Raw genomic sequence first — 72,089 nt, forward strand, 5'->3', positions numbered from 1 at the left:
ATCCTTTTTTCTTCCGAAGGTCTGAGACTCTTGTCTGCGAAAGGTTTTTAACTAGCTTTGGGGCTGGGACCGTTATCCTGGAAGAAAGGTCAGGGATCAGTCTGCTTTTGCAGCATGGACCGTTTAGCATGGACTCTTAGTGCCCATCTCTCTACCGGCGGCGGCTGTTGCCGGGATGGATGGCTCCTTGGATTCCGGTATTTTCTGGTTGGGAGCTGTTGGGATTTTTCAGCACTTTTCGGTGGGATGAGTCCCACGATGGCTTAGGACGGCTTTGTTGCCTGTGGAAGGGTCATCACGAGTTTTGCTAACAGGTGGCTCTGTGACCTCTTGGAGAGGTTTTTTAAAGCTGATGGGATGGTTTTCCTGCCTCTGTTTGTCTATGCTTAACCTGACAGGTCTTGTCTTGTCTAGGTTACAAGGGGGAAGTTGCGGTTTTTTTGGAACACCATAGTTGGTATAGTGTTGTGTCAGGGATTTAAAGGTGGCCTTCCGGTCATCTTACTGACATTTTCTCCTGACTATGGACTTATCTTCTGGTCCTTGTCCTCCTAGGGAGTTTGTTTCCCTGGACAGTGGTCCTGCAGCAACCTCGGGTTGCTCTAAGTTGATTTGGTCTTTTGGATATCTCAGGGGGCCTCTTCTCCCTCTTGGGGTTGATAGAGATTATGACCAGTTTTTTATTTAAGTCCATTTTGGATGGTCCTTCGAATCTCCTGGGTTCTTCTACTCTCCCTCTCGGGGGTTGATAGAGGTTTTTTTGGTTTTGGAATTGTGGGAGTTGAGTGTCGCAGGGCTGACTCCTTGGAGGCCTTAGGCTCGGCAGACTCTGGGTCTAAGTGGTCTCTAGCACAGCTTTGCAAGTCATGTAATTGAGTGGTTACCTGGGCTCTGGTTTTTCCCTTGTAGTTATAGTTTTTTGTAGGGTGTCGAGTAATTTCAGGCTGTGGTGCCTTTCGAAGGAGCCGTCTCCTTTGTACCCACCCTTTGTTTGCATTCAGTGTCCTCTAGCTTGGGTATTGTTTTCCCAAAAGTAATGAATGCAGCTGTGGACTCAATTTCAAATTCCTTACCAGTAACAGTAGAAGTAAATGTTTCTAAAACAAACCAATTGGTAATATTGAAACAGATATAACAGATCTTATCTCAAAAAGGAATACAAACAATAAATCTGTTACCAAACAGTTATGCAATAATAGTCCCCAAAAAAATCTGTGCTCTGCAGTATTCAAAGAGCCTCAATGGATATCAAGGTATAGATGGCTGCTCTCCTCTTCACAGACGAATCCGAACCAAACAATGAAGTGAAACACAAAACAGAGGGGCGCCTCATGTGCAGATCAACCAAAAGTGAGCATGAAATGATGCAACCAAAATCCAAAAATGGGTACTCACATTTGGCAATAGCACACCAATGTGCTGGTAGTGACATGCTGATATCTCACGGTGTATCAGCCAGTCAAATCACAAGAAAGATCCAAGGATATGAAGCTCAACTCCGTTTAGTATTCAAATGGGAAAAACAAAGGTGCAGATATGGGGTAAAACTTGGACACCCCTATTTTAACTCACTGCTTTTGTGTTTAATGTGTTGTTTTTAAATAAACAATTTTTTGTGAGCTTTGTGAGCTGATACGCCCTGGGATATCAGAAGTAAATGTTTTATGCACTCTGTATAATTACAACCTTTACATCTGCCAGATGTGTAGAAACCCTTTAGATCCATTATTTGTATAGTTTTTTTAGGGGATCATATCTTTAATTAGTGAGGGCGCTAGTTTTTGCTTTAAATTTTGTCCTTTCCTAAATATGACCATGGGTTTATCTGGAAGGTTTTTATTTAAAAAAATCATCTTCCTTCAAAATATGTGCCTGCCAGTTTTTCTCTGAAGTTTTCTTAATTTTCCTATGTTCATTATTTCTAATTTACTCCTATTATCGCATTTTCTTCATTCTCTTGCTATCTTTATTTGAAAAGCAAGAATGTAAGTTTAGAAGAAATTTGGGTTTAGTATCCCTTTAAGTGTGCACTTTTTTAACATTGTGCTACAGTGTAATAGTATTATTAATTTCTGTAAATCATTCACAAATATTTTAATCACAGAGATAAATCAGATCAAATCTGGAATTTAAGATTTGTGGAAATTTTTATTTCCCTTTTGCGTAACAATGTTCCTTATCACCACTTGATTAGCCATTTTTTATACAACTATATTCCATGAAAAATTATCTACATGTTAGTTATATTCTAAAATAAAATGCTTAGCAATAATCTTTTTTCTTTTCATCTTTATAGTAATAGACAAATGTTCTCTAATTCTAACTTTAGCTTGTCTTGTAGTTTTACCTATATACTGTAGATGGCACTGTGTTCACTGTAAGAAGTTACTCTTAACTAACCAAAGGATCTTATGTTAAAAGCTGTCCACGTCGCAAAATTAATATATGCATATATCAATAATGGGCCCTGTGCAAACAAATTTCATATACAGTACTGTATATCTTTAAAACCCTCCAGAAACAGACAACCATACTACCTTCAACTATTTAAACCATCACACATTTATTAAAGAACAGATAAATAACCAGATTACATGTTACTGTTTACAAGGTTAAACACATAAAAACAATTTAACAGAGAAATAATACATAAATTAATATTACCCCATTTGTTTCTTGTGGGAGTCCTGGTTACAGCTTGTATAGTTGGTGTTTCCCTTTCAAAGATGAACTCTTTCTACCATTATTTCTCTCTAATTCTTATACCCTTTAAAACTGCTGACCATATACTTTTGGCTCTGTTCCAAATAAGGTGCTCTACACTATTGTAAGCTCTTTGCAATACTTGTCACTCCCATATCCATATATGTTAAATGCTTGCTTACTGACTAGTTCAGCATGACATCATGCCTGATGTTAAAAATAGTCATAAGGATACACTAACCTTCTCTGTAACAATATGGACACCATTTATATACTCATTAAAATCTTACAGTCCACACCTTTGGTAGGCCTTATAGTGTAACGGTAAGGTTTAGCACATTACTCTATAAACTATTCTCTTTATACAAAATTAACATAAACAAAATAATTATATATTTAACAATAATTAACATTTTTAAAGTAAAATCGTACAATCGGATGTTGTAACGTTCTTTTGTTCCCAAAATAATGTCATTGCCCTTGATTTTTATATTTTGCAAAAATAAACCTAAAAATAGATATTTCTTTGCCACATCTAACTCATTCTGTATAACATTGTAACATTAGACCTTTGTCTAATGCCATGTTAATACATGCAGGATCTTAATGTTTATTTCGATGTTGTTGATTATCCTCATCATCTTCCAAAATATAGTTCAGTTACATACATTGACTTTGATACCACAATCACGATTTCCATTTTAAAGTTGACTTAGTCAAACCCAAAGTACCCATGCAGTCCTCTGAAAATGTAAAAAGAATTTCGTCCAGCAAAACCCTTCATAACCCTCCATAATCAGCCATAACAACATTAGGACATGGATTTTCCCAACTTGAAGATAGGTTGTCATCTTTTTGGTATTTCTTCAGATTCTTTCTAAGAAAAATCAAATGCAGTATCTGTTAATTCATATATTTTTAAAATTGTTTAATATAATATCATTTAAATAGTTTTTTTGTTTTCTTATTCGTTATTTCAAAGAAATAAAACAATAAGATTATCTTTATCCAAAATACAAAAATAATAAGCCATTTTAAGAACAAATGAGTGACTTTTTTAGACATAAAATCTCATTATCATTACTAAAACTATTACATTATATTTCAAAAGGTCTAACATTTTGTCAAAATATGTTTTCTCCTGTTAAGTGTGGTCAGTCCACGGGTCATCATTACTTCTGGGATATTATCTCCTCCCCTACAGGAAGTGCAAGAGGATTCACCCAGCAGAGCTGCTATATAGCTCCTCCCCTCTACGTCACCTCCAGTCATTCTCTTGCACCCAACGAATAGATAGGATGTGTGAGAGGACTGTGGTGATTTAATTAGTTTATTACCTTCAATCAAAAGTTTGTTATTTTATAATAGCACCGGAGTGTGTTATTCATTCTCTGGTAGAATTTGAAGAAGAATCTACCTGAGTTTTTTTCTATGATTTTAGCCGGAGTAGTTAAGATCATATTGCTGTTTCTCGGCCATCTGAGGAGAGGTAAACTTCAGATCAGGGGACAGCGGGCAGATTAATCTGCAAAGAGGTATGTAGCAGTTTGTTATTTTCTGACATGGAATTGATGAGAAAATCCTGCCATACTGTTATAATGTAAACTCAGCCTTAAATGCAGTAGGTGTAGCTGGTATCAGGCTGTCATGTATGTATATTTTACACTTCAGTATTCTGGGGGATGGTACTTCACTGGATTTATACTGTATGCATAGATTTAACCTAATTTGCAGGGACTTGCAATAGGTTTTAAATAACAATTAATTTATTGAGGTTAAACGTTTTTTTGCTGGCATGTAAAAACGTTTATTTCTCTGAGGTACTGGGTGAAAAAATGTTTTGGGCACTGTTTTTTCCACTTGGCAATAGTTTTGTTTAATTTAAAGCAGTTCACTGATCTCTCTCACTGTTATGTGTGAGGGGGAGGGGCCATTTTTGGCGCTTTTACTACGCATCAAAAAACTCAGTCAGAGGTTCATTTTCTTCCTGCATGATCCGGTTCATCTCTACAGAACTCAGGGATCTCCAAAGCCTTTTTTGAGGGAGGTAATCATCACAGCAGAGCTGTGAAGAGTGTAGCTGACTGTGATAAAAAAAAAAAAAAACGTTTATTTGTGTATTTTTTCTGCTGCCAGGGTTAGTTATCCTTGCTAATGGGAACAATCCTTTGCTAAAATTGTTTATTTCTTACAAAGATTTGATGCTATAACTTAATTATTTTCAACTGTCATAATTTTTTCTGTGCTTCTTATAGGCACAGTTCGTTTTCATATTATTGTAAATTACTTAAAAAAGCATTTCCAAGTTGCTAGTTAATTGCTAGTGTGTTAAACATGTCTGATTCAGAGGAAGATACATGTGCTATATGTGCTAATGCCAAAGTGGAGCCCAATAGAAATTTATGTACTAACTGTATTGATGCTACTTTAAATAAAAGTCAATCTGTACAAATTGAACATATTTCACCAGACAACGAGGGGAGAGTTATGCCGACTAACTCGCCTCACGTGTCAGTACCTACATCTCCCGCTCGGGAGGTGCGTGATATTGTAGCGCCGAGTACATCTGGGCGGCCATTTCAAATCACATTACAGGATATGGCTACTGTTATGACTGAAGTTTTGGCTAAATTACCAGAACTTAGAGGCAAGCGTGATCACTCTGGGGTGAGAACAGAGTGCGCTGATAATATTAGGGCCATGTCAGACACTGCGTCACAGGCGGCAGAACATGAGGACGGAGAACTTCATTCTGTGGGTGACGGTTCTGATCCAAATAGATTGGATTCAGATATTTCAAATTTTAAATTTAAGCTGGAAAACCTCCGTGTATTACTAGGGGAGGTGTTAGCGGCTCTGAATGATTGTAACACAGTTGCAATACCAGAGAAAATATGTAGGTTGGATAAATATTTTGCGGTACCGGCGAGTACTGATGTTTTTCCTATACCTAAGAGACTTACTGAAATTGTTACTAAGGAGTGGGATAGGCCCGGTGTACCGTTCTCACCCCCTCCGATATTTAGAAAAATGTTTCCAATAGACGCCACCACACGGGACTTATGGCAAACGGTCCCTAAGGTGGAGGGAGCAGTTTCTACTTTAGCTAAGCGTACCACTATCCCGGTGGAGGATAGCTGTGCCTTTTCAGATCCAATGGATAAAAAATTAGAGGGTTACCTTAAGAAAATGTTTGTTCAACAAGGTTTTATATTGCAACCTCTTGCATGTATTGCGCCTGTCACGGCTGCAGCAGCATTTTGGTTTGAGTCTCTGGAAGAGACACTTCAATCATCTACACTAGATGAGATTACAGACAAACTTAAAGCCCTTAAGTTAGCTAACTCATTTATTTCAGATGCCGTAGTACATTTAACTAAACTTACGGCTAAGAATTCCGGATTTGCCATTCAGGCACGCAGAGCACTGTGGCTAAAATCCTGGTCAGCTGATGTTACTTCTAAATCTAAATTGCTTAATATACCTTTCAAAGGGCAAACCTTGTTCGGGCCCGGGTTGAAGGAGATTATCGCTGACATTACAAGAGGTAAAGGCCATGCCCTGCCTCAGGACAAAGCCAAACCTAGGGCTAGACAGTCTAATTTTCGTTCCTTTCGTAATTTCAAAGCAGGAACAGCATCAACCTCCTCTGCACCAAAACAGGAAGGAGCTGTTGCTCACTACAGACAAGGCTGGAAACCTAACCAGTCCTGGAACAAGGGCAAGCAGGCCAGGAAACCTGCTGCTGCCCCTAAGACAGCATGAATCGAGGGCCCCCGATCCGGGACCGGATCTAGTAGGGGGCAGACTTTCTCTCTTCGCCCAGGCTTGGGCAAGAGATGTTCAGGATCCCTGGGCGTTAGAGATCATATCTCAGGGATACCTTCTGGACTTCAAATCCTCTCCCCCAAGAGGGAGATTTCATCTGTCAAGGTTATCAACAAACCAAATAAAGAAAGCAGCGTTCCTACGCTGCGTACAAGATCTTTTATTAATGGGAGTGATCCATCCAGTTCCGCGGTCGGAACAAGGACAAGGGTTTTACTCAAATCTGTTTGTAGTTCCCAAAAAAGAGGGAACTTTCAGGCCAATCTTGGATTTAAAGATCCTAAACAAATTCCTAAGAGTTCCATCGTTCAAGATGGAAACGATTCGAACAATTTTGCCCATGATCCAAGAGGGTCAGTACATGACCACAGTGGATTTAAAGGATGCTTACCTTCACATACCGATTCACAGAAATCATTACCGGTATCTAAGGTTTGCCTTTCTAGACAGGCATTACCAGTTTGTAGCTCTTCCATTCGGACTGGCTACGGCTCCAAGAATCTTCACAAAGGTTCTGGGTACTCTTCTGGCGGTACTAAGACCGCGAGGAATTTCGGTAGCTCCGTACCTAGACGACATTCTGATACAAGCTTCAAGCTTTCAAACTGCCAAGTCTCATACAGAGTTAGTACTGGCATTTCTAAGGTCGCATGGATGGAAGGTGAACGAAAAGAAGAGTTCTCTCTTTCCACTCACAAGAGTTCCCTTCTTGGGGACTCTGATAGATTCTGTAGAAATGAAGATTTACCTGATAGAAGACAGGTTAACAAAGCTTCAAAATGCATGCCGTGTCCTTCATTCCATTCAACACCCGTCAGTAGCTCAATGCATGGAGGTGATCGGCTTAATGGTAGCGGCAATGGACGTAGTACCTTTTGCACGCCTACATCTCAGACCGCTGCAATTGTGCATGCTAAGTCAGTGGAATGGGGATTACTCAGATTTGTCCCCCACTCTGAATCTGAATCAAGAGACCAGAAACTCTCTTCTATGGTGGCTTTATCGGCCACACCTGTCCAGGGGGATGCCATTCAGCAGGCCAGACTGGACAATTGTAACAACAGACGCCAGCCTACTAGGTTGGGGCGCTGTCTGGAATTCTCTGAAGGCTCAGGGACTATGGAATCAGGAGGAGAGTCTCCTTCCAATAAACATTCTGGAATTGAGAGCAGTTCTCAATGCCCTTCTGGCTTGGCCCCAGTTAACAACTCGGGGGTTCATCAGGTTTCAGTCGGACAACATCACGACTGTAGCTTACATCAACCATCAGGGAGGGACAAGAAGCTCCCTAGCAATGATGGAAGTATCAAAGATAATTCGCTGGGCAGAGTCTCACTCTTGCCACCTGTCTGCAATCCACATCCCGGGAGTGGAGAACTGGGAGGCGGATTTCTTAAGTCGTCAGACTTTTCATCCGGGGGAGTGGGAACTTCATCCGGAGGTCTTTGCCCAGATACTTCGACGTTGGGGCAAACCAGAGATAGATCTCATGGCGTCTCGTCAGAACGCCAAGCTTCCTCGCTACGGGTCCAGATCCAGGGATCCGGGAGCGGTTCTGATAGATGCTTTGACAGCACCTTGGACCTTCGGGATGGCTTATGTGTTTCCACCCTTCCCGATGCTTCCTCGATTGATTGCCAGAATCAAACAGGAGAGAGCATCAGTGATTCTAATAGCACCTGCATGGCCACGCAGGACTTGGTATGCAGATCTAGTGGACATGTCATCCTGTCCGCCTTGGTCTCTACCTCTGAAACAGGACCTTCTGATCCAGGGTCCATTCAAACATCAAAATCTAACTTCTCTGAAGCTGACTGCTTGGAAATTGAACGCTTGATTTTATCAAAACATGGGTTTTCTGAGCCAGTTATTGATACCTTAATACAGGCTAGGAAGCCTGTTACCAGAAGGATTTACCATAAAATATGGCGTAAATACTTATATTGGTGCGAATCCAAGAGTTACTCATGGAGTAAGGTTAGGATTCCAAGGATATTGTCTTTTCTACAAGAAGGTTTAGAAAAAGGGTTATCCGCTAGTTCTTTAAAGGGACAGATTTCAGCTCTGTCCATTCTTTTACACAAACGTCTGTCAGAAGTTCCGGACGTTCAAGCTTTTTGTCAGGCTTTAGCTAGGATCAAGCCTGTGTTTAAAACTGTTGCTCCACCATGGAGTTTGAACTTAGTTCTTAATGTTTTACAGGGTGTTCCGTTTGAACCCCTTCATTCCATTGATATCAAGTTGTTATCTTGGAAAGTTCTGTTTTTAATGGCTATTTCCTCGGCTCGAAGAGTCTCTGAGTTATCTGCCTTACATTGTGATTCTCCTTATCTGATTTTTCATTCAGACAAGGTAGTTCTGCGTACTAAACCTGGGTTCCTACCTAAGGTAGTCACTAACAGGAATATCAATCAAGAGATTGTTGTTCCATCCTTGTGTCCTAATCCTTCCTCGAAGAAGGAACGTCTGCTACACAATCTAGATGTAGTCCGTGCCCTGATATTTTATCTACAGGCAACTAAGGAGTTTCGTCAAACGTCTTCCCTGTTTGTCGTTTATTCTGGCCAGAGGAGAGGTCAAAAAGCTTCGGCTACCTCTCTCTCGTTTTGGCTTCGTAGCATAATACGATTAGCCTATGAGACTGCTGGACAGCAGCCTCCTGAAAGAATTACAGCTCATTCTACTAGAGCTGTGGCTTCCACTTGGGCCTTTAAGAATGAGGCTTCTGTTGAACAGATTTGCAAGGCTGCAACTTGGTCTTCTCTTCATACTTTTTCCAAATTTTACAAATTTGACACTTTTGCTTCTTCGGAGGCTGTTTTTGGGAGAAAGGTTCTTCAGGCAGTGGTTCCCTCCATATAAAGAGCCTGCCTGTCCCTCCCGTCATCCGTGTACTTTTGCTTTGGTATTGGTATCCCAGAAGTAATGATGTCCCGTGGACTGACCACACTTAACAGGAGAAAACTAAATTTATGCTTACCTGATAAATTCATTTCTCCTGTAGTGTGGTCAGTCCACGGCCCGCCCTGTTTTTTATGGCAGGCTAAAAATTTTTTTGGATTATACTCCAGTCACCACTACACCCTTGGGCTTCTCCTTTCTCGTTGGTCCTTTGGTCGAATGACTGGAGGTGACGTAGAGGGGAGGAGCTATATAGCAGCTCTGCTGGGTGAATCCTCTTGCACTTCCTGTAGGGGAGGAGATAATATCCCAGAAGTAATGATGACCCGTGGACTGACCACACTACAGGAGAAATGAATTTATCAGGTAAGCATAAATTTAGTTTTTATTTGAGTTTTACTCCATACAATATTTCGAGCTACCAACATATTTACATTGTCAATATGCTGTGATACTCATTTTCTTCTTAAATAGAAAGAAAATTATCAGGTAAGCATAATTTATGTTTTTATCCAAATTTTTATTATTGCCTCTTGTAAATTTGATGTAGCAATTGAAAGTAAAGTCCTTCCAAATGTTTTATTCAATCTACAAGTTATTACTTGATATGGCATGACACCTGTAGTAGAATGTAGGATAGATCTTATGGTCATTGAACATAAAGGTAATGTTTTGCCCATGTTGAAAGTATAATACTACAAATTTTAGTTTATAATTGTTTATAGTATTTATTACCCCTTTTCTACCGCTCCTGATGATTGTAGGCTATAAGCAATATATAATTGATGCTTAATTCCCAATGATTAATTAATTTCCTTGAAATATTTCCCCACTAAATGCAGGCTCATTATTACTTTCTACTACAAATGGCATTCCCATCTAGAGAAAAGCTCAAATAAATAACCTATGCAACTATAAAAACTACTTGATTTGTTTTTGGAAAAACCTCAATCCATTTTGTGAATACATCTATTACCACTAAACTATACATGTATTCTTCTAGTATTCTAGGTAAAAACCAACAAAACAAAATAATAAGATTTATTTATATTTGTATCCAAGGTTTGTCAGGGGGAAGGTAAAAATCTTAACAATTATCGATTCGTATTGGCTGGAGGATTAACCTGCAGATAAGGCAAATATCTAGAATATGTTGAAAACAAAAACAAAAAAATACAAAAAACATTCTCTTTCATTGATGGCCATCATTACAAATTTTTCTGTATTTTTGTCAAATATTCTATCTGCAGAACAATGTCCGCCTATAGGAAGCAAATTATATTTTTGAAAATTAATCTACACATTCTTAAAGAGAAAGTAAACTTTCATGTTTCAAATAGTGCATGTGATTTTAAACAACTTTCCAATTCACTTGTATCACCAATTTTGCTTTGTTCTCTTGGTATTCTTAGTTGAAAGCTAAAGCTAGGAGTTTTATATGTACATTTCTTAGACTTTGAAGACCACCTGTAATCCAAATACATTTTGATAGTTTTTTTTCACCACTAGAGGGCATTAGTTCACGTGTTTCATATAGATAACATTAAGTTCATGCACGTGAATTTACCATAAAGACAGCTCTGATTGGCTAAACTGCAAGTCTATCAAAAGAACTGAAATAAGGGGCAGTCTTCTAAGGCTTATATACAAGGTAATTACAGAGGTAAAACTTGTATAATTAAAACTGTGTTGGTTATGCAAAACTGGGGAATTGGTACTTAAGAGATTATCTATCTTTTAAAACAACAAAATTCTGGTGTTTACTGTCTCTTTAAGGAATACAACAACTGGAAATACAAACAACATATTTTACTTATTTAAACACATTAAAGTTCCATTTTCTTCAGATTTTATAAATTTGTCATTTGCCCATGATACTGGCAGTGATAAAGGTTTCCCTGCTAAATGCCTTTATTTTAACATTACATAAGAAATATAAGAATTTTGCAATACCACCAAATTTGCTTTATTTTTATTTTATCTTTTTAATTTTATTTTTCTAATGTAATTGCAGAAATCTCAGGTTCCTCATGGAACTCCCATAATTTTACTTGTTTTGCAGCCTTTTTAGCACAAGCATCAACTAAGTTATTTTGTTCATTATGTTCATTACTTTTAGTGTGAGCTTTTTACTTTAATTATTGCATATGGCAATTTACATTTATTTAGCAAATATGAAATACACTTCAACAGATTTGTATGTACAAATGGCTTTTCATCATATGACTTAAAACCATTATATACATACAAAGGAAGCATTGTCAGTGTATTAACCATATATGCACTATTATTATAAATGTCAATAGCCATATCTGCTTAGTGTTCCAATGTACAACAAACATTAGCCAATTTAGCATATTGAGAATAATGTATCTCACATAAATGCATATCTATTTTATCAGGTAAAATTATTGAAAAACCTGTATATGCTTTATCATCCTTATGATAAAAAAGAACCATCACAGTAAACATCTGTACTTTGCACCAAAATATATAAACTTGAATTGAGAAGAAAAAAAGAACACAAAAAAGTGTGTGGTTCACCTTCATATAGCAAACATGCTGGCAAAAAAGTTGTTTCCTTTATTATAATGTCTATATTTTTTTTCATTAGCATCAGCACCCACTTTTAAAATCTTGCAGATGAAATTATACTGTTTCCTAGTTTCACAATTAAGTTCAAAGGAAAATGTGAACTTTGCAATAACACTTTTTGAAATCATGTTATGTAAAATGTTCTTATATCCAGAATACTGACAACAACTGTTCCTCACACAGGAATACTTTTCTTCAGTTATTTTCAAAAGGTTGTGATGCATAGGTCACTGGTCTCAGTTTTCCAAACTTCTCTTTACATAGCACTGCAGATAAAGTCTTTTTTTTTTTTTTTTTAAAGTAGCAACTTCCAATTGAAACACTTTTCTGGGGTCTGTGTAAGCAACACCATCGTATTGATTACATCTTTTTTTAAGTTCTCAAACATTTTCTTTCTTTAGCAAGTCATGCAAGGGTCCAGCCAAAACTTTAAACTTTGGAATAAAGTCTCTTTGGTATTGGAACAATCCCAAAATGATCTTAAAACAGTTTTTGACACAGGTATGTTTAGACTTTTTATGACATCCACTTTTGTTTATCTGGAGTCTTTCTTTCAGATGATATTGTCACTCCTGTAAAGTTCACTGTTGTCTGTAAAAATTGGCATTTCTTTATATTCACTTTTAGTCCAGCATTTGCCAATAATTTCAACAATTCGGTAAACAATTTAAAATGTTATTTTTCTGTTTCTGTAGTACATACCAAATCATCAACATATTGCATAAGTGATAATAGTCTTAACAATCTTGATAGAATAGTAGCCATCTTTCTATGGAAAATTGTTGCTGAATTGTTCAGGATCTTCTTTCCACTTAAAGACAAACTTGTATTGTGACTTTGGGTGCAGAAGTACAAAACCAATAACTGTTTGCTATATCAAGGCTTAAATAAAACTTTGTATTTGTAGGGATAAAGGAAGAAAATAGGAACCTCTCTGACATTTTGATGCCTAGGCAGATGTCACTGGATGTAATTTACCTTAATCAATTGTTAAATGCCATTTCCATCAGGTTTCTGTACAAACTAAATAGTAAAATTAGTAACAGATTTACATTTTCTCAATACACCTTGTTATGTAAAATAATATATAATTTGCTGTACATATGGCTCACTTTCCTTAATAATATAATAATAATAATAATAATAATAATATGGATATTGCTTTTATAGCTAAATGTACATTTCCTGTGATAAACTCCTCCTCTTACAATTTCCCAAATCATATTTATGTTCAGCAAATGCATGTGCAAACTGCTGCAAAATATTTGTAACCTTAGCATTTGTATGTACAAGTAAACTTAACTTGTCATGTTTCTTTAGACTATAAACATAATGTGAAACAGAGATAACATAATGTTTATCATCTGTATTAAACTATATTTTACCATTAGCATAATAAAGTAAAACATTATATTTTGTGAGAAATTTATAACCCAAAATTGACATTTCATCAGACAAATTCACTAAATATTCTTCTAATTCAAAATACCATTAACAATTAAATTCATATCATTTTTAGCTTTATAACATCTTTATATGAACCTTGAAAAACTTGCAACACAATTTGTTTTTCCCCCTACGCACAATGGATTAGATTGAGGTTTTGTGAGGTATAAATAATGAATATAGGTACACCAGTATTTATTAAAAATACATTCCATCATGAGCCCCCATTCACAACTCCTTTAAAAACTGGGCAACTATATACATAATGTCTGAACCTCACTCCAGACAAGATTTGGAGGCAATTATCCCTTTTTACCCATTTTCAGAACTGGTAATTTCTTTCATGTAATTAGCAAGAGTCCATGAGCTAGTGACGTATGGGATATACATTCCTACCAGGAGGGGCAAAGTTTCCCAAACCTCAAAATGCCTATAAATACACCCCTCACCACACCCACAATTCAGTTTTTACAAACTTTGCCTCCGATGGAGGTGGTGAAGTAAGTTTGTGCTAGATTCTACGTTGATATGCGCTCCGCAGCAAGTTGGAGCCTGGTTTTCCTCTCAGCGTGCAGTGAATGTCAGAGGGATGTGAGGAGAGTATTGCCTATTTGAATGCAGTGATCTCCTTCTACGGGGTCTATTTCATAGGTTCTCTGTTATCGGTCGTAGAGATTCATCTCTTACCTCCCTTTTCAGATCGACGATATACTCTTATATATACCATTACCTCTGCTGATTCTCGTTTCAGTACTGGTTTGGCTGCTATATGTAGATGAGTGTCCTGGGGTAAGTAAGTCTTATTTTCTGTGACACTCCAAGCTATGGTTGGGCACTTTGTTTATAAAGTTCTAAATATATGTATTCAAACATTTATTTGCCTTGACTCAGAATGTTCAACTTTCCTTATTTTCAGACAGTCAGTTTCATATTTGGGATAATGCATTTTAATTTAACATTTTTCTTACCTTAAAATTTGACTTTTTCCCTGTGGGCTGTTAGGCTCGCGGGGGCTGAAAATGCTTCATTTTATTGCGTCATTCTTGGCGCGGACTTTTTTGGCGCAAAAATTCTATTTCCGTTTCCGGCGTCATACGTGTCGCCGGAAGTTGCGTCATTTTTTGACGTTATTTTGCGCCAAAAATGTCGGCGTTCCGGATGTGGCGTCATTTTTGGCGCCAAAAAGCATTTAGGCGCGAAAAAATATGGGCGTCGCTTTTGTCTCCACATTATTTAAGTCTCATTTTTTATTGCTTCTGGTTGCTAGAAGCTTGTTCTTTTGCATTTTTTTCCATTCCTGAAACTGTCATTTAAGGAATTTGATCAATTTTGCTTTATATATATGTTGTTTTTTCTCTTACATATTGCAAGATGTCTCACGTTGCATCTGAGTCAGAAGATACTACAGGAAAATCGCTGTCAAGTGCTGAATCTACCAAAGCTAAGTGTATCTGCTGTAAACTTTTGGTAGCTATTCCTCCAGCTGTTGTTTGTATTGATTGTCATGACAAACTTGTTAAAGCAGATAATATTTCCTTTAGTAAAGTACCATTGCCTGTTGCAGTTCCTTCAACATCTAAGGTGCAGAATGTTCCTGATAATATAAGAGATTTTGTTTCTGAATCCATAAAGAAGGCTATGTCTGTTATTTCTCCTTCTAGTAAACATAAAAAATCTTTTAAAACTTCTCTCCCTACAGATGAATTTTTAAATGAACATCATCATTCTGATTCTGATGATTCCTCTGGTTCAGAGGATTCTGTCTCAGAGGTTGATGCTGATAAATCTTCATATTTATTTAAAATGGAATTTATTCGTTCTTTACTTAAAGAAGTACTAATTGCTTTAGAAATAGAGGATTCTGGTCCTCTTGATACTAATTCTAAACGTTTAGATAAGGTATTTAAAGCTCCTGTGGTTATTCCAGAAGTTTTTCCTGTTCCTAATGCTATTTCTGCAGTAATTTCCAAAGAATGGGATCATTTGGGTAATTCATTTACTCCTTCTAAACGTTTTAAGCAATTATATCCTGTGCCGTCTGACAGATTAGAATTTTGGGACAAGATCCCTAAAGTTGATGGGGCTATTTCTACCCTTGCTAAACGTACTACTATTCCTACGTCAGATGGTACTTCGTTTAAGGATCCTCTAGATAGGAAAATTGAATCCTTTCTAAGAAAAGCTTATCTGTGTTCAGGTAATATTCTTAGACCTGCTATATCTTTGGCTGATGTTGCTGCAGCTTCAACTTTTTGGTTGGAAACTTTAGCGCAACAAGTAACACATCGTGATTCTCATGATATTATTATTCTTCTTCAGCATGCTAATAATTTTATCTGTGATGCCATTTTTGATATTATCAGAGTTGATGTCAGGTTTATGTCTCTAGCTATTTTAGCTAGAAGAGCTTTATGGCTTAAAACTTGGAATGCTGATATGGCTTCTAAATCAACTTTACTTTCCATTTCTTTCCAGGGTAACAAATTATTTGGTTCTCAGTTGGATTCCATTATTTCAACTGTTACTGGTGGGAAAGGAACTTTTTTACCACAGGATAAAAAATCTAAAGGTAAAAACAGGGCTAATAATCGTTTTCGTTCCTTTCGTTTCAACAAAGAACAAAAGCCTGATCCTTCATCCTCAGGAGCAGTTTCAGTTTGGAGACCATCTCCAGTCTGGAATAAATCCAAGCCAGCTAGAAAGGCAAAGCCTGCTTCTAAGTCCACATGAAGGTGCGGCCCTCATTCCAGCTCAGCTGGTAGGGGGCAGGTTACGTTTTTTCAAGGAAATTTGGATCAATTCTGTTCACAATCTTTGGATTCAGAGCATTGTTTCAGAAGGGTACAGAATTGGTTTCAAGTTGAGACCTCCTGCAAAGAGATTTTTTCTTTCCCGTGTCCCAGTAAATCCAGTAAAAGCTCAAGCATTTCTGAAATGTGTTTCAGATCTAGAGTTGACTGGAGTAATTATGCCAGTTCCAGTTCCGGAACAGGGGATGGGGTTTTATTCAAATCTCTTCATTGTACCAAAGAAGGAGAATTCTTTCAGACCGGTTCTGGATCTAAAAATATTGAATCGTTATGTAAGGATACCAACGTTCAAGATGGTAACTGTAAGGACTATCTTACCTTTTGTTCAGCAAGGGAATTATATGTCCACAATAGATTTACAGGATGCATATCTGCATATTCCGATTCATCCAGATCATTATCAGTTCCTGAGATTCTCGTTTCTGGACAAGCATTACCAATTTGTGGCTCTGCCGTTTGGCCTAGCTACAGCTCCAAGAATTTTTACAAAGGTTCTCGGTGCCCTGCTGTCTGTAATCAGAGAACAGGGTATTGTGGTATTTCCTTATTTGGACGATATCTTGGTACTTGCTCAGTCTTTACATTTAGCAGAATCTCATACGAATCGACTTGTGTTGTTTCTTCAAGATCATGGTTGGAGGATCAATTTACCAAAAAGTTCTTTGATTCCTCAGACAAGGGTAACTTTTCTGGGTTTCCAGATGGATTCAGTGTCCATGACTCTGTCTTTAACAGACAAGAGACGTCTAAAGTTGATTGCAGCTTGTCGAAACCTTCAGTCACAATCATTCCCTTCGGTAGCCTTATGCATGGAAATTCTAGGTCTTATGACTGCTGCATCGGACGCGATCCCCTTTGCTCGTTTTCACATGCGACCTCTTCAGCTCTGTATGCTGAAGCAATGGTGCAAGGATTACACAAAGATATCTCAATTAATATCTTTAAAACCGATTGTTCGACACTCTCTAACATGGTGGACAGATCACCATCGTTTAATTCAGGGGGCTTCTTTTGTGCTTCCGACTTGGACTGTAATTTCAGCAGATGCAAGTCTCACAGGTTGGGGAGCTGTGTGGGGATCTCTGACGGCACAAGGAGTTTGGGAATCTCAGGAGGTGAGATTACCGATCAATATTTTGGAACTCCGTGCAATTTTCAGAGCTCTTCAGTTTTGGCCTCTTCTGAAGAGAGAATCGTTCATTTGTTTTCAGACAGACAATGTCACAACTGTGGCATACATCAATCATCAAGGAGGGACTCACAGTCCTCTGGCTATGAAAGAAGTATCTCGAATTTTGGTTTGGGCGGAATCCAGCTCCTGTCTAATCTCTGCGGTTCATATCCCAGGTGTAGACAATTGGGAAGCGGATTATCTCAGTCGCCAAACGTTGCATCCGGGCGAATGGTCTCTTCACCCAGAGGTATTTCTTCAGATTGTTCAAATGTGGGAACTTCCAGAAATAGATCTGATGGCGTCCCATCTAAACAAGAAACTTCCCAGGTATCTGTCCAGATCCCGGGATCCTCAGGCGGAGGCAGTGGATGCATTATCTCTTCCTTGGAAGTATCATCCTGCCTATATCTTTCCGCCTCTAGTTCTTCTTCCAAGAGTAATCTCCAAGATTCTGAAGGAATGCTCGTTTGTTCTGCTGGTAGCTCCGGCATGGCCTCACAGGTTTTGGTATGCGGATCTTGTCCGGATGGCCTCTTGCCAACCGTGGACTCTTCCGTTAAGACCAGACCTTCTGTCACAAGGTCCTTTTTTTCCATCAGGATCTGAATTTCTTAAATTTAAAGGTATGGAGATTGAACGCTTGATTCTTGGTCAAAGAGGTTTCTCTGACTCTGTGATTAATACTATGTTACAGGCTCGTAAATCTGTATCTCGAGAGATATATTATAGAGTCTGGAAGACTTATATTTCTTGGTGTCTTTCTCATCATTTTTCCTGGCATTCTTTTAGAATACCGAGAATTTTACAGTTTCTTCAGGATGGTTTAGATAAGGGTTTGTCCGCAAGTTCTTTGAAAGGACAAATCTCTGCTCTTTCTGTTCTTTTTCACAGAAAGATTGCTATTCTTCCTGATATTCATTGTTTTGTACAAGCTTTGGTTCGTATAAAACCTGTCATTAAGTCAATTTCTCCTCCTTGGAGTTTGAATTTGGTTCTGGGAGCTCTTCAAGCTCCTCCGTTTGAACCTATGCATTCATTGGACATTAAATTACTTTCTTGGAAAGTTTTGTTCCTTTTGGCCATCTCTTCTGCCAGAAGAGTTTCTGAATTATCTGCTCTTTCTTGTGAGTCTCCTTTTCTGATTTTTCATCAGGATAAGGCGGTGTTGCGAACTTCTTTTGAATTTTTACCTAAAGTTGTGAATTCCAACAACATTAGTAGAGAAATTGTGGTTCCTTCATTATGTCCTAATCCTAAGAATTCTAAGGAGAAATCGTTGCATTCTTTGGATGTTGTTAGAGCTTTGAAATATTATGTTGAAGCTACAAAATCTTTTCGTAAGACTTCTAGTCTATTTGTTATCTTTTCCGGTTCTAGAAAAGGCCAGAAAGCTTCTGCCATTTCTTTGGCATCTTGGTTGAAATCTTTAATTCATCTTGCCTATGTTGAGTCGGGTAAAACTCCGCCTCAGAGAATTACAGCTCATTCTACTAGGTCAGTTTCTACTTCCTGGGCGTTTAGGAATGAAGCTTCGGTTGACCAGATCTGCAAAGCAGCAACTTGGTCCTCTTTGCATACTTTTACTAAATTCTACCATTTTGATGTATTTTCTTCTTCTGAAGCAGTTTTTGGTAGAAAAGTACTTCAGGCAGCGGTTTCAGTTTGAATCTTCTGCTTATGTTTTTCGTTAAACTTTATTTTGGGTGTGGATTATTTTCAGAAGGAATTGGCTGTCTTTATTTTATCCCTCCCTCTCTAGTGACTCTTGTGTGGAAAGATCCACATCTTGGGTAGTCATTATCCCATACGTCACTAGCTCATGGACTCTTGCTAATTACATGAAAGAAAACATAATTTATGTAAGAACTTACCTGATAAATTCATTTCTTTCATATTAGCAAGAGTCCATGAGGCCCGCCCTTTTTTTGTGGTGGTTATGATTTTGTATAAAGCACAATTATTCCAATTCCTTATTTTATATGCTTTCGCACTTTTTTATCACCCCACTTCTTGGCTATTCGTTAAACTGAATTGTGGGTGTGGTGAAGGGTGTATTTATAGGCATTTTGAGGTTTGGGAAACTTTGCCCCTCCTGGTAGGAATGTATATCCCATACGTCACTAGCTCATGGACTCTTGCTAATATGAAAGAAATGAATTTATCAGGTAAGTTCTTACATAAATTATGTTTTTATTTGTAATTTGAATCAATTTAACTATTTCCAGTTCCTTTTTTAGATTTTCCAATTTGTAACTAGTTTCAAATTGTTCAGCATATGTTGCTACAACAGTATTGTATCTTTGTACAAATGTAGCATTAATATGTCTCCATTTTTTACAAAGATAATACTTCAATTTTACCAATATTTTCTTGTTAGAAATGATTTTAGTACATTCTCTGTTATCTGGGAATAACTTTCCAACTGCAGACATTCTCTGTTTTATTCCCTTGTTAGTTTCATTACACAACTCTGCTCTTTTTAGACATTCAATTATTTTGTTAAAAGTGTTACTTGAAAACACAGTCAAACCAACCAATTTTCTAATTTCTGGATTAATGCAGTTTAGTAACCCATGTTTATACATTTCATTGTTATGATCTGCCTCAGTATTTTCAGGCAAAGTTAGTTTATAAATTTCAAACAGTCTATCAGCAAATCCTTGCACTGATTCAATATTTCTCTGCTTGCAATTTCCATATGATGAATGAGCATCCATTTCATCTATTCCTAATGTTTTTAGTAACTCATACACTAACTGTTGTTTAACTCTTGGTCTAAGAAAAACATCTGAAGGCATGCTTGCTTTTAATGCATCATCCATACTTGTTACAATTATATCAAATATATCATTTGTTTGCAATTCTTTGTGTATTCTTTCAAACTGTGATAATCTAATCATAACATCTAAGGGATCATCGCCAATATTAAACTGTCCTAGTTCCTTACTTAATGTAGCAATTTCTGTGCTAGACAAAGACTGGTTAATTTTAGTACGTGAAATGATCTTTCCCTCTTCATCCAACTGTTCCTTAACTAGAATTGGTGCCATCTTTACATTCTCCACATTCTTTTTGTCACTTACATCTTCAACACACTTTGACTCTACAAAATTAACTGGTATTTTGCATGCAGCGATTAATGCATGTCTTTGACCCAGTTTTATTTGTAAATCATTAATAATTTCATGATATTTAGAATGATCCTCAGGTACACACACTTGCCCTGACTGTTTTAAACCTTGCATTGCTCCATGAGCATCAAGTAACATTTGTTGTAAAGACCCAATCTCTGCACTCAATTCTCTATTTGTCAACAAAGCTTCTCTAGTTTCCGGACTAAAATAAACAGCTGAAGTATTTGCTAGAGTTAAAGATTCATTCTGACATTTCACCTCAGTTAACTGCCTTTGTAAATCCTGCAATTCTCCAGTTACTTTAGAATCATTTTCTGCTATTTTGTATGCACCAAACATTAATGCTTTCTTTCCCTCAGACTTGGAAAATATCTTATTGTCAATAGATTTATTAACATACTCTTGTACATTAGACCATAGATTACAAACTCCTGCAATACAGTTTAAATTTTCATTCTGCTTTTTAACTGAAGCGATTTTTCCCAAATACAGCTCCATAACCTTTTAACCTTGTGAATGTTACAAACTACTCGTCTAAAGAATGCTAGCTAATTCTTCAGCGCAAGTAATCTATCTCTCTTTAACAAAACCTAAAAATAAAGCTATCTGTTGTGAACACGAATCTTAACAATTCTCCTGCCTGCTACCACCAAAATGTAAGAAGTTACTCTTAACTAACCAAAGGATCTTATGTTAAAAGCTGTCGCAAAATTAATATATACATATATCAATAATGGGCCCTGTGCAAACGAATTTCATATACCGTACTGTATATCTTTAAAACCCTCCAGAAACAGACAACCATACTACCTTCAACTATTTAAACCATCACACATTTATTAAAGAACAGAAAAATAACAAGATTACATGTTACTGTTTACAAGGTTAAACACATAACAACAATTTAACAGAGAAATAATACATAAATGAATATTACCCCATTTGTTTCTTGTGGGAGTCCTGGTTACAGCTTGTATAGTTGGTGTTTCCCTTTCAAAGATGAACTCTGTCTACCATTATTTCTCTCTAATTCTTATACCCTTTAAAACTGCTGACCATATACTTTTGGCTCTGTTCCAAATAAGGTGCTCTACACTATTGTAAGCTCTTTGCAATACTTGTCACTCCCATATCCATATATGTTAAATGCTTGCTTACTGACTAGTTCAGCATGACATCATGCCTGATGTTAAAAATAGTCATAAGGATACACTAACCTTCTCTGTAACAATATGGACACCATTTATATACTCATTAAAATCTTACATGCACATGATCAGATAAATAAAAATTCAGATTATTATAGCCTATGGTGAATAAATAATCTTGATTTTATTAAAGACAGGAGGCGAATATTTTGCATCAAATCTTTACTGAAACCAAATAGCAGCAAAGAAAACATACAGAGGAAAAAAAATAAAAATAATAATAGCATACAGGGAGTGCAGAATTATTAGGCAAGTTGTATTTTTGAGGATTAATTTTATTATTGAACAACAACCATGTTCTCAATGAACCCAAAAAACTCATTAATATCAAAGCTGAATAGTTTTGGAAGTAGTTTTTAGTTTGTTTTTAGTTATAGCTATTTTAGGGGGATATCTGTGTGTGCAGGTGACTATTACTGTGCATAATTATTAGGCAACTTAACAAAAAACAAATATATACCCATTTCAATTATTTATTTTTACCAGTGAAACCAATATAACATCTCAACATTCACAAATATACATTTCTGACATTCAAAAACAAAACAAAAACAAATCAGTGACCAATATAGCCACCTTTCTTTGCAAGGACACTCAAAAGCCTGCCATCCATGGATTCTGTCAGTGTTTTGATCTGTTCACCATCAACATTGCGTGCAGCAGCAACCACAGCCTCCCAGACACTGTTCAGAGAGGTGTACTGTTTTCCCTCCTTGTAAATCTCACATTTGATGATGGACCACAGGTTCTCAATGGGGTTCAGATCAGGTGAACAAGGAGGCCATGTCATTAGATTTTCTTCTTTTATACCCTTTCTTGCCAGCCACGCTGTGGAGTACTTGGACGCGTGTGATGGAGCATTGTCCTGCATGAAAATCATGTTTTTCTTGAAGGATGCAGACTTCTTCCTGTACCACTGCTTGAAGAAGGTGTCTTCCAGAAACTGGCAGTAGGACTGGGAGTTGAGCTTGACTCCATCCTCAACCCGAAAAGGCCCCACAAGCTCATCTTTGATGATACCAGCCCAAACCAGTACTCCACCTCCACCTTGCTGGCGTCTGAGTCGGACTGGAGCTCTCTGCCCTTTACCAATCCAGCCACGGGCCCATCCATCTGGCCCATCAAGACTCACTCTCATTTCATCAGTCCATAAAACCTTAGAAAAATCAGTCTTGAGATATTTCTTGGCCCAGTCTTGACGTTTCAGCTTGTGTGTCTTGTTCAGTGGTGGTCGTCTTTCAGCCTTTCTTACCTTGGCCATGTCTCTGAGTATTGCACACCTTGTGCTTTTGGGCACTCCAGTGATGTTGCAGCTCTGAAATATGGCCAAACTGGTGGCAAGTGGCATCTTGGCAGCTGCACGCTTGATTTTTCTCAATTCATGGGCAGTTATTTTGCGCCTTGGTTTTTCCACACGCTTCTTGCGACCCTGTTGACTATTTGGAATGAAACGCTTGATTGTTCGATGATCACGCTTCAGAAGCTTTGCAATTTTAAGAGTGCTGCATCCCTCTGCAAGATATCTCACTATTTTTGACTTTTCTGAGCCTGTCAAGTCCTTCTTTTGACCCATTTTGCCAAAGGAAAGGAAGTTGCCTAATAATTATGCACACCTGATATAGGGTGTTGATGTCATTAGACCACACCCCTTCTCATTACAGAGATGCACATCACCTAATATGCTTAATTGGTAGTAGGCTTTCGAGCCTATACAGCTTGGAGTAAGACAACATGCATAAAGAGGATGATGTGGTCAAAATACTCATTTGCCTAATAATTCTGCACTCCCTGTAGTAACAAGACTGCACCAATCAGCACACAGCAGCCTAATAAACTGTAATGAACAATACTGCACCAATCAGCACACAGCAGCCTAATAAACTGTAATGAACAAGTCCAACACTTCCTCTTTTCTTTGATCATAAGACAGCGGAACCAGTCATGAAGAAAACAAACTCCAAAAAATCCATCCTAAGCCAAAATGGAACAGCGATACCCAGGAACGGAGAAATAACAGATGACCTGGTCCGTAGATAAGGGAGAACATAAAATCTCACTGAAAAGAGAAAAAACGCAAAGTAACAACAATCCTAGAAAAGGAAAATCAACAGCAATAACATCATTTAGATGAAATTTCCAGAAAACAAAATCTTATTAATATATAATGGGAGGGAAAAGAAGGGGGGGGGGGACATTCACCTCCTGTCTTTAATAAAATCAAGATTATTTATTAACCATAGGCTATAATAATCTGAATTTTATGGCAAGACAGGAGGCTGCATATTTTGCATTTTTAAAGCACTTACATAATTATTTTTAAAACAAAATGATCAAATTCAAAATTTTGTCAGAGTCGAAGCTCCGATGTCCCTCTTGAAAACCCTGGGGAAGGAGGGTTCTTTAAACCCCATTTTACCTCTGGGGAGGAGGTTCTATCCCTCCTATGTGAAAAGCCCGGGGAAGGGGCTAACAGCCTTCGAGCTGGAGTTATGCCTCTATGTGGGACTGGGAGATAAAGGGTCTTCCCAAACCAATTGCGAGTATAAAAGAGACTCTGATATTGAGCTACAGAGTCTAGAGCAAGTCTCATAGGAATTAAGGGATACCTCTGAAAAGGGCTTAAGGATGATTTAATACGTCGGCCATGGCTGATACAAACTTTCAAAGGCAAAAAACTACTTAGAAGAAGGAAGAGGATAGAAAAGAGAAATACACACGGAAAAGACATTTTCAAAGGAAGAATAAAACTAGGAAAGTAGGGAGGTCGTACTGATAAGACGCGTGTAGCAGGAGCTCCGGCAAAGAGCTCATCTGAAAGTGCTTTGAACGAGCAAATTTATATCTCAGCAGCTCGTAATCAACTGACCAGCACACCCCAACCCGTTTGTGGTCTCTACAGCCCTGTTTAGTGAGGTATCCCGCAGAACTTGGTCTGCTTGTTTTGAGGCAACCCAACTACTGACCGCGCGCCACACAGATTGAGAAGGCGGAAGATTTGGCTCTCCGGAGGGTCGGGGCTCCGCTCTGGAGGCTCACATAATATCACCGGGCACTACCTGAGATGCCTGCAACAGCACCAGAGGCATATCCCCGCCTGGGTACAGGGTCGGGGCTCCGCAGCACACAAGAAGATCTCACTGAGCGTGATGGGTGAGGGACAAGGGAGAAGAACGACATCCGCTCCTGACCAGCTTGAGTGACATGGTGGAGGAGGTGAGGTTAACTTACAGAGTACATCACCAGCCAACTTGCAACCAGGAGGAAGGCGTGCAGGGCCCACTATGATCAGGTGGAAGCAGGAGGGCCCAAGACACATGGCGAATGGCCGCCATTGCTGGGGGCTAGGCCTAACGGCTAGATCCACGTACCACTACAGAGCGCCGACACCAGAACAGGCAGAGGTCAGAGATCTATATACTCGCCACTCCACCTTGCACCCCATAACTGAATCTGGCATCTCTTCTCCATCACAACGATCAGCCTACAGGAATGGAGTCTAAGGCCCTTACTCACGTGGGGTATACAGGTACCTATTTCTCCTTACCCTGGGGATATAGACTGCCACACCGCCCCAATTAAGTATTACCCTCAGTTTACCTAGCCACATTACTCACCTAGGTGCCTGCCTGTAAAGCCTTGCCCTCCTACTCAGCCAAGAGTACTACCATTCCCACTAACTCTATAAGGGTCTGTGCCCTAGACACCCGCTCTGATTTGTATCACCTGTAAGGGTCCCTGGCCTACCCCATGAGCCCATTCAACATAATTTGGCTGTATGAGGCCACACAAGTGGGATCTACCTTCAGCTGACGCACCGCCGCTGGGCCTCACCTGGCCCTGGGCTTGAATATCTCAAGTTTGGGGATTTTATCCTACGATCTTAGAGCCGATCTACCTGTACTCTCCCACTACTGAGACCCCCCCACTATGTCCTTACCCAGGGACTAACGCTATCCCAACACCACCCTAGTGTCCGGGTGATTTTAAGCTACTTTAACTGGAACACGTGGGGAAGCCTTTTGTGACTCTGCCCTTTCTAGGGGTTGCTTAGAAATGAGGAGTGAATAAACACCCGCTGGAGAGTACCACTACTCTCTCTCTTATTTAGGCCTGAACCAGCACCCCATCACACAGGCACTTTGAAACACATTTCTCTAAGAACCCTGGGTTAAGACACTATCTAGGACACTGTGTATTTTGTTTGCAGAATTGCATTTTGGCTGCTGCGCCAGCATATGTACCTCTGTTGTCCATACCCAGAGTGGAGTGTTATTCTTATGTCTCTTATTTTGCTTGCATTTGGGTTATAGGTGCTACTCCAGCAACAACGGCCCACCACACACCCGTGGCCTTACACTCTACAAGTCACTCACTAAACTCCACGCTCTGGGTAATATCTCGGTCCACGATATTGGTTAGCGTCTTCCCTCACACATAGTGTATTTGCCACACAGTGCAGTAGGACCTATATTACCTTACCAGACTCCCTTTCTATTTTTAGCCACTGGGCTACCACCCCTAGAGGGTACTTAAATCCTAATCATAACGACCCTGCATAGTGCATAGCATTAACACTTAACCCGGCACTCACTAGAACCTATAAGCCAATAACTTGGGGTTTGCCCCATCCCCACCTCTTATTCAAATCGAGGTCAGGAGCATATCTACATAGGCCCAGTGTGTACAACCTCCACCTCATAGCTGATGCATCAGCTTTACTGTCTTTGGGACCCCACCCGAAGTGTAGTGTTATATAACTGTATTATCCTCTAGGTTTATTGTATTGCTCTGTTGAATATATTACTTGCACTAGGATTTTAAGTGTAAACTGTGAGTTTCACTGGTGGAGATTGGTTGCTGCTGGCCCCCTAGCGCCTCCTCCTTTCCGGCCCAGCTTGTCTAGGCTGGTCACTTCCCCTTCCCTTTTCCCCTTCCTCACGGTGGTATCCCCTTTTACCCAAGGTGCGTGGGGGTCTGTAGGGACCTTCATATATACGACAATTGGTAAACCTATATATACTTGGTGATATCACATGAAAGATGCCTTAATTCAAATGTATAGGTGGTCCTCAGCCCCGCTCTCACTTCTATGTTGAATATCCATGTTTTATATATTCTCTAGATAGACAGGTTTAGACAGGTATAACTCCTACTCCTTGCAGGCTGTGAAAAAGTATTTGTGTTGCGGCACTGAGGTGCAAAGAGATCCCTATGCCTCGGCCTAAAATGCTGCACACCTCGAGGAGACACCCTAAAACCCCTATAGTGGTTAAGAAAACAGTCCTAGACCACTTTTCCCAGTGTTCCACAGACCCTGCCCAGGGCGAGAGATTGGGTAGTGATCAGGACTCTCAAGATGAAGGCTCTCAGTCGAGCGAACACTCCACGGCCCATCTGCAAAATTACATCACTGAAAACACCTTGAAGAAGATGCTTGCAGCCCAAACCAAATCTATTTCATCTGACATTCAACACAGCTCAGCAGAACTGCGGAAGGACATAACTGAGATAGGAGAAAGGGTGGATACCCTGGAACGACAGCACAATGATCTTGTTACTGACCACTCCAACTTACTCTCTTATGCCGAGAATTTGGCCGACCAAATAACTCAATTGGAGCTGAAGCTTGCGGATGTGGAAGATAGAGCCAGAAGGAACAATGTATGCTTTAGGGATATCCCAGAAAGCATTCCTACAGGTGAGTTACAAGAATTCCTTAAATCCCTTTTTTCAGAATTGTTAGGCCCGCTTGAGGGCACCTCGCACACCATGGAGCGGGCACACAGAGCCCTTAGACCAAGATCGATGGCTTCGGACAAACCAAGGGATGTGGTGGTGTGTTTCCATAACTTTACAAGGACCGACTGATGCAGGCTGCATTCAGCAAACCTACAATCTTGGACACTTTCAAAGACATCCAATTGCTGCCGGACCTGTCAGTTCATACTTTGCAACAAAGGAGACTCTATGCTCCCTTGACTATGCAGTTAAGGAAGGCCAAAATTAAATACAGATGGGGCTTCCCTACTAAGCTCATCATCACAAAGGATAACAAAACACATGTTGTTTCCTCTCCTTCACTGGGCAGTACCCTCTTGGCAAATTGGGGTATCCTGATTGAACCAGACCAACAAGGGTCAGTACCTCCCTCTAAGCTACGGCATCAGCCCCTGAGTGGCCTCTTAGAGAACGTGGGCCTAAGCGACAAAAGCCTAATATGCCAGATCATTCATTTACACCTCAGGCCCTGCTGACCTGAGAAACACCCGCAACTTCCAAATGAAACATATTTGAGTCTGAGTTATGTTTACATCATGTTGTGTATTATGCCTGTCTCAGTTAGATAGGCTTGTTTATACTGTTTATACTATTTTAATTTCTGTATGAGTTCACAAGTTCACAAGTTCACATTAGCCCCCCCCCCTGATTTAGGGGCCCATACTAGGGTCCTACGTAGGGGGACTACTTCCACCAATCCCCCCACCCATACATCCCTCTCCCTTACTCTACTCTACTTCTAACCCCAACTAAGTACTTAAACCCTCCAAGCCCATTCTGGCTCATGCTTCCCACCCCAAGGTACTACGACCTACTGGTAAGACATTGGCCCACCTCAGATTCCTCACAAACAATGTTAAGGGTTTAAACACTATAGGTAAGAGGAGCCTTCTCGCCAGATCCTTACGACATCACAGAGCAGATGTTGTGTTCCTACAGGAAACACACCTCCTGGCGCATTCTCAGCCCACAGTCATCTCTAGGTGTTACCCCATTTTTAAAGGAAGCCTCATGCACTAAGAAAGCCAGAGGAGTTGCCATTTTGCTACACAAGAGTGTAGCCTTTGAACTCATACAAGTATTTGGGGATCCCCAGGCCAGATTTCTCATTTTGATTTGCACCCTTGACCATGTCCTACACACACTGATCTCTGAATACCTCCCGAATACACTTCAGCCTATGTACTTGAAGAAAATCCTAGGAAAAATAGAGCAACTCAAACAGTGCAGAGTGATCCTGGCAGGAAACTTTAATATGGTAGGGAGGACAAATTAAACAGGAAAGCTAAGCCTGCAAATTCAAAACACCCTAAGGCAAACCCTGTAAGTGATAGATTTAGAACCTTAATGACACAGTTTGAGGATTTCAATATATGGCTATCGCTACACCCAACGGAGAGAGATTACACCCATTTCTCTCACCCACATGCCACCTATTCGAGACTTGACTACATTTTCTCCCACGCGGATACCCTTGACATGGTAAAACTAGCCTCCATCTCTATCTGTCCTTGGTCAGATTATGACCAACTGCTAATCGACATACGCTCCGGTGATGCAGCCATGACTAGACCCTCCTGGAGACTCCCCCATCACATCCTCTCAGACGTCCCTTTCAAGGAAGAATTGAGAAAGAAAATTAAGTTTACTATTAATACAAATAAGAATCCGCAACTTAGGGATGACATAATTTGGGGGGCATTTAAGGCCACCATAAGAGGAGATTTGATTTGAACCACAACTGCAGATTCTTATTATTTTTTATTAGTAATTCATTTTATGTAGCAGAAATCTTGCAAAGTGAAAATATAAAACAAATAGGATCGCAACAGGTTGTTTTAAATAATTCACATAATTGAGCAAAGATTCTGCTTAATTATTCTTAGGTAAAGATTTCAGTTTAACTCTAATGTTGCCTTATGGTTGTAATGGGGAAGCGCAACAGAGTAAACATGAAATCACAACCTTTGTATAATTTGCTATAGTTATAAATATGTAGAGCTGCAACAACTAATCGGCATAATCGATAGTTGGTCGGTGCACAGCACCAGCTGCTTTACTCAAATGATCTCCTGCACATGGTATTGTGTTTTATGTTTATGCCCTTAGCCTAAAGGACATATACAGACATTTTACTTTTCACATTTTTAGGACAGTATAAGTTTCTTTTTAAGTTTACAACTACCCCTGGCTTATGTACAACCCAGAAATAAAATAGGAGTCATCATCTGGATTGTTTATATAAAATCAGGTGATTTGGGACTATGCTTTGCATGATATAGTGCCGAGCTTGTTATTTACACCTAGCCCTAGATTGATGGCATTTGTTATATGAATTGATGCCACTATTACCTGTTTAGACCATTTTTAGCGGATCACTTGCTATTGCTGATATTTGTACTCTATAGATAAATGTGTAAGGCTGTGTCCTTTTACTGATATATAGTCTTTAGCCATTTTGCCTTTTTTTCTATTTCTATTTTTAATGATTTGGAATATGTACCAAATTCAACCTCTGTAAGTATATATCTGTTATTTTAAGAGTAGACTAGATATTTTTTCCCCTAACCTTATAGATGGTTATTGATATTTTTATGTTAAAATGAAGTCCAGGCTTACTTTGTTGAGAGGCCCCTTGCATTGGTGGAGAACTAACAAAGATAAATAGCCCACCTTGGTGAAATTGGCAAAACCCTACTTATGCTTCTCAGGCACCTCAACACCATCTGAGTGCCTCTTCTCTGCTGCAGGCAAAATAGCTTGCAAAAAAGAGAGCCAGCCTCAGCCAGGAGCATGTGGTCATGTTGACATTTTTGCATTTCAATGCAAACTTTCTGAAAGAGTGAATAACAAAATGTTATAAACAGTGATCGTCTACCTCTTTCTACTTCTACATCTTTACAAACAGTTTGTGGTTTTGTTTTGCTTAATTATAAAACTGTGTTCTGCTGCTTACAAAATTGGACCAACAGTTGTTTTAATTGGAAGTTTATATTTATAACACTCAGTATGTGCATTTTATTTAAAATATAGGAAAAATTTATTAATTTATTTTCCGATTAGTCGATTAATCGAAAAAATAATCGGCCGATTAATCGATTATGAAAATAATCGTTAGTTGCAGCCCTATAAATATGTTAGCAAATATGTGCACTGATGAGTAGTATTGTATGCATACAGGAGTTTAAGTTAAATGAGTATATATTTATGTATAATATTTAGCATATGACAAGTTAAAGAGTTACTTTTATATTTAAGCAAAGGTAATGACATGAAAGGTTCTACCTGAATCAATAAATGATGAGAAACACTGCAGATATTTTGAAATGACCAAACCTTATCCAGAAATTGGAAGTTGAATCCTGTGCAGTGCAAACTGTGAAACAGATTAAGTTGGAGTGTGATGTCACAGCTGAAGGCAGAGCTTAAACAGAACAGCAAGGAAATGCTCTAAGAGAATCCAAAAGGAGATTTAATCTGTGCAATTAAAGTGTAGATCCTGCAAACAAATGGCTAGATTACGAGTTTTGCGGTATGAGTGAAAAAGCAGCGTTAAGGCTTATAACGCTGCTTTTTCACTATCGCTGGTATTACGAGTCTTGCAGATTTTGGGGCACTGCACACTTTTTTGGCCGTACCGCAAATTAACTTACGCAATTTGCGTAAAGTCTTTTTTCAATGGGACTTCCATAGCGCCGGTATTACAAGCTTTTTCTGGGAGGCCAAAAAGTGAGCAGTACAGCCTTTCCCGCAAGATTCGTAACGCAATCTAAAGTCAGTAGTTATGAGTTTTACGTTACAAAGCTGCAGCATAAAACTCATAACTAAAGTGCTAAAAAGTACACTAACACCCAAAAACTACCTATTAACCCCTAAACCGAGGCCCTCCCGCATTGCAAACACTAAAATAAAATTATTAACCCTTAATCTGCAGCTCCGGACATCGTCGCCACTATAAAAAACATATTAACCCCTAAACCACAGCACTCCCGCCTCGCAAACACTAGTTAAATATTATTAACCCCTAATCTGCTGCCCCTAACATCACCGCCACCTACCTAAATTTATTAACCCCTAATCTGCCGCCCCCAATGTCGCTGCCACTATACTAAATTTATTAACCCCTAAACCTAAGTCTAACAATAACCCTTACACCCCCTACCTTTAATATAATTAAAATAAATCTAAATAAAACCTACTATCATTACCTAAATAATACCTATTTAAAACTAAATACTTACCTATAAAATAAACCCTAAGCTAGCTACAATATAACTAATAGTTACATTGTAGCTAGCTTAGGGTTTATTTGTATTTTACAGGCAAGTTTGTATTTATTTTAACTAATTAGAATAGTTACTAAATAGTTATTAACTATTTACTAACTACCTAGTTAAAATAAATACAAATTTACCTGTAAAATAAAACCTAACCTGTCTTACACTAACACCTAACCTACACTACAATTAAATAAATTAAATTAATTAAATAAATTACCTAAATTAAATACAATTACCTAAATTACATAAAACCCCCACTAAATTACACAAAATAAAAAAAGAAATTATCAGATATTTAAACTAATTACACCTAATCTAATAGCCCTATCAAAATAAAAAAAGCCCCCCCCAAAATAAAAAAACCCTAGCCTAAACTAAACTACCAATAGCCCTTAAAGGGGCCTTTTGCAGGGCATTGCCCCAAAGAAATCAGCTCTTTTACCTGTAAAGAAAATACAAACAGCCCCCAACAGTAAAACCCACCACCCACACAACCAACCCCCCAAATAAAATCCTAACTAAAAAAACCTAAGCTCCCCATTGCCCTTAAAAGGGCATTTAGCTCTTTTTCTGCCCAAACCCTAACCTAAAAGTAAAACCCACCCAATAAACCCTTAAAAAACCTAACACTAACCCCCAAAGATCCACTTACAGTTTTGAAGACCGGACATCCATCCTCAATGAAGCCAAGCAGGCAAGCAGTCCTTAATGAAGCTGGGAGAAGTCTTCATCCAGTGAAAAAACAAGTACTGTGGGCGCCTTAAAGGGCAGGACAAAAAAATATATGAGTTGATTATGACCTAATACATATGAAAAAAATCTTTTAACAAATGATAGGTAAATGATCAAGAAAAAAAAAATCTTTTAACAAATGATAGGTAAATGATCAAGAAAAACAACAACAGCCAATTGAAATGAATGTTAAAATATAATTTAATTATACTTTACTAAATGTATTAAAAGAGTTGTAAGCAAAATAATTCATACAATGAGATAAATATAAAAAGGCAATACTAAATGTCCATAAATAAATGCATAAAAACTTATTTATATAAAAGGAGTAATTCTCTGTAAGTGACCTATCTATGTAGAGAGAAGACCTCTAAAGACACTTCAAAATACTTAGCCTCTGCTGCAGACAGGGTTAAGGAAGCAAAAAAGCAGTACTAATGAGAGAAAATGAATCCTGGTTATTTAAGCAAAATAACAATGAGCTGCAACAATGATGCTCAATTCAATTTCAAAGTTTTAGGATTGGTGTAAAACGGCAATCCTGCGCAGGTTATAGCCGTGAAGAAATAGTACCTTAATTTGTTCAGGAGCTCCAAGTGTTTTTGTAATCCAGTGTAGCGGTTATACCGCCAGCATGAAACAGCTCTGGGAACCCTCTGTGTGTGATTTAATAGTACCTAATTTTTCAGAAGAGAATAAATGAAAGAGAACCTTAAAGTACCTATAGGTGTAAAAACAAAGTGCAAACTTCAGTGTTCTAATAATAAGGCAGCTTATACTAAAGGCATTCATAATGTGAAATAGAAATATAATAATATAATAACATACATGTATATTGGCTGTTTATTTATATTTAAAAGAGACTTTTATATATACATACATAAATCCTTATCAACTGAAATATTTACTCACATATTTTGTTTTTACAAGAATTTAGCAAAAATAATTTAATATTAAATTTTGGCTAAAAAAATAAATTTTGGCTAAAAAATAAATAAATAAATAAATAAATAAATAAAAAAAAAAAAATAAAAAAAAACTTAAAGTTGATTTGGGTTGTTTATATTTTCTATGTTAAAAAAAAAATTCTTATAAAATGATCTCTCTATAATAAGTGTATGTATATATATATCTAACTTCTAAAAGCTTTAAGAATAAATATAAATCTAAGAATCATAAAAATTGTTTATATTATTTGATTAAATTAGGCAGATATATAGAAACAGACTATTATTCTAAAAACCTAGTGGGATACAAATTATTACCTAAGGAAACATGATAGATCCATTTCTAAAATTTCTCTCCACTTAGTTTTAAAAATTGGATCTTCAGTTTTAAATGCACATTCTTTCTTTAATCTGAGGCCTCTTGGGACTCTCTTAACTTCAATATATTTCTGCATAAACAGATATTCAGTTCTGTATTTTAATTCCATTTTCATTTTATCCTCTAGTAATTTCATTAGTTCATCTAGACTTATGTTAGATTCATTGACAATTTCTATTAGTTCTGTTTTGTCTTTAGTTTTAATCTTTTGTAGATCCTCATACATGCAAGATCTAAGATCAAAAATACTTTTCTGATCGTTCATATTTAAGAGCTGCAAGTAGTTTATATAGGGAAGCAAACTGACTATATTGGAAAAGAGATTAAACTTCTTGCGCTATAAATCCAACAGCAAGGACCAGCACCACAGATGGATACTAGTTCCCTACAAACTAGCAAAAGGAATATTGAAGTGAAAAAACAAGTACTGTGAGCGCCTTAAAGGGCAGGACAAAAAAATATATGAGTTGATTATGACCTAATACATATGAAAAAAATCTTTTAACAAATGATAGGTACATGATCAAGAAAAAAAAAGAAAAAAATATTTTAACAAATGATAGGTAAATGATCAAGAAAAAAAACAACAGCCAATTGAAATGAATGTTAAAATATAATTTAATTAGACTTTACTAAATGTATTAAAAGAGTTGCAAGCAAAATAATTCATACAATGAGATAAATATAAAAAGGCAATACTAAATGTCCATAAATAAATGCATAAAAACTTATTTATATAAAAGGAGTAATTCTCTGTAAGTGACCTATCTATGTAGAGAGAAGACCTCTAAAGACACTTCAAAATACTTAGCCTCTGCTGCAGACAGGGTTAAGGAAGCAAAAAAGCAGTACTAATGAGAGAAAACGAATCCTGGTTATTTAAGCAAAATAACAATGAGCTGCAACATAGAGACAAACCAAGATCACTTTAAGACATGCAACGGAGGTAATCTCACATATTTTAATTACATTGGGATAGCGAAAGTGAAGGATAAAGGTAGGGGAGGAGACATGGAAAAAATGCTTTTACAATTGGAATCAAGGTGGATTTTTAATGTCAACACTCTAATCCCCAATGGTCTAAATTTGGAAATGGATCTATCATGTTTCCATAGGTAATAATTTGTATCCCACTAGGTTTTTAGAATAATAGTCTGTTTCTATATATCTGCCTAATTTAATCAAATAATATAAACAATTTTTATGATTCTTAGATATATATTTATTCTTAAAGCTTTTAGAAGTTAGATATATATATATATATATATATATACATACACTTTTTATAGAGAGATCATTTTATAAGAAATTTTTTTTTTAACATAGAAAATATAAACAACCCAAATCAACTTTAAGTTTTTTTTAATTTTTTTATTATTTTTTTTTTTTATTTTTTTTTTAGCCAAAATTTATTTTTTTTAGCCAAAATTTAATATTAAATAATTTTTGCCAAATTCTTGTAAAAACAAAATATGTGAGTAAATATTTCAGTTGATAAGGATTTATGTATGTATATATAAAAGTCTCTTTTAAATATAAATAAACAGCCAATATACATGTATGTTATTATATTATTATATTTCTATTTCACATTATGAATGCCTTTAGTATAAGCTGCCTTATTATTAGAACACTGAAGTTTGCACTTTGTTTTTACACCTATAGGTACTTTAAGGTTCTCTTTCATTTATTCTCTTCTGAAAAATTAGGTACTATTAAATATACCCTTTTCTTAGAGAAAAAAAGAGTCCCACACTTCTTGATATGTGTATCTTATCAATACAAATAGTTCTAACTAACCATCCGGTTTTAAACATACATATTTTGTCTTGTTTATGCTAAATACATGGGTGGTTCAGCTATTAAGGATCTCACTAATTGCAATAAACCACCCCTTTGGATTAACATTACAGACAGAGCTGTAAAAGGAGCCCATTTTAGAAGAAAGTAACAGGCTTGACAAAGGCTCTGCTAAGAGCTGAAACGTTGCCGGAACTACTTTCTTCACACTATTGTGGCTCACTAAGGACACCGTACTCCAGGAAACACTGAAGCATCAAACGGACATCACACAGCTGAGGGTGGAATTCCAGAGTTTGCAGGGGAGAGGAGCTTGGCGGCTTTCTTCCCATCACACACAGAGGGTTCCCAGAGCTGTTTCATGCTGGCGGTATAACTGCTACACTGGATTACAAAAACACTTGGAGCTCCTGAACAAATTAAGGTACTATTTCTTCACGGCTATAACCTGTGCAGGATTGCCGTTTTACACCAATCCTAAAACTTTGAAATTGAATTGAGCATCATTGTTGCAGCTCATTGTTATTTTGCTTAAATAACCAGGATTCGTTATCTCTCATTAGTATTGCTTTTTTGCTTCCTTAACCCTGTCTGCAGCAGAGGCTAAGTATTTTGAAGTGTCTTTAGAGGTCTTCTCTCTACATAGATAGGTCACTTACAGAGAATTACTCCTTTTATATAAATAAGTTTTTATGCATTTATTTATGGACATTTAGTATTGCCTTTTTATATTTATCTCATTGTATGAATTATTTTGCTTACAACTCTTTTAATACATTTAGTAAAGTCTAATTAAATTATATTTTAACATTCATTTCAATTGGCTGTTGTTTTTTTTCTTGATCATTTACCTATCATTTGTTAAAAGATTTTTTTTTCTTGATCATTTACCTATCATTTGTTAAAAGATTTTTTTCATATGTATTAGGTCATAATCAACTCATATATTTTTTTGTCCTGCCCTTTAAGACGCCCACAGTACTTGTCTTTTCACTTCAATATTCCTTTTGCTAGTTTGTAGGGAACTAGTATCCATCTGTGGTGCTGGTCCTTGCTGTTGGATTTATAGCGCAAGAAGTTTAATCTCTTTTCCAATGAAGTCTTCATCCAGGCAGCATCTTCTATCTTTATCCTTCCGACACGGAGCTGCTCCATCTTCAAGACATCCGGCATGGAGCATCCTCTTCTTCCGACGACTAACGACGAAAATCAGCCAATCGGAATTAAAGGTGAAAAAATTGGCTGATCCGATCTTTTGCCAGGCCTCATAGATCCCGATCAGGTGGGTTTCATCCTGGGTAGGGAGGGCCCGGATAATACAAGGAGATTGTTAAATATTCGCACGGAATCTAACAGATTAAATAGGCCCATAGCAGTAATTTTCCTCGACGCTGAGAAGGCATTCTACCGGGTCCCATGGGAGTACTTGTGGCAGGTCTTGGGTGCCTTTCAATTCCCAGAAAGAATGATCCTGGCCATCAAAGCACTCTACTCCCACCCCTCAGCCTTGGTCAGAGGACTGAGATTCAACTCTACCCCCTTCCCCATCACTAACGGGACACGGCAAGGGTGCCCCCTCTCTCCGCTGTTATTTGCATTGGCACTAGAGGGTTTGGCAGCCCAAATCAGAAAAGATAATACACTTGAGGGAGTAACTATTCATGGAACGACCCATAAGGTGGCACTTTTTGCTGACGACACCACAGTCTTTTCCTCTAAACCCCTAAAAAACCATACCCAGACTTTTAGAGACCCTAGAGAAGTTTGGTAGTCTGTTCCACTTTAAGCTCAACCAACATAAAACAGAGGTCTTCCTGAGGGGTTTCCCCGATGAAGTGGCCAAGGATATCCAAGATAAATATAAGTTTGTCATTAAGACCTCCTATTTCACAAACTTAGGTGTTAAACTATCACATGATATTCCAACAGGGGTTAAAGTTTATTATCAACCTCTTCTGTCAGAACTTAGATCCCTAAAACATAACTGGAACTACAAATCGATATCATGGCTAGGTAGAGTAGCAGCCATCAAAATGAGCTTTCTCCCCAAGTTAACTTATTTATTTAGGTGCCTCCCGATCTGGGTACCCAAACACACCATACTTCAGTTCCAAAGTGAAATTACTAGATATATATGGCAGGGCAAGCCCCCTAGAATAGCGCACAAGACCCTTCAATACCCAAGAGAACATGGGGGGGGCGGCTTCCCCATCCATAACCAGATATTTTGAGGCAGCAATGCTCATGCATATTTCACAATGGGGCGTCAAAGACTCCAACAGTAAGTGGAGATCTTTGGAACAAGCCTCGCTTCCATATCAAATCTCTTAAGAAGATCTTAAATGGACCCCTCCACATTGCAGACAGACCTTAGCAATAGATAAGATTATAATAAAAGAATGCCTGGCCACATGGGAACAGCTTAGGTACTATAAACACATAGCGCCCCACCCCTCCCCTATCACCTCTATTTCTGGACTACCAGACTCGCATGCAACCACATGGAAAAGACTGGGTACAGTGAGAATTGCAGATATGTAGTCACCAATGCAATCAGACTAATTTATTACCCTAGATCAGCTCAGAGTCATAGCCCAAATCCCACCCTACCTAACCTTCGAACAAACCAGAGTAACAAGCTTACTTTCTAGCTGGGGGTTTCGTCCCTCTTCAAACTGGTAAGTTAAACTGTGGGAAACTAGGTGCAAGCAGGGGAGCAGACTGGGGAAACCCATGTCCATCCATTATAATTTAATGGATGGCACTGTACCAGACAATAAAGCCTCTCACATTTTAAAATGGGAACAAAAACTCAATGTATCCATATCTAGTGCAAATTGGCAGCGTACGTTCACACTCACCAAGCAAGCCTTACATTGTATCACCATTTTAGAGACGTACTTTAAAATCCTCAGCCACTGGTACTACGTCCCAAGTAGATTAGCCAAAATATTACCCTCATCCACACCCCTATGCTGGAGTAAATGTGGTCGGATAGGCGACATGACCCACATATGGTGAAGTTGCCCCAAGATCAAACCACTCTGGAGCGCTTGTTTCTCCCTTCTAGCCGGTTTAGGAATAACATTACCTAGAACTCCTGAAATAGCCTTACTCCATATAACTGTACTTGTAGGCTGCCAAAGTATCAGGGATATTTAAGTATTTATCTGTTCTCTGCAGTTAAGCTCTCAATAGCTAGATCCTGGAAAACGTCAAATCCCCCGCCATGGTCTGACATAATCAGGTTCATGGCTTATATGTACTCAGTGGAGAAGAATATCTTCTTTCTTTCATGTAATTAGCAAGAGTCCATGAGCTAGTGACGTATGGGATATACATTCCTACCAGGAGGGGCAAAGTTTCCCAAACCTTAAAATGCCTATAAATACACCCCTCACCACACCCACAAATCAGTTTTACAAACTTTGCCTCCTATGGAGGTGGTGAAGTAAGTTTGTGCTAGATTCTACGTTGATATGCGCTCCGCAGCAGGTTGGAGCCCGGTTTTCCTCTCAGCGTGCAGTGAATGTCAGAGGGATGTGAGGAGAGTATTGCCTATTTGAATGCAATGATCTCCTTCTACGGGGTCTATTTCATAGGTTCTCTGTTATCGGTCGTAGAGATTCATCTCTTACCTCCCTTCTCAGATCGACGATATACTCTTATATATATACCATTACCTCTGCTGATTTTCGTTTCAGTACTGGTTTGGCTTTCTACAACATGTAGATGAGTGTCCTGGGGTAAGTAAGTCTTCTTTTCTGTGACACTCTAAGCTATGGTTGGGCACTTTTTTATAAAGTTCTAAATATATGTATTCAAACATTTATTTGCCTTGACTCAGGATGTTCAACATTCCTTATTTTCAGACAGTCAGTTTCATATTTGGGATAATGCATTTGAATCGATCATTTTTTCTTACCTTAAAAAAATTGGCTTTTTCCCTGTGGGCTGTTAGGCTCGCGGGGGCTGAAAATGCTTCATTTTATTGCGTCATTCTTGGCGCGGACTTTTTTGGCGCAAACATTTTTTCTGTTTCCGGCGTCATACGTGTCGCCGGAAGTTGCGTCATTTTTTGACGTTTCTTTTGCGTCAAAAGTGTCGGCGTTCCGGATGTGGCGTCATTTTTGTCGCCAAAAGCATTTAGACGCCAAATAATGTGGGCGTCTTATTTGGCGCTTAAAAAATATGGGCGTCACTTTTGTCTCCACATTATTTAAGTCTCATTATTTATTGCTTCTGGTTGCTAGAAGCTTGTTCACTGGCATTTTTTTCCCATTCCTGAAACTGTCATTTAAGGAATTTGATCAATTTTGCTTTATATGTTGTTTTTTCTATTACATATTGCAAGATGTTCCACGTTGCAACTGAGTCAGAAGATACTTCAGGAAAATCGCTGCCCGGTGCTGGAGCTACCAAAGCTAAGTGTATCACTTTTGGTATCTGTTCCTTCAGCTGTTGTTTGTATTAAATGTTATGACAAACTTGTTAATGCAGATAAAATTTCCTTTAGTACTGTTACATTACCTGTTGCTGTTCCGTCAACATCTAATACTCAGAGTGTTCCTGATAACATAAGAGATTTTGTTTCTAAATCCATTAAGAAGGCTATGTCTGTTATTTCTCCTTCTAGTATACATAAAAGTCTTTTAAAACTTCTCTTTTTTCAGATGAATTTTTAAATGAACATCATCATTCTGATACTGATAATGGTTCTTCTGGTTCAGAGGTTTCTGTCTCAGAGGTTGATGCTGATAAATCTTTGTATTTGTTCAAGATGGAATTTATTCGTTCTTTATTTAAAGAAGTATTAATTGCATTAGAAATAGAGGATTCTGGTCCTCTTGATACTAAAACTAAACGTCAGCATGGACGGATCTTTTTAGGATGGCCTCTTGCCAACCGTGGGCTCTTCCGTTAAGACCAGACCTTCTGTCGCAAGGTCCTTTTTTTCCATCAGGATCTCAAATCTTTAAATTTAAGGGTATGGAGATTGAACGCTTGATTCTTGGTCAAAGAGGTTTCTCTGACTCTGTGATTAATCTGTATCTAGAGAGATATATTATAGAGTCTGGAAGACTTATATTTCTTGGTGTCTTCTCATCATTTTTCCTGGCATTCTTTTAGAATTCCGAGAATTTTTACAGTTTCTTCAGGATGGTTTAGATAAAGGTTTGTCCGCAAGTTCCTTGACAGGACAAATCTCTGCCCTTTCTGTTCTTTTTCACAGAAAGATTGCTAATCTTCCTGATATTCATTGTTTTGTACAAGACTTGGTTCATATAAAACCTGTCATTCAGTAAATTTCTCCTCCTTGGAGTTTAAATTTGGTTCTGGGGGCTCTTCTAGCTCCTCCTTTTGAACCCATGCATTCATTGGACATTAAACTTTTTTCTTGGAAAGTTTTGTTTCTTTTGGCCATCTCTTCTGCCAGAAGAGTCTCTGAATTATCTGCTCTTCTTGTGAGTCTCCTTTTCTGATTTTTCATCAGGATAAGGCGGTGTTGCGAACTTCTTTTGAATTTTTACCTAAGGTTGTGTATTCTAACAACATTAGTAGAGAAATTGTGGTTCCTTCATTATGTCCTAATCCTAAGAATTCTAAGGAGAAATCATTGCATTCTTTGGATGTTGTTAGAGCTTTGAAATATTATGTTGAAGCTACTAAGTCTTTCCGAAAGACTTCTAGTCTATTTTTCATCTTTTCTGGTTCTAGAAAAGGCCAGAAAGCTTCTGCCATTTCTTTGGCATCTTGGTTGAAATCTTTAATTCATCATGCCTATGTCGAGTCGGGTAAAACTCCGCCTCAAAGGATTACAGCTCATTCTACTAGGTCAGTTTTTACTTCCTAGGCGTTTAGGAATGAAGCTTTGGTTGTTCAGATTTGCAAAGCAGCAACTTGGTTCCTCTTTGCATACTTTTACTAAATTCTACCATTTTGTTGTGTTTTCTTCTTCTGAAGCAGTTTTTGGTAGAAAAGTACTTCAGGCAGCGGTTTCAGTTTGAATCTTCTGCTTATGTTTTCTTTAAACTTTATTTTGGGTGTGGATTATTTTCAGCAGGAATTGGCTGTCTTTATTTTATCCCTCCCTCTCTAGTGACTCTTGCGTGGAAAGATCCACATCTTGGGTAGTCATTATCCCATACGTCACTAGCTCATGGACTCTTGCTAATTACATGAAAGAAAACATAATTTATGTAAGAACTTACCTGATAAATTCATTTCTTTCATATTAGCAAGAGTCCATGAGGCCCACCCTTTTTTGTGGTGGTTATGATTTTTTTGTATAAAGCACAATTATTCCAATTCCTTATTTTTTATGTTTTCGCACTTTTTTCTTATCACCCCACTTCTTGGCTATTCGTTAAACTGATTTGTGGGTGTGGTGAGGGGTGTATTTATAGGCATTTTAAGGTTTGGGAAACTTTGCCCCTCCTGGTAGGAATGTATATCCCATACGTCACTAGCTCATGGACTCTTGCTAATATGAAAGAAATGAATTTATCAGGTAAGTTCTTACATAAATTATGTTTTTCCGTGGGAAAAGTAGACCTTTTTGAACTAATATGGGCTGTGTGGAAATCCAAGTACGACACCCAATGGTTCCCGAGCATAGATGTATAGGGTTCTCCACAACCAGACTTGAGTGTAATCCCCGCCCCCCCCATTCCCACCCGACAAGAATTGTAATACAACCACCCTTCCCACCCCGTGAGTATCCTACCCTGACAGCTAGAAGATTTCTATTGGTTTTCCCCGATCTCCCCCACTTCCCCTATCTTAACCCCCCCTCTCTTTTTACCCACCCCCAGCTGGGACATTTATATATGTTTTCTCATATTCTGATAGTTTTATTTTTCTGTTTATGTTCCTGAATATAACTTTGAAGTATTGTGATAAAGGCAATGATCTAGCCCAGATGCGGGTTACATTGCCATGGCCTCTGTTATTCTTTTTTATTTTTCATATCCTGTTACTAAGCTTATGTAACGTATGGAGCACGGTTGGGTGCAATGTTACTTATTTATTATGAAAATCAAATAAAATATTTAAATAAAAAAAAAAACTAGAAAAGTAAAGGAAATAAAACCACAATGAGAAACCAGTGTCGCACTGAGCAACGGCTCGCATGACCGACCGGAGCTAGTCACTGGTCAGGTACATGTACGCATGGACTCTCAGCACAGCACCGGAGGAGATAGACAAAATACATTAAAGAGACAGTATTGCCAAAACCAATCCAATATTCACCTTCTACTAGACTATCCCTCCAAGGGAAAGAATAGGTAAAAGGATTAGAGGAGTACTGAGAAAGAAGCTGGTTAGTACAGAACAGATTAAACAATACTCCTAAGTGAGACGCCCAGGAGAGGGGCATGAGGCCTTCCAAAGCCGCTTGAGGGCGAAAGTGACACCGATACTGGGCTGAAAGAGACTGAAGCATGGGAGACAGTACTGGAGTGTGTTGAGAGGGTTTATGATCCACCTCAAAAGAGGGGGAAAGGATTTACTTACGGGGCGACAGCAAAGGTAAAAAAAATGTAAGCAAAAGTCCTCTTTGGAAGAAAGGAAAAGTTTAACAGGCTAAAATTTGAATTTCGAATAGCCTTAACGCAGGCTAAATACAGTTATATTTAACTAGTACTAAATCCCATTCACACGGGCCATTTTTTGCAGTACAGCGGTCCCACACCTTGCTCTCTCCCTCCCCCCTCTCTTTTGCTCTCTCTCTCTATCTGTCTCTTTTGCTCTCTCTCTCCCCCTCTCTTTTGAGCTCTCTCTCTCCCCCCTCTCTTTTGAGCTCTCTCTCTCCCCCTCTCTTTTGCGCTCTCTCTCTCCCCCCTCTCTTTTGTGGTCTCTCTCTCCCCCCTCTCTTTTGCGCTCTCTCTCCCCCTCTCTTTTGCGCTCTCTCTCCCCCTCTCTTTTGCACTCTCTCTCCTCCATCTCTTTTGCGCTCTCTCTTCCCCATCTCTTTTGCGCTCTCTCCCCCTCTCTCTCCCCTCTCTTTTGTGCTCTCTCTCCCCTCTCTTTTGCGCTCTCTCTCCCCCCTCTCTTTTGCGCTCTCTCTCTCTCTCCCCCCTCTCTTTTGCACTCTCTCTCTTCCCCCTCTCTTTTGCGCTCTCTTTCTCCCTTCTCTTTTGTGCTCTCTCTCTCCCCCTCTCTTTTGCGCTCTCTCTCTCCTCCATCTCTTTTGCGCTCTCTCTCTCCTCCATCTCTTTTGCGCTCTCTCTCTCCTCCATCTCTTTTGTGCTCTCTCTCCCCATCTCTTTTGCAATCTCTCCCCCCCCTCTCTCTCTCCCCTCTTTTGCGCTCTCTCTCCCCGCCTCTCTTTTGCGCTCTCTCTCTCCCCGCCTCTCTTTTGCGCTCTCTCTCTCCCCTCTCTTTTGCGCTCTCTTTCTCCCCTCTCTTTTGCGCTCTCTCTCCCCCTCTCTTTTGCGCTCTCTCTCCCCTCTCTTTTGCACTCTCTCCCCCCTCTCTTTTGTGCTTTCTCTCCCCCTCTTTTGCACTCTCTCTCCCCTCTCTTTTGCGCTATCCCCCCTCTTTTATGCTCTCCCGCCTCTCTTTTGCGCTCTCTCTCCCCCTCTCTTTTGCGCTCTCTCCCCCCTCTTTTGCACTCTCTCCCCCCTCTTTTGCACTCTCTCCCCCCTCTTTTGCGCTCTTTCCCCCCTCTTTTCCGCTCTTTCCCCCCTCTTTTGCGCTCTTTCCCCCCTCTTTTGTGCTCTTTCCCTCCACTTTTGCGCTCTTTCCCCCCTCTTTTACGCTCTCCCCTCTTTTACGCTCTCTCTCCCCCCTCTCTTTTGCGCTCTCTCCCCCACCCCTCTCTTTCCCCCACCCCCCTCTCTCCCCCCCTCTCTCTCTCCCCCCCTCTCTCTCCCCCCTCTCTCCCCCCCTCTCTCCCCCCTCTCTCTCCCCCCTCTCTCTCTCCCCCCTCTCTCTCTCCTCTCTCTCTCCCCCCTCTCTCTCTCCCCCCTCTCTCTCTCCCCCCTCTCTCTCCCCCCTCTCACTCTCTTTCTCCCCCCACTCCCCCTCTCTCTCTCCCCCTCTCTCTCTCCCCCCTCTCCCCCTCTCTTTTGCGCTCTCTCTCTCCCCCCTCTCTTTTGCGCTCTCTCCCCCTCTTTTGCACTCTCTCCCCCCTCTTTTGCTCTCTCCCCCCTCTCTCTCTCCCCCCTCTATCTCTCCCCCTCTCTTTCCCCCCTCTCTCTCTCCCCCCCTCTCTCTCTCCCCCCCTCTCTCTCCCCCCTCTCTCTCTCTCTCTCTCTCCCCCCCTCTCTCTCTCCCCCTTCTCTCCTCCTCTCTCTCTCCCCTCTCTATCTCTCTCCCCTCAGTCTCTATCTCTGTCCCCTCTATCGCACAACCGCACCTGGCCACGCCCCCTTCATGGCAATCCACGCCCAGCCGCGCCCCCTTCATGGCGGCCACGCCCCTGCTCACGCCCGGTCATGCCCACTTCTGCCGCAGAATCGTATCAGCTAGGGACTCAAAGGCCAGGTGTGTTTGTCCTTGTGCTGTCTCTACTGCACATGACAGCTTCGGACAAACACACTTGGCCTTTTATATTATAGGATAGAGCCTTAATACAGTCTTTAAATAGTTACAGAATATAGACTTAATAGGCTAAATAGATTAATTAATAGAGCCTTATTTTTATTATTACTGCCACGCAAATTAATACAGGCTTAATATAGCTAGATTTAAAATAGCCTAAAACAGGCTTAAAATATAGTTAGCCTAAGAACGGTTAATATATTTATTTTAAAAACCTAATACAGACTATTATATCATATAGCTTAAAGGGACACTGAACTCAAAAAACTAAGTTCGAAAAATAGATAAAACGTTTAAAAATGAGACGATTATTAATGTCACATACTTTGTAATAACTTACTGTTTGCCTGCAATTGATTCACAAAGTAATCCTGATTTCCAAACCCACTCCGTCAGTACCTGATCACCTAGCCCTATCCTGCATGGGAACCCAGGTACCAATATGGCGGACATTATCCATGATGCGCCTGCGCAAGCTTTTAACACGTCAGAGAATACGTCACCTTGTGTTTCTCTGTATTGAAATTGCAGAGCGGGTGATGGAGCTGCGCTAATAAGGTGAGTGCTGTTTGCATATAGAATCTCCCTAGCATTAATGAGCAACTTATCATTGTGTGGGCATAAGAAAGAAATAACTTTTTATAGCTCAGATCAGATTGCGCATGCGCAAGATGCAGACTAAACGTTTTAATTAGATTCATAAAAGCTGAATATTATTGGTTGAATATACGGACGATTGTACAACCCATATTTGTGGGCTGTCTTAGCCTACGTCATTAAAAGATTTTAAAACTAAATTTTATATATATATTAGAAGGATCAATTGAAACTGCAAGTAGGTGCAAATTATTTCTTTGAACATTATAACCCGATTTATATCATTGTTACATATGCCAAGAATAAAACTACAGTAATCCTTTAATACAGGCCAATACTTATATATATATTTAATAAACCTTAAAGGGACAATCTAGTCAAAAATTAAACTTTTATAATTCAGATAGGGCATGCCATTTTAAACAACTTTCCAATTGACTTAAAGGGACACTCAATCAAAATTAAACTTTCATTATTCAGATAGAGCATGCCGTTTTAAACAACTTTCCAATTTACTTCCATTAACAAAATGTGCACAGTCTTTTTATATTTAAACTTTTTCAGTCCCCAGCTCCTACTGAGCATGTGCAAGAATAAGTGTGTATGCATTTGTGATTGGCTGATGGCTGTCACATGGTACAGGGGGAGTGGAAATAGACATAACTTTTAAAATTGTCAGAAAAAAAATCTACTACTCATTTGAAGTTCAGACTAAGTGCTATTGCATTGTCTTGTTATCTTGCATTTGTTGACTGTGTTGACTGGTCCTTTAATCATTACATTTGCTTTTGTTCCCTTGGTAGTATTTTTGAAAAGCTAAACCTAGGTAGGCTCAAACTGATTTCTAAACTGTTGAAAACCGCCTCTTAGCTCAGAGCATTTTGAAAAAAAAATCACAGTTAGACAATACTAGTTCATGTATGTCATATAGATAACATTTTGCTCACTCCCGTGGAGTTATTTAGTCTGCACTGATTGGATAAACTGCATGTCTGTCAAAAGCACTGAGATAAGGGGGCAGTCTGCAGAGGCCCAGATACAAGGGAATCACAGAGGTAAAACATATATGAATATAACTGTGTTGGTTATGTAAAACTGGGAATGGGTAATAAAGGGATTATCTATTTTTTTAAACAATAAAAATTCTGGTGTAGACTGTCCCTTTTAATAAGGGTTTATTATATAATATAGCCTAATATACGTATATTCAAAATATCCTAATACAAGCTTATTATACAATGAAGCCTCAATTAGGCAAATCTACTATATTCAGGAAAACCTTTATGCCGGCTTATATCTAATATAGCCATAATATCAGCTAAAATACTATCGGCTAGATTTAGAGTTTTGTCGGTAACGACCCGCGTAGCTAACGCTGGCTTTTTTCTGGCCGCACCTTTAAAATAACTCTGGTATTGAGAGTCCACAGAATGGCTGCGTTAGGCTCCAAAAAAGGAGCGTACAGCATATTTAACGCAACTTCAACTCTCGATACCAGAGTTGCTTACGGACGCGGCCAGCCTCAAAAACGTGCTCGTGCATGATTCCCCCATAGAAAACAATGGGGATGTTTGAGCTGAAAAAAAACCTAACACCTGCAAAAAAGCCGCGTTCAGCTCCTAACGCAGCCCCATTGTTTGCTATGGGGAAACACTTCCTACGTCTGCACCTAACACTCTAACATGTACCCCGAGTCTAAACACCCCTAACCTTACACTTATTAACCCCTATTCTGCCGCCCCCACTATCGCTGACCCCTGCATATTATTATTAACCCCTAATCTGCCGCTCCGTAAACCGCCGCTACTTACATTATCCCTATGTACCCCTAATCTGCTGCCCCTAACACCGCCAACCCCTATATTATATTTATTAACCCCTAATATGCCCCCCACAACGTCGCCTCCACCTGCCTACACTTATTAACCCCTAATCTGCCGACCGGACCGCACCGCTATTATAATAAAGTTATTAACCCCTAATCCGCCTCACTAACCCTATAATAAATAGTATTAACCCCTAATCTGCCCTCCCTAACATCGCCGACACCTAACTTCAAACATTAACCCCTAATCTGCCGACTGGAGCTCACCGCTATTCTAATAAATGTATTATCCCCTAAAGCTAAGTCTAACCCTAACACTAACACCCCCCTAAATTAAATATAATTTAAATCTAACGAAATAAATTAACTCTTATTAAATAAATTAATCCTATTTAAAGCTAAATACCTGTAAAATAAACCCTAATATAGCTACAATATAAATTATAATTATATTATAGCTATTTTAGGATTTATATTTATTTTACAGGTAACTTTGTATTTATTTTAACCAGGTACAATAGCTATTAAATAGTTAAGAACTATTTAATAGCTAAAATAGTTAAAATAATTACAAAATTACCTGTAAAATAAATCCTAACCTAAGTTACAATTAAACCTAACACTACACTATCAATAAATTAATTAAATAAAATACCAACAATTACCTACAATTAAACCTAACACTACACTATCAATAAATTATTTAAATACAATATCTACAAATAAATACAATGAAATAAACTAACTAAAGTACAAAAAATAAAAAAGAACTAAGTTACAAAAAATAAAAAAATATTTACAAACATTAGAAAAATATTACAACAATTTTAAACTAATTACACCTACTCTAAGCCCCCTAATAAAATAACAAAGCCCCCCAAAATAAAAAAATGCCCTACCCTATTCTAAATTACAAAAGTTCAAAGCTCTTTTACCTTACCAGCCCTGAACAGGGCCCTTTGCGGGGCATGCCCCAAAGAATTCAGCTCTTTTGCCTGTAAAAAGAAACATACAATACCCCCCCCCAACATTACAACCCACCACCCACATACCCCTAATCTAACCCAAACCCCCCTTAACCCCTTAAAGACAGAGGACGTACCAGGTACGTCATAGAAAATACTTCCCTTAATGACAGTTGACGTACCTGGTACGTCCTCTGTTGTCTGAAGTGCTGGAAGCGATCTTGATCGCTTCCAGCTGCTTACAAGGTATTGTAGTGATGCCTCAATATTGAGGCATCACTACAATCCCCCATTTTACATACCGATGCAGAAAGGGCCACTCTGTGGCCCCATCTGCATCGGCTATGTATCTTTTACAATTAGTGGCTGGTTGGTGTGCTGCTGTTAAGCAATATATACCCATGATTACAATTACTACCCGATCTCTATGTTTTCCTTTTTTCTGCTGGTCCGGCGGTAGCGGCGGGGGTAGGCGGGGGGGGCGGGTGCAAAATTTACAGCACATAAAAAAAAAAAAAAAAAATCGATCTAGATACAGTGGCATCTTTGTTCTTTAATAAGGGATCTGGGAGGGGGAGGGTTGAATATTATTTAGGGGGGGCCAGCTACACTACAGCAAACATATTTTATATTAAAAAAGTAAAAAAAAAAACTATTTTGGGGGGCAAATTGGGTACTGGCAGACAGCTGCCAGTACCCAAGATGGCGGCATATAGACAGAGGGGGAGGGTTAGAAAGATGTAAGGGGGGATCAGGGAGGTTGTGGGGTAAGGGGGGATCTATCACTGCAGACTTTATGCCAAAAAATAAAAAAAATATTTTTATTTCAGTACTGGCAGACTTTCTGCCAGTACTTAAGATGGCGGTGACAATTGTGAGGTGGGGAGGGAAGAGAGCTGTTTGAGGGGGGTCAGGGGGGGATCAGGGGGTGGGATGTGTCAGGTGGGAGGCTGATCTCTACACTAAAGCTAAAAATTAACCCCACAAGCTACCTAATTAACCCCTTAACTGCTGGGCATATTACAAGTGTGGTGCGCAGCAGTATTTAACGGCCTTATTATTACCAAAAAGCAACACCAAAGCCATATATGTCTGCTATTTCTGAACAAAGGGGATCCCAGAGAAGCATTTACAACCATTTGTGCCATAATTGCACAAGCTGTTTGTAAATAATTTCAGTGAGAAACCTAAAATTGTGAAAAATTTAAGTTTTTTTTTTATTTGATCGTATTTGGCGGTGAAATGGTGGCATGAAATATACCAAAATGGGCCTATATCAATAATTTGGGTTGTCTACTACACTACACTAAAGCTAAAATTAAACCTAAAAGCTCCCTACAAGCTCCCTAATTAACCCCTTCACGGCTGGGCATAATACACGTGTGGTGTGCAGCGGCATTTAGCGGCCTTCTAATTACCAAAAAGCAATGCCAAATCCATATAGGTCTGCTATTTCTGAACAAAGGGGATCCCATAGAAGTATTTACAACCATTTATGCCATAATTGCACAAGTTGTTTGTAAATAAATTCAGCGAGAAACCTAAAGTTAGTGAAAAAAATTGTGAAAAAGTCAACAATTTTTTTTATTTGATCGCAATTGGCGGTGAAATGGTGGCATGAAATATACCAAAATGGGTCTAGATCAATGCTTTGGGATGTCTTCTAAATATAAATATATACATGTCAAGGGATATTCAGGGATTCCTGAAAGATATCAGTGTTCCAATGTAACTAGTGCTAATTTTGAAAAAAAGTGGTGTGGAAATAGCAAAGTGCTACTTGTATTTATGGCCCTATAACTTGCAAAAAAAGCAAAGAACATGTAAACATTGGGTATTTCTAAACTTGGGACAAAATTTAGAAACTATTTAGCATGGGTGTTTTTTGGTGGTTGTAGATGTGTAACAGATTTTGGGAGTAAAAGTTAGAAAAAGTGTGTTTTTTTCCATTTTTTCCTCATATTTTATCATTTTTTTTTTAGTAAATGATAAGATATGATGAAAATAATAGTATCTTTAGAAAGTCCATTTAATGATGAGAAAAACGGTATATAATATGTGTGGGTACAGTAAACAAGTAAGAGGAAAATTACAGCTAAACGCAAACACTGCAGAAATGTAAAAATAGCCATTGTCATTAAGGGTAAGAAAATTGAAAAATGGTCCGGTCATTAAGGGGTTAAATAAACCTAACACTAAGCCCCTGAAGATCTTCCTACCTTATCTTCACCCTGCCAGGTTCACTGATCCGTCCTCAGAAGTCTTGATCCAAGCCTCGGAAGTGTTGATCCAAGCCCAAGCGGGGGGCTGAAGAGTGACGTCCATCCTCGGGCTGAAGTCTGGATCCAAGCGGCGACTGAAGAAATCCATCCTCGGGCTGAAGTCGGAAGTCCATCATCTGGATGAAGTCTTCTATCAAGCCGCATCTTCAATCTTCTTTCTTCTGGAGCGGAGTGGAACCATCTTCTTCCAAGCCGACGCGGAACATCCTCTTCAACCGACGACTAGACGACGAATGACGGTTCCTTTAAATGACGTCATCCAAGATGGCGTCCCTCGAATTCCGATTGGCTGATAGGATTCTATCAGCCAATCGGAATTAAGGTAGGAATATTCTGATTGGCTGATGGAATCAGCCAATCAGAATCAAGTTCAATCCGATTGGCTGATCTAATCAGCCAATCGGATTGAACTTGATTCTGATTGGCTGATTCCATCAGCCAATCAGAATATTCCTACCTTAATTCCGATTGGCTGATAGAATCCTATCAGCCAATCGGAATTCGAGGGACGCCATCTTGGATGACGCCCCTTAAAGGAACCGTCATTCGTCGGGAAGTCGTCGTCGGAAGAAGATGGGTCCGCGGTGGAGGTCTTCAAGATGGAGCCGGTCCTCATCGGATGAAGATAGAAGATGCCGCTTGGAAGAAGATGGTTGCCGGTCCGGATCTACTCTTCTTCCCGGATAGGATGAAGACTTTGGAGCCTCTTCTGGACTTCTTCAGCCGTCGGATGATGGATGTCTAGCCCCCGCTTGGGCTTAGATGAAGATATCGGAGCCAGGATGGATCGGTGTGATACCCGGTGAGGTGAAGACAAGGTAGGAATATCTTCAGGGGCTTAGTGTTAGGTTTATTTAAGGGGGTTTTGGGTTAGATTAGGGGTATGTGGGTGGTGGGTTGTAATGTTGGGGGGGGGTATTGTATGTGTTTTTATACAGGCAAAAGAGCTGAATTTCTTGGGGCATGCCCCGCAAAGGGCCCTGTTCAGGGCTGGTAAGGTGAAAAAGCTTTGAACTTTTGTAATTTAGAATAGGGTAGGGCATTTTTTATTTTGGGGGGCTTTGTTATTTTATTAGGGGGCTTAGAGTAGGTGTAATTAGTTTAAAATTGTTGTAATATTTTTCTTATGTTTGTAAATATTTTTTTATTTTTTGTAACTTAGTTCTTTTTTATTTTTTGTACTTTAGTTAGTTTATTTCATTGTAGTTATTTGTAGGTATTGTATTTAATTAATTTATTGATAGTGTAGTGTTAGGTTTAATTGTAGGTAATTGTAGGTATTTTATTTAATTTATTTATTGATAGTGTAGTGTTAGGTTTAATTGTAGGTAATTGTAGGTATTTAATTTAATTTATTTATTGATAGTGTAGTGTTAGGTTTAATTGTAGGTAATTGTAGGTATTTAATTTAATTTATTTATTGATAGTGTAGTGTTAGGTTTAATTGTAACTTAGGTTAGGATTTATTTTACAGGTAATTTTTTAATTATTTTAACTATTTTAGCTATTAAATAGTTCTTAACTATTTAATAGCTATTGTACCTGGTTAAAATAAATACAAAGTTACCTGTAAAATAAATATAAATCCTAAAATAGCTATAATATAATTATGATTTATATTGTAGCTATATTAGGGTTTATTTTACAGGTAAGTATTTAGTTTTAAATAGGAATAGTTTATTTAATAAGAGTTAATTTATTTCGTTAGATTTAAATTATATTTAACTTAGGGGGGTGTTAGTGTTAGGGTTAGACTTAGCTTTAGGGGTTAATACATTTATTAGAATAGCGGCGAGATTCGGTCGGCAGATTAGGGGTTAATAATTGAAGTTAGGTGTCGGTGATGTTAGGGAGGGCAGATTAGGGGTTAATAAATATAATATAGGGGTCAGCGGTGTTAGGGGCAGCAGATTAGGGGTACATAGCTATAATGTAGGTGGCGGCTCTTTGCGGTCGGCAGATTAGGGGTTAATTATTGTAGGTAGGTGGCAGCGACGTTGTGGGGGGCAGGTTAGGGGTTAATAAATATAATATAGGGGTCGGCGATGTTAGGGCAGCAGATTAGGGGTACATAGCTATAATGTAGCTGGCGGCGGCGTGCGGACGGCAGATTAGGGGTTAATAAGTGTAGGTAGCTGGCGGCAATGTTGTGGGGGGCAGATTAGGGGTTAATAAATATAATATAGGGGTCGGCGGTGTTAGGGGCAGCAGATTAGGGGTACATAAGGATAACGTAGGTGGCGGTCGGCAGATTAGGGGTTAAAAAAATTTAATCGAGTGTCGGCGATGTGGGGGGGCCTCGGTTTAGGGGTACATAGGTAGTTTATGGGTGTTAGTGTACTTTAGAGCACAGTAGTTAAGAGCTTTATGAACCGGCGTTAGCCCAGAAAGCTCTTAACTACTGACTTTTTTCTGCGGCTGGAGTTTTGTCGTTAGAATTCTAACGCTCACTTCAGCCACGACTCTAAATACTGGAGTTAGGAAGATCCCATTGAAAAGATAGGATACGCAATTGACGTAAGGGGATCTGTGGTATGGAAAAGTCACGGCTGAAAAGTGAGCGTTAGACCCTTTTTTGACTGACTCCAAATACCGGCGGTAGCCTAAAACCAGCGTTAGGAGCCTCTAACGCTGGTTTTCACGGCTACCGCCAAACTCCAAATCTAGGCCTATATAAATATAGCTTAAAATATATAGCCTGAAAACAGGCCAAAGAACTTATAATATAGGCTCATATAGGCTAAAAAACTAAAATAATATAGATTTATATATACAGTATAGCCTAATACAGGACAATCTCCTTATATTCAATAAAACTGAAGCAACTGAATATAAAGCAGCTGAATGTATATATATATATATATATATATATATATATATATACTGTATATATTATGGAAAATTTGTATGGAATTTAAAACTGCGCTCTGGAGATGTATTAAGAGCAATTTAGACTGAATAGCCTGTGCAATACAAGCTTCCAAAATGAATCCGTATATATGTGCATAAAAAACAATGACTTCTGGACGTATATTACTATTTAAGTGAAACAAGCTCCTATAGTATTATTCTATGAGGACTCCACAGACTCCAAACCAAGTCTAAAGAGAATTACAGACTCCAAACCAAGCCTTAAGAGACAAAATACACACGTATATATACATACATATATATACATAAAAATATGTACATGCATACGCCTAGACGTGTATATATGCACACACACACATATATTCACCTACACATGTATACATAAAAACATGTATAGGAACACACACACACACATAAGTATGTACATATACACACACACACACACACACAAATATTCCTACATATGCCTACATAAAAACGTGCATAGGTACATCTAGACACAAAGACTTGTGTGTATATATATATATATATATATATATATATATATATACACACACACACATATATATATATATACACACACACATATATATATATATATATACGCACACACATATATATATATATACACACACACACAAATATTCACCTACATACAGATTCCTGCAGGCTTTTAAAAGGTTAATACTGGATCCTTAGATCAGCATCTGAGTTTATAATACTTTACAGTCTATAACAAGAAATACTTTTTAATTCTGTCAGACCCAGAGGGCCATAAAACCTGGGTCTAACAAGTGAAAGGGCTTAGATTAACAGTCTAAAAATCCCCCATATAAAAGCTCTGTAATGCGAGAAATAAAGGATTTCATATCATTAAGTAAGAGAGATTTTTATATAAATAGATAGGTCACTCAGATGGGGCTGCCAGGGGCTGCTAGAAAACGAGTGACATGGCCCTTAAATGACTATATATAATCTTAGACCATAAGGCTGACATCATACTAAGATAATACAAGATCCTAGTATGAATAAGGAGGGCCTAAAACACAACCGCCACGCAGCCATCCAGGGCTGTGTCTCACGCGACCGACCGGTTAATACCACTGGTCAGGGGACTTGTCTAAATTTAATATAATGTGCAGAAAAAAAGGGGGATCCTAAGCACAGCACCTGATGGAAAGAAGTTCTATGAAAAATGAAATGAGGCCTGGCTACTGGCCATACACACTCTGCACACTGTACTAAATAAAGCTTTGCAAGAAAAGAAATGAGGCCTGACTACTGGCCACACCCACTCTACACACTGTACTAAATACAGCTTTGCAAGAAAAGAAATGAGGCCTGACTATGTTGGGAAATACAACAGCATGTACTATACTACATGTATGAACAACATTAATGCTGTAGATGGCGCTGTTCAGTTTAGATTACTGATTGTTTATGTCTGTGATCTTGTTCATTCTTTTATACAGGAAGGAAGTTGTTCTTTAATCTCTATTGTGTTTTTCCTCCTCTGTGTGTGCAGACTATTGTTTTACAAGTCCTTTGGTATATTCCAAATATTGCTGATGCATCTGTACAAGTAAAGCCTAATACAGTTTTCTTTAAAAGCTTCCAGTGTCTTTTTGAAAAAAAAACTACAAGTCAGTAAGTGTTGCATCTATGATCCAAGCAAATACTGTGTGAGGAAACAAGAGCTACATCCAAATTACTGAAAGATGGCAAGTGGTTCAGATGGGAAATATGCAATAGCGAAGCTAAACAATACCAACTACCAGCTGTGGAAGTTTAAGCTTGAAATGCTGTTATCCAAAGATGATTTATGGGAGGTGCTGGATACAAACAGACCCACTGATAATCCAGGGGAATGGGACAAGAAAAACAGGCAAGCAAAAGCAGTTATAAGCCTGTTAGTGGAGGATGATCAACTCATTCACATAAGAAAAGAAAACACAGCTAAAGGTATGTGGACTGCACTACAAAAACTGCATGAGCGTTCAAACTTAAATAGTAAACTATATTTGCTGCGCAAACTATATAAGATGAGGCTGGAAAAAGGCCAGGAAATGTGTGAACATGTGAATGCTATGCTAGAGATTGTGGAACAGCTATGTGCAATTGGAGAAGAAATTAAAGACAATCATATAGTAGCATTGTTACTATGCAGCCTTCCAGAGTCATATAGTGCCCTTATCAATGCTCTAGAAACCAGACCTGAACAAGAACTAACAAAAGAATATGCTAAGGGAAAACTAATTGATGAATATAATAGAAGAAATGAAAACATGCATAGTGAAGAAAATGAGAGATCAGAGGTAGTTCTGAAGGCGCAAGAAGGCACAAAACAAAACAGAGAAACCAGAGTGTGTTTTCGCTGCAAAAAGGTTGGTCACCTGAAAAAGAACTGCTCAATCTGGAAAACTGAACAGCGAAGGTTAGAACCACCTACATGAGAAAGAGCTAAGGCAGCCACAAAGCAAACTGCAGCTGCATCATGGAGCGGCAGTTTTAAAGTGACTCAGAATAGTACACCACACAGATGGTGCATTGACTCAGGGGCAACTAGTCACATGACAAGTGATGAGACATTCTTCACAGAAATTGATTTCAATACTAAAGATAAAGTCTTCCTAGCAAATGGGAAAAGTATTACAGCTGAAGGTAATGGTCAAGGGTTCCTGACTTGCATCACACCATCAGGAGGTAAGCAAAGCATTCTAGTAAAGAATGTTCTGTACGTCCCAAGTTTAGAAGGAAGCCTCCTATCAGTGAAAACTCTTGCTAACAATGGACTCACAGTTCAGTTCCAAGGCAATGAATGCACAATTCGAAACAGGAAACAAATCCTAGCAAAAGGAAGATTGAACGAACACCTGTACAAACTTATCACTGAAAGGAAGCAAGCCAAAACAGCCATTCATAATCCACACAACAAATGTATCCACCTGTGGCACAGGCGATTAGGGCATCGAAACCCAGAGGCCATAAAGGAACTTGCAAAGGAAGGTTTATCAGAAGACATGATAATTTTGCCTTGTGACATGCTCATGAAGTGCACATGTTGTATCAAAGCAAAGGCCACACGTACCCCACTTCCACAAGCCAGTCAAAGAAAAACCACTCACCCCATGGAACTCATACACAGTGATGTGTGTGGACCAATGAAAACCCCCACACCCGGCGGGAACAGATATTTACTGACTTTCATTGACGATTATTCCAGGTACACAACAACATATCTGATGAAGCACAAAAGTGAGACATCAGAGAAACTTCAAGAATATATAGCTACATTCAGCAATAAATTTCAACGGAAACCAGGAACATTACGTACCGACAACGGAGGGGAATATATGAGTAAGGAAGTGGAGTCATACATGAAGAGACAAGGCATTATACACCAAACAACTGTACCATACACTCCTGAGCAAAATGGTGTTGCAGAAAGGAAAAATCGCACCCTCATAGAAATGGCAAGATGCATGCTTTCAGACGCCAATTTACCTAACCAGTACTGGGGTGAAGCAATAATGACTGCAACATACTTACAGAACAGGCTACCATCAAAAACTATTGAGAGCACCCCATATGAAATGTGGAATGGATCAAAACCTAGTATGGGACATATTAGAGTGTTTGGATGTAAAGCATATGCCCATGTTCCAGGTGAGAAACGCTCCAAATTAGAGAACACAGCCATAGAAGGCATTCTTATGGGCTACAGTGAACAAAGTAAAGGCTATAGAATTCTTCATCCAAAGACCAACAAGATCACAATAAGCCGCAGTGTTTATTTTGATGAAAGTCAAACATCAGAAAAAATGTCCCTCGAAAGCCATAAAGAGAACCTCTCCACTGAATCAGCAAGAGATGCTAACCAAAGTGAAGCTATACAGGAGACAGAGCAAGAAGTGGAGCTCACAATAGAAAAAACAGCTACTCACAAACCAATAGAACCCACTGAACAACCAGAAATCAGAAAATCGACTCGGGTGACGAAAGGTATACCACACCGCAAGCTGTCATACATCGCTAAGGCACATGAAACACTCAAACCAATATCCTGGGAAGATATAGAAAAATTGCCAAAAAGGGAAGCCAACCAATGGAGAAAAGCATCCGAAGAAGAAATAAAATCACTTCAGGAAAATAAAACCTGGACACTCACTAAGCTCCCCCCCGGTCGCAAAGCTATAGGAAGCAAATGGACTTTTAAAGTAAAATACGATGCAGAAGGAAATATCCACAAATACAAGGCAAGATTAGTTGCAAAGGGATACTCACAGACATTTGGAGAAGATTATGATGAAACTTTTGCTCCAGTTGTAAAACACTCCACCATCAGAGCGCTCCTTAGCATTGCAGCCGGAAAGGAAATACAAGTGAGGCACCTGGACGTCAAAACTGCTTTCCTATATGGAGACATCAAGGAGGATCTCTACATGGAACAGCCACCTGGATTTGAGAGGGAACAGAACCTTGTATGCAAACTTCAAAAGAGCATCTATGGACTAAAGAAAGCTGCAAGAATGTGGAATGAAAAAGTGAATGAAGTACTCATGAAACAAGGATTCTCAAGAAGCAAAGCAGATCCATGTCTATATTCAAGGCATCAAGAAAACAAATGGATATACATCCTAATTTATGTTGATGACATCATAACTTGTTTGAACAAGAAAGGGACTGTGACCAAATAGTTCATATATTAAAACAGAACTTTGAGATTAAAGAACTAGGGAACATCACTCATTATTTAGGAATCCAAATAGAAAGGGAAGAGGATAGAAGCTATCTTCTTAACCAAAGTCAGAAAATTACAGAAATATTAGAGCAATTTCACATGCAAGATGCAAAATAGGTGAAAACACCTATGGAACCAGATTACCTGAAAAACAACGGAATAGAAAACTTGTTACCCAATAATGACAATTACCGCAGGGCAATTGGAAAATTGCTATACATTGCCACCGTGACAAGACCAGACATTGCCGCAGCAATAGGTATACTCTGTAGAAAAGTTGCGACACCATGTCAACGCGACTGGAATGCAGTAAAGAGGGTGATACAGTACCTAAAAGGAACAATTCGGATGAAACTGCGACTGCCAGCAACATCAAACCCAAAACTAATTGGATATGTTGATGCTGATTGGGCTGGAGATACCACTGACCGCAAATCTACAAGTGGTTACATCTTCCAGTATGGAGAAGGAGCAATAAGTTGGTCCAGTCGAAAACAAGCGACTGTTGCACTCTCTTCAACGGAAGCAGAATATATAGCAGCAGCACATGCATGTCAAGAAGCAATTTGGATTTGTCAACTTTTTCAAGACATGGGACTGGATGTGTCTAAACACAATCAGAAAGAGTGAATCCTCGAACCAAGCACATTGATGTAAAATATAATTTACTCAGGGACATGCAAGAACAAGGTATTATTGACATTCAATATTGCCCATCGGAACAGCCAATAGAATGCGAGCTCAATCTGATTGGCTGATTGGATCAGCCAATCGGATTGAACTTGAATCTGATTGGCTGATTCAATCAGCCAATCAGATTTTTTTAACTTAATTCCGATTGGCTGATAGAATCCTATCAGCCAATCGGAATTCGGCGGACGCCATCTTGGATGACGTCATTTAAAGGTACCTCATTCCAAGTTCAGCAGTCGGCCGGGATGGATGCTCCGCGGCGGCGGAGCGAAGAAAGAAGATTGAAGATGCCGCCGGAAGAATGAAGACTTTGCTGCCGCTTGGAGGAAGACGTCGCCGGAGGAAGAATTCTTCTTTGCCGCTTGGAGGAAGACATCGCCCGGATCGGATCAGGAGTTCGGCCCGGTGTGGTGAAGACAAGGTAGGGAGATCTTCAGGGGGGTAGTGTTAGGCTTTTTTAAGGGGGGTTTGGGTGGGTTTAGAATAGGGGTATGTGGGTGGTGGGTTGTAATGGGGGGGGGGTATTGTATTTGTTGTATGCAAAAGAGCTGAATTCTTTGGGGCATGCCCCACAAAAGGCCCTTTTAAGGGCTGGTAAGGTAAAGAGCTTTGAAATTTGTTAAATTTAGAATAGGGCAGGGAATTTTTTTTATTTTGGGGGTTTATTATTTTATTAGGGGGCTTAGAATAGGTGTAATTAGCTTAAATATCTTGTAATCTTTTTTTTATTTTTTGTAATTTAGTGTTTGTTTTTTTTTGTAATTTAGTTTAGTTAATTTAATTGTATTTTTAGATAGATGTTAGTAGTTTATTAAATTTATTGATAGTGTAGGTGTATTTGTAACTTAGGTTAGGATTTATTTTACAGGTAATTGGGTAATTATTTTAACTAGGTAGATATTAAATAGTTAATAACTATTTAATATCTATTATACCTAGTTAAAATAATTAACAATTTACCTGTAAAATAAATATTAACCCTAACATAGCTACAATGTAATTATTAATTATATTGTAGCTATCTTAGGGTTTATTTTATAGGTAAGTATTTAGATTTAAATAGGAATATTTTAGTTTATAAATGAATTAGATTAATTTAATATAAATTTAGTTAGGGTTAGATAGAGTTAATATAGTTAATATAAATACTATAGTAACTATATTAACTATATTAACCCTAATATAATTGGGGTTAATATAGTTAATATATATAATGTAATACCTATATTAACTATAATATACTTAGGGTTAATATAGATAACATAGCTGGCGGCGGGGTAGGTAGATTAAATTAGGGGTTAATCATTTTAATAGAGATGGCGGCGGTGTTAGGGGCTCACTTTAGGGGGTTATAGATATAATATAGCTGGCGGCGGGGTACGGGAGCGGCGGTTTAGGGGTTAATAGCTTTTTTATTGTTAGGCTAGTGAGGGGGGATAGCGGATAGAGGGTTAGACAGTGCGGGCTATGTTAGGGAGGCGTGTTAGACAGTGCGGGCTATGTTAGGGAGGCGTGTTAGACAGTGCGGGCTATGTTAGGGAGGCGTGTTAGACAGTGCGGGCTATGTTAGGGAGGCGTGTTAGACAGTGCGGGCTATGTTAGGGAGGCGTGTTAGACAGTGCGGGCTATGTTAGGGAGGCGTGTTAGACAGTGCGGGCTATGTTAGGGAGGCGTGTTAGACAGTGCGGGTGTTTTAAACTTTAGTCAGGTTTTATAGGCGCCGGCAGATTCTAACGTGGCGCAAGTCACTGGCGACGCCAGAAATTTGTACTTACGCAGATTTCTGGACATCGCTGGTTTGTGAGACTTACGGCACGTTAGCATCTGACGGCGACCTATATGGGATGGCTCGAGTTGCGAGCTGAAACTGCGGGCGACGCCGGTTCCCTCGATTGCGCCTCAAACTGCGATCGATATCGGATCGCGCCCAGGGTAAGAATATAACACAAACAATTACATATAGGATAAGAATATAAAACAAACAATTACATATAGGGTAAGAATATAAAACAAACAATTACATATAGGGTAAGAATATGAAACATAAAGGGATAAGAATATAACACAAACAATTACATATAGGTTAAGAATATGAAACAATTACATATAGGGTAGGAATATAAAACAATTACATATAGGGTAAGAATATGAAACAACAATTACATATAGGGTAAGAATATAAAACAAACAATTACATATAGGGTAAGAATATAAAACAAACAATTACATATAGGGTAAGAATATGAAACAACAATTACATATAGGGTAAGAATATAAAACAAACAATTACATATAGGGTAAGAATATGAAACAACAATTACATATAGGGTAAGAATATAAAACAAACAATTACATATAGGGTAAGAATATGAAACATAAAGGGATAAGAATATAACACAAACAATTACATATAGGTTAAGAATATGAAACAATTACATATAGGGTAAGAATATAAAACAATTACATATAGGATAAGAATATAAAATAAACAATTACATATAGGGTAAGAATATAAAACAATTACATATAGGGTAAGAATATAAAACAATTACATATAGGGTAAGAATATAAAACAAACAATTACATATAGGGTAAGAATATAAAACAAACAATTACATATAGGGTAAGAATATGAAACAAACAATTACATATAGGGTAAGAATATAAAACAATTACATATAGGGTAAGAATATAAAACAAACAATTACATATAGGGTAAGAATATGAAACAAACAATTACATATAGGGTAAGAATATAAAACAATTACATATAGGGTAAGAATATGAAACAAACAATTACATATAGGGTAAGAATATGAAACATAAAGGGATAAGAATATAACACAAACAATTACATATAGGGTAAGAATATGAAACATAAAGGGATAAGAATATAACACAAACAATTACATATAGGTTAAGAATATGAAACAATTACATATAGGGTAAGAATATAAAACAAACAATTACATATAGGGTAAGAATATAAAACAAACAATTACATATAGGGGTAAGAATATAAAATAAACAATTACATATAGGGTAAGAATATAAAACAAACAATTACATATAGGGTAAGAATATGAAACAACAATTACATATAGGGTAAGAATATAAAACAAACAATTACATATAGGGTAAGAATATGAAACATAAAGGGATAAGAATATAACACAAACAATTACATATAGGGTAAGAATATAAAACAAACAATTACATATAGGGTAAGAATATAAAACAGTTACATATAGGATAAGAATATAAAACAAACAATTACATATAGGGTAAGAATATAAAACAAACAATTACATATAGGGTAAGAATATAAAACAAACAATTACATATAGGATAAGAGCGCATAAGAGAGGGGGAGAGAGAGAGCTCAAAAGAGAGGGGGGAGAGAGAGAGCAAAAGTGAGGGGGAGGAAGAGAGCGCAAGGGGTGGGACCGCTGTACTGCAAAAAATGGCCCATGTGAATGGACTTTAGGACTAGTAAACTATAATGAACAAGACTGCACCAATCAGCACACAGCAGCGTAATAAACTATAATGAACAAGACTGCACCAATCAGCACACAGCAGACTAGTAAACTATAATGAGCAAGACTACACCAATCAGCACACAGCAGACTAATAAACTGTAATGAACAAGACTGCACCAATCAGCACACAGCAGACTAATAAACTGTAATGTACAAGACTGCACCATTAAGCACACAGCAGACTAATAAACTGTAATGAACAATACTGCACCAATCAGCACACAGCAGCCTAATCAACTGTAATGAACAAGACTGCACCAATCAGCACACAGCAGCATAATAAACTGTAATGAACAAGACTGCACCAATCAGCACACAGCAGCCTAATAAACTGTAATGAACAAGACTGCACCAATCAGCACACAGCAGCCTAATAAACTGTAATGAACAAGACTGCACCAATCAGCACACAGCAGCCTAATAAACTGTAATGAACAAGACTGCACCAATCAGCACACAGCAGACTAGTAAACTATAATGAACAAGACTGCACCAATCAGCACACAGCAGAGTAATAAACTATAATGAACAAGACTGCACCAATCAGCACACAGCAGACTAGTAAACTATAATGAGCAAGACTACACCAATCAGCACACAGCAGACTAATAAACTGTAATGAACAAGACTGCACCAATCAGCACATAGCAGACTAATAAACTGTAATGTACAAGACTGCACCATTTAGCACACAGCAGACTAATAAACTGTAATGAACAATACTGCACCAATCAGCACACAGCAGCCTAATAAACTGTAATGAACAAGACTGCACCAATCAGCACACAGCAGCCTAATAAACTGTAATGAACAAGACTGCACCAATCAGCACACAGCAGCCTAATAAACTGTAATGAACAAGACTGCACCAATCAGCACACAGCAGCCTAATAAACTGTAATGAACAATACTGCACCAATCAGCAACCAGCAGCCTAATAAACTGTAATGAACAAGACTGCACCAATCAGCACACAGCAGCCTAATAAACTGTAATGAACAAGACTGCACCAATCAGCACACAGCAGCCTAATAAACTGTAATGAACAAGACTGCACCAATCAGCACACAGCAGACTAGTAAACTATAATGAACAAGACTGCACCAATCAGCACACAGCAGAGTAATAAACTATAATGAACAAGACTGCACCAATCAGCACACAGCAGACTAGTAAACTATAATGAGCAAGACTACACCAATCAGCACACAGCAGACTAATAAACTGTAATGAACAAGACTGCACCAATCAGCACATAGCAGACTAATAAACTGTAATGTACAAGACTGCACCATTTAGCACACAGCAGACTAATAAACTGTAATGAACAATACTGCACCAATCAGCACACAGCAGCCTAATAAACTGTAATGAACAAGACTGCACCAATCAGCACACAGCAGCCTAATAAACTGTAATGAACAAGACTGCACCAATCAGCACACAGCAGCCTAATAAACTGTAATGAACAAGACTGCACCAATCAGCACACAGCAGCCTAATAAACTGTAATGAACAATACTGCACCAATCAGCAACCAGCAGCCTAATAAACTGTAATGAACAAGACTGCACCAATCAGCACACAGCAGCCTAATAAACTGTAATGAACAAGACTGCACCAATCAGCACACAGCAGCCTAATAAACTGTAATGAACAATACTGCACCAATCAGCAACCAGCAGCCTAATAAACTGTAATGAACAAGACTGCACCAATCAGCACACAGCAGCCTAATAAACTGTAATGAACAAGACTGCACCAATCAGCACACAGCAGCCTAATAAACTGTAATGAACAAGACTGCACCAATCAGCACACAGCAGCCTAATAAACTGTAATGAACAAGACTGCACCAATCAGCACACAGCAGCCTAATAAACTGTAATGAACAAGACTGCACCAATCAGCACACAGCAGCCTAATAAACTGTAATGAACAAGTCAGCACCAATCAGCACACAGCAGCCTAATAAACTGTAATGAACAAGTCCAGCACTTCGCTGCTTGCAGACAGCATCTTTGCTTAAGATCACTAATCTGTTTATCTGTGCTTTAGAAAATACTATAAACCACTCGATCTATACTATAAACCACACTTCTTTCCTAGGTTCTTTAGCCTCTATTCTGTTTATCTTGTTTAGACTTTTCTGTAAAACTATTATATATGGTTTCTTTCCTAAGTTCTTTATATTCTTATCCTTTATGTAATTGTTAGTTTCATATTCTTACCCTATATGTAATTGTCTGTGTTATATTCTTACCCTATATGTAATTGTTTGTTTTATATTCTTACCCTATATGTAATTGTCTGTTTTATATTCTTACCCTATATGTAATTCTTTGTTTCATATTCTTACCCTATATGTAATTGTCTGTTTTATATTCTTATCCTATATGTAATAGTTTGTTTTATATTCTTACCCTATATGTAATTGTTTGTTTCATATTCTTATCCCTTTATGTTTCATATTCTTATCCTATATGTAATTGTTTTATATTCTTACCCTATATGTAATTGTTTTATATTCTTATCCTATATGTAATTGTTTTATATTCTTATCCTTTATGTAATTGTTTGTTTTATATTCTTATCCCTTTATGTTTAATATTCTTATCCTATATGTAATTGTTTGTTTTATATTCTTATCCCTTTATGTTTCATATTCTTATCCTATATGTAATTGTTTTATATTCTTACCCTATATGTAATTGTTTTATATTCTTATCCCTTTATGTTTCATATTCTTATCCTATATGTAATTGTTTTATATTCTTACCCTATATGTAATTGTTTTATATTCTTATCCTATATGTAATTGTTTTATATTCTTATCCTATATGTAATTGTTTTATATTCTTATCCCTTTATGTAATTGTTTGTTTCATATTCTTATCCCTTTATGTTTTATATTCTTATCCCTTTATGTTTTATTTTCTTACCCTATATGTAATTGTTTTATATTCTTATCCCTTTATGTAATTGTTTGTTTCATATTCTTATCCCTTTATGTTTTATATTCTTATCCCTTTATGTTTTATATTCTTACCCTATATGTAATTGTTTTATATTCTTATCCCTTTATGTAATTGTTTGTTTCATATTCTTATCCCTTTATGTTTTATATTCTTATCCTATATGTAATTGTTTTATATTCTTACCCTATATGTAATTGTTTTATATTCTTACCCTATATGTAATTGTTTGTTTCATATTCTTACCCTATATGTAATTGTTTTATATTCTTACCCTATATGTAATTGTTTGTTTCATATTCTTATCCTATATGTAATTGTTTTATATTCTTACCCTATATGTAATTGTTTGTTTTATATTCTTACCCTATATGTAATTGTTTGTTTCATATTCTTACCCTATATGTAATTGTTTGTTTTATATTCTTACCCTATATGTAATTGTTTGTTTCATATTCTTACCCTATATGTAATTGTTTCATATTCTTATCCCTTGATGTTTTATATTCTTATCCTATATGTAATTGTTTTATATTCTTACCCTATATGTAATTGTTGTTTCATATCCTTATCCCTTTATGTTTCATATTCTTACCCTATATGTAATTGTTTGTTTCATATTCTTATCCTATATGTAATTGTTTGTTTTATATTCTTACCCTATATGTAATTGTTTGTTTCATATTCTTATCCTATATGTAATTGTTTGTTTCATATTCTTATCCTATATGTAATTGTTTTATATTCTTACCCTATATGTAATTGTTTTATATTCTTATCCTATATGTAATTGTTTTATATTCTTATCCCTTTATGTAATTGTTTGTTTCATATTCTTATCCCTTTATGTTTTATATTCTTATCCCTTTATGTTTTATATTCTTACCCTATATGTAATTGTTTTATATTCTTATCCCTTTATGTAATTGTTTGTTTCATATTCTTATCCCTTTATGTTTTATATTCTTATCCTATATGTAATTGTTTTATATTCTTACCCTGTATGTAATTGTTTGTTTTATATTCTTACCCTATATGTAATTGTTTGTTTCATATTCTTACCCTATATGTAATTGTTTGTTTTATATTCTTACCCTATATGTAATTGTTTGTTTCATATTCTTACTCTATATGTAATTGTTTGTTTCATATTCTTATCCCTTTATGTTTTATATTCTTATCCTATATGTAATTGTTTTATATTCTTACCCTGTATGTAATTGTTTGTTTTATATTCTTACCCTATATGTAATTGTTTGTTTCATATTCTTACCCTATATGTAATTGTTTGTTTTATATTCTTACCCTATATGTAATTGTTTGTTTCATATTCTTACTCTGTATGTAATTGTTTGTTTCATATTCTTATCCCTTTATGTTTTATATTCTTATCCTATATGTAATTGTTTTATATTCTTACCCTATATGTAATTGTTGTTTCATATTCTTACCCTATATGTAATTGTTGTTTCATATTCTTACCCTATATGTAATTGTTGTTTCATATCCTTATCCCTTTATGTTTCATATTCTTACCCTATATGTAATTGTTTTTTTCATATTCTTATCCTATTTGTAATTGTTTGTTTTATATTCTTATCATATATGTAATTGTTTGTTTCATATTCTTATCCTATATGTAATTGTTTGTTTCATATTCTTATCCTATATGTAATTGTTTGTTTCATATTCTTACCCTATATGTAATTGTATGTTTCATATTCTTATCCTATATGTAATTGTTTGTTTCATATTCTTACCCTATATGTAATTGTTTGTTTCATATTCTTACCCTATATGTAATTGTTTGTTTCATATTCTTATCCTATATGTAATTGTTTGTTTTATATTCGTACCCTATATGTAATTGTTTGTTTTATATTCTTACCCTATATGTTTTATATTCTTACCATATATGTAATTGTTTGTTTCATATTCTTACCCTATATGTTTCATATTCTTATCCTATATGTAATTGTTTGTTTTATATTCTTACCCTATATGTAATTGTTTGTTTCATATTCTTACCCTATATGTAATTGTTTGTTTCATATTCTTACCCTATATGTAATTGTTTGTTTTATGTTCTTACCCTATATGTAATTGTTTGTTTTATATTCTTACCCTATATGTAATTGTTTGTTTTATGTTCTTACCCTATATGTAATTGTTTGTTTTATATTCTTACCCTATATGTAATTGTTTGTTTTATATTCTTACCCTATATGTAATTGTTTGTTTTATATTCTTACCCTATATGTAATTGTTTGTTTCATATTCTTATCCCTTTATGTTTCATATTCTTATCCTATATGTAATTGTTTGTTTTATATTCTTACCCTATATGTAATTGTTTCATATTCTTACCCTATATGTAATTGTTTGTTTTATGTTCTTACCCTATATGTAATTGTTTGTTTTATATTCTTACCCTATATGTAATTGTTTGTTTTATATTCTTACCCTATATGTAATTGTTTGTTTCATATTCTTACCCTATATGTAATTGTTTGTTTCATATTCTTACCCTATATGTAATTGTTTGTTTTATATTCTTACCCTATATGTAATTGTTTTATATTCTTACCCTATATGGAATTGTTTTATATTCTTACCCTATATGTAATTGTTTGTTTTATATTCTTACCCTATATGTAATTGTTTGTTTTATATTCTTACCCTATATGTAATTGTTTGATTCATATTCTTATTCCTTTATGTTTCATATTCTTACCCTATATGTAATTGTTTTATATTCTTACCCTATATGTAATTGTTTCATATTCTTACCCTATATGTAATTGTTTGTTTCATATTCTTATCCCTTTATGTTTCATATTCTTACCCTATATGTAATTGTTTGTTTTATATTCTTACCCTTTATGTAATTGTTTGTTTTATATTCTTACCCTATATGTAATTGTTTGTTTCATATTCTTACCCTATATGTAATTGTTCTTTTATAAGGAACAGGCAATAGGTTTACAGCCTGCTTGCCTGCATGATGTTTGTATATTAGGCCGGTTTCCAGGCCTTATTTCTTTTCTTGCAAAGCTTTATTTAGTACAGTGTGCAGAGTGTGTGTGGCCAGTAGCCAGGCCTCATTATTTCATAGAACTTCTTTCCATCAGGTGCCATGCTCAGGACCCCCCTTTTTTCTGCACATTATATTAAATGTAGACAAGTCCCCTGACCAGTGTTATTAACCGATCGGTCGTGTGAGACACAGCCCTGGATGGCTGCGTGGCGGTAGTGTTTTAGGCCCTCCTTATTCATACTAGGATCTTGTATTATCTTAGTATGATGTCAGCCTTATGGTCTAAGATTATATATAGTAATTTTAGGGCCGTGTCACTCCTTTCTAGCAGCCCCTGGCAGCCCCATCTGAGTGACGTCAGTTGGTAGTTCTGTGCATGCGTTAACCTTTCAATATCGTAGTTAGTTTTTCATGCTCGTTCATGAGACGCGCATGCGTAGTATGAATTCTATTAATACAATCAGATACAAAAAAACAACCGGACCCCTTGCGTTTAATCTAAGTATGAAATATGCTACAAAAACATAATATTAAATATGTATGTTTATTGTAAGTTTATTAGTTTATTATTAGTTTGACGCATGCGCGGTAGAAGTTAGTATGGGCATGCACAGATGATTGTGACTATCGTGAGCACGCTTGGGGCGACGTAGGGAGCGGGTGGGACCGCTCGCTACGTCACAACGAGAATTCAAGGAAGTGGTGCGGGGGAGGAGTCACTGTAAGATCAGTTAGTAATTTTCATTAATATTTAATTAAAAACAAAAACGATATTGAGAAAAAAAGGTAGCGACTACATAGCAGGAATATGGCTTAATGCATTCCGGTAGTCAATTAGTAGAAAATTGACCTTCACTTTGATGATATGAAATCCTTTATTCCTTGGCTTCCAAACCTTTCATATGGGGGATTTTTAGGCTGTTAATCTAAGCCCTTTCACTTGTTAGACCCAGGGTTGATGGCCCTCTGGTTCTGACAGAATTAAAAAGTATTTCTTGTTATAGACTGTAAAGTATTATAGACTCAGATGCTGATCTAAGGATCCAGTATTAACCTTTCAAAAAGCATGCAGGAATCTGTATGTAGCTGAATATTTGTGTGTGTGACTGTGTATATATATATACCTAGATGTACCTATGCACGTTTTTATGTAGGCATATGTAGATATATTTATGTGTGTGTGTGTTCCTATACATGTTTTTATGTATGCATGTGTAGGTGAATATATATATGTGTGTGTATATATATACACATGTCTAGGTGTATACATGTACATGTTTTTCTGTATACATATGTATGTATATATAGGTGTGTATTTTGTCTCTTTAGGCTTGGTTTGGAGTCTGTAAGTCTCTTTAGGCTTGGTTTGGCGTCTGTAAGTCTCTTTAGGCTTGGTTTGGAGTCTGTAAGTCTCTTTAGGCTTGGTTTGGAGTTTGTTGAGTCCTCATAGAATAATACTATAGGATCTTGTTTTACTTAAATAGTGATATACGTCCAGAAGTTAATGGCAGTTGTTTTTTATGCACTTATATACATTTTGGAAGCTTGTATTGCACAGGCTATTCAGTCTAAATTGCTCTTAATACAGCTCTATCAGAGTGCAGTTTTTTTGTTATCATGTTCTGGTTAGGTCCCTAGAATGATATGGGCTAACTGAAACACTGTATAGAGTGATTCACTGCATGTCCCTGGCATGACATGGGTTAATTGAGTTTCTATGTTATGCTCTAAGCTCTATATAGGTTGCTGGCATGCAATGGGTTAATTAATTGGATAACCCATTGTGTGGTAAAGCTGTGCAGATCTCTGGCATCCCTTTTGGCTCTGCCCCTTTGTGACTCCGCCCCCACCCATGGCCGGTATTTTTTTGAGGAAAAGGTGGCAACCCTACACTCACCACTTAGGGTTGCCACCTTTTTTGTAAAAAAATAACGGCCATGCTAATTAACATAAATTTGCATAACTAATTAAACAGCATAACTCAAAAACTTAAAGCTGATAGGACTGATTTTAAATACTCATTTGTTTATAACTTGTATTCATCACACTCAGAAGAAGTTTCATTTCAACAGGGGCTTTATTTAAATATTTATTCATTATTTTCTACATTGACATGAACTTTAAAAATACGTGTCGGTAAAATACCGGCTGGGTGGCAACCCTATCACCACTTCCTGTGGTAACAGAAAATGCTGCATTCACAAGTGGCTGCTGGAATATTACTGCTCTGTATTATTGTCTGTATCTGTGTGTCCTGCTCCCTGGCCAGAGAGCACAGGGGACACCAGGTGGAGCTGCTGAATGAGGCTTCTGAGAAGAAGAAAAAGAAACTGAGAAATGTTTTGCAGAAACTGACCACAAAGAGAGAGAAGACTGAGAAAAGAGTCCAGAGTCTGCAGAAGCACAGGAGAGGGGTGCAAGAGAAAGCAGCTGGTGTAACAGAGAGACTGACTGCCCTGATTAGGGACATCAGGAAACAGCTGGAAGACCTAGAGAAGCGAGTCCTGAGTGACATCACCCAGCAGCAGCAGCAGCAGGTTTTACTCACAATCTCTGATCTGATCCAGCAGCTGGAAAAAGAGAAGGACGAGCTGACCAGGAAGATGTGTCACATTGAGGAGCTGTACAACATGACTGACCCATTAACTGTCCTACAAGAACAGGAATTAAACAGAGATGACTTTTGTGGTGCTGAGAAGGGAGATAATGAGGTCACACAGAGAGGTGATAAACAGGTCCCTGCTGGGGGGTGGTTAGATGAGGGTCTGATCTCAGTGACCTTAAACAGAGGTTTAGCTGATATTGTGACTGATGTAAAGAGGGGTCTCTATATGCAGGTGACATCAGACATATTCATTAAAATCGGCGCAGACTACTTTTTCAACAAAACACCATCCGAAGTAACATCCCACCTTCCATCTCCGCCCCCGGTCACCCCCTCCACCACTATCAGTACCTTCCCTCCAACCACTGAGAATGAAGTGAGTTCCCTAATATTTTCCTCACACCTCACTACCTACCCACTTGACCCTATCCCTTCACATCTAATTCCTTCTCTGTCTTCTACCCTCACTCCAGCCCTTACTCACATATTCAACTGATCCCTTACTACTGGTTCATTTCCATCATCCCTCACCAAGGTTACTAACGACCTTATTTCTTTTAAAAACAATGGCCACTACTCTATACTTATCTTACTTGACCTGTCTGCTGCCTTTGACACTGTTGACCATCCTCTCCTCCTACAGACTCTCAGCTCCCTTGAGCTCTGTGACATTGCCCTCTCCTGGATCCACT

General features: G+C 37.8%; 1 long non-coding RNA gene across 1 annotated transcript; it reads right to left on the reverse strand.

Moving 5' to 3' along the window:
• Window positions 1-2,538: 2,538 nt before the first annotated feature.
• On the reverse strand, window positions 2,539-21,573 carry LOC128655232 (uncharacterized). The gene is made up of 2 exons (XR_008401738.1): window positions 21,529-21,573; window positions 2,539-3,580 (listed from the first exon to the last, which is right to left on the reverse strand). It is a non-coding gene; the product is annotated as an uncharacterized LOC128655232 (long non-coding RNA).
• Between the last annotated feature and the right edge of the window lie 50,516 nt (window positions 21,574-72,089).

The sequence above is a fragment of the Bombina bombina genome, chromosome 4 (assembly GCF_027579735.1).
Source record: "Bombina bombina isolate aBomBom1 chromosome 4, aBomBom1.pri, whole genome shotgun sequence".
Taxonomy (NCBI): domain Eukaryota; kingdom Metazoa; phylum Chordata; class Amphibia; order Anura; family Bombinatoridae; genus Bombina; species Bombina bombina.